The 72,089-nt window shown below is 39.7% G+C and overlaps 1 long non-coding RNA gene across 1 annotated transcript; it reads left to right on the forward strand.

Annotated features, from left to right (window-relative positions):
- The first annotated feature begins 1,389 nt into the window (after positions 1-1,389).
- LOC140493366 (uncharacterized) lies at positions 1,390-52,796 on the forward strand. Its single transcript, XR_011963651.1, has 3 exons — positions 1,390-1,515; positions 23,649-23,789; positions 52,140-52,796. It is a non-coding gene; the product is annotated as an uncharacterized lncRNA (long non-coding RNA).
- Positions 52,797-72,089: the final 19,293 nt, after the last annotated feature.

Raw genomic sequence — 72,089 nt, forward strand, 5'->3', positions numbered from 1 at the left:
CACTCAGCTCCTGACCTCATTAAACCTTGGTTAAAAGAATAAAAATAAAAATAAATAAAAATAAAAAAAACCTTGGATAAAAGAACCAAATCACAGAGATACAGTGAGAGTGACCATTCTTGACAGCAAGGCTGCATTTGAGCAAGTGTGGCATCAAGGACCCCTAGCAAAATTAGAGTTATTGGGAATCAGGAGGAAAACACTCTGTTGGTTAGAATCATACCTGGCCCAAAGAAAGATGGATATGATTGTTGGACATCAGTAATCTCAGCTCTAGGATATTTCTGCAGGAGTTTGTCCACGTAGTGTCCAATGTGGAAGTGGAGATATTTGCATGATTTTCAGCATAATTTGTGACTCCTCAGATACTGAAACAGTCCACGTCTGAATGCAGCAAGACCTGGACAGTATCCAAAATCGAGTCAACAAGTGGCAAGTAACATTCACACCACACAAGTTGTAGGCAATGACTACCTCTAACATGGAAATCTAACCATTGCCCCTTGAAGTTCAGTGGCATTATTCACTGAATCCTTGACTCTCATTATTCCATGAGGGAAGAATTGAACAGAAATGAACTGGACTAGCCATTTGTGGGTGGCACAGCGGTTAGCACTGCTGCCTCACAGCGCCAGAGACCTGGGTTCGATTCCCGCCTCAGGTGACTGACTGTGTGGAGTTTGTGCATTCTCCCTGTGTCTGCGTGGGTTTCCTCCGGGTGCTCCAGTTTCCTCCCACAGTCCAAAAATGTGCAGTTTAGGTGAATTGGCCATGCTAAATTGCCCGTAGTGTTAGGTGAAGAGGTAAATGTAGGGGAATGGGTCTGAATGGGTTGCGCTTCGGTGGGTCACTGTGGACATGTTAGGCCGAAGGGCCTATTTCCACACTGTTAGTAATCTAATCTAATCTAATCTATACATACTGTGGTACAAGAGCAGTTCAGAGGCTAGGAATCTTGCAGCAAGTAACTCACCTTCTGACTCCATAAAGCTGTCCACCATCTACAATGCACACATCAGGAGTGTAATGGAATAGTTGCCTTTTGTCTGGATCAGTTCAGCTTCGACAACACTCAAAAAGCTTGACACAATCCAGGACAAAACAGTTTGTTTGGCTCCACTTGTACAAATACTCACTCCATCCACCACCAACAGTTAGTAGTATATGTGTGTACCATGTACAAAGTGCACTGCACCACCCTGTAGACTGCATCTTCCAAACCCATGACAGTATCCATTTAGAAGGATGACAGCAGTAGATACATTGGAACACTACCAGCTGCCAGTTATCCTCTGGAGCTGAAAATACATTGCTGTTCCTGTTACTGTCATTCAGTCAAAATCTGGAATGCTGTCCACAACGGCATCATAGGTCTCCTACGCAAAATAGATTGCAATGATTCAAGAAAACAGCTCATACATCTTCTCTTGCGCAATTAGTTATGGGCATGAAATATTGGTCTTGTAAGTGCCACCCATTTGACTGTTGTCGAAGCTGAACTGATCCAGACAAAAGGCGAGTATTCCATTACACTCCTGACGTGTGCATTGTAGATGGTGGACATGAATGAATACAAAAAGTATTTTGAGACTGTTGAATTCAGACACAAGCTTCCGTACTTTATTTTGCTGATACTTCCATATATCCTTTATATATCTCATATATAATGCACATAACAATTATATGCATTTGCATATTATATGAAAATGTATAGTGCACGTGTTATAACTTGTGCAGTGTAAGTTGCAGGGAGTGGCCCTGTTGAAACCAGGCATGTGAAGGATGGGCTTCCATCAAATTGGAAACTTACTAATGCTCAGAAAAAAAAAATTGAACTTTTAACCATTAATCTAAATTGAAAAATGTCACAGTTATTGATGCTGCTTTGATTCTAGAAGTATTGTTACTCTTACATTTTAGACTTATTTTCTTCATCAGGAATCATATTTTAATCCCTTAGCCGGCCCTCTCCAACCCTTCAATGGAAATCGATGAGGGGAGCCCGCATATACTGTTCTGGAAAAATTACATCTCATCAGATTAGAGTGCAAACATGCAGGTGGCTGTTTAGCCATCTTCAGGCAAATTCATATTACGGCAATTAGCAACGAGGACCAAAATTGGTGTATTAAAACAAGACCTTCAATGTGCTCAGTCTTATTAACAGAGTGACTGTTTTCACCATTTTACCAAAATAAACCCTAACTCTGAAACACAACTGCAATCAGTTTAATCAGTCCCTATTTTCATTTTAATCTGACACTGGTCACATCTTATGGAGAGTTTATAAAGTAATTTCTGTTGTAAAATTTATGACTTGGACTACTTTTTTAATGTATGTCATGACCTTGCACCTTGGCAGCAATCAAGGAAATCTCCAATTCCCTCACTGACCTGGTGGTCCCAGAGGGCTAAGCTCATCCATTGTCGACTGCAAACTGACATACTAGCCTTCTAGAGACAGGAAAACGTGCTCCCCTATTGTGGCTGAATGCAGCTGTCCCCTCTTCAAACATGTGAAAACCACCCTTAATACCTCCCCAACTCACTGTCAGTTGACCAATTCCTGCTGTGAATTATATTTTCTTTTTCCTTTTAAGCTCAATACCAGAAGGTAAAAATGAAAAACATAATTTCATGAGGTTTTGTCATCAATGGATGCATCTGAAAAGTGTAAGCTTACATTTCTCCTCTGTTCTCTTCCATAAAGAGAAATATCTAAACATTGACACACAAAAGGTTTAGACAGCTTTTGTGAATATATTTATTTGGAATAAATGTACCATAACAGTAATGTTGACTCTTCTCAAATTAATGAATGGTGCTGAACATTTTTCAAGAAATGAGAACTTGTGAAATTCTTATTTAACTGCTTTGCAGTCATGTGGAGCTGCTCAATGACCTGAAATGAATGTGAAAACTGGTAAATTAAGCAGAAAGAAAAGTGCAAGTCAGGGTTCAAGTGGGATCTCTCACTTTTCCACATAGTTAAATAGTAACTGGATAATTCAGTAAACTAAGTGATTTAAATACATATGATCTGATACCAGTTAGTCTATAGAGAACTGTTCCTAGGGGAAAAAAATGCCTGGAATCCAACTCTCCAATGGGATTTTAATCTATTTTAACAGGTTCATGAAGTAACTTCACCTCTGCTACAAAATTATTATAAAACTTGTCAAAGCAAATTCTTTCAAGGCATGTGATCTAATTCAGATGATGTTCAAAGATATAATGTGACCTGCTGTCTGGATATAAAGTTGTCTTTCTCCTTTCATGGTCAAAAGTAACTTTGTGTGATGCCAAATGACCACTGAAGTGACCTATTAAAATTGAAATATTGGAAACATGCATAGGAATTTGAGCTTTTGTCTACAGCGTAGAACAAACATAGATTCAAATTTCTATCCAATTTTAAGAGATAAAATGACAATAGATCTTTTATATTTGGGAATTTCTTTGTGACTTTCAAATATAACTGTTATGCCTAAAAATGTACAGCAATATCTAAAAATAAAGCTTCCAGCCTTCCTTTCAGAAAAATGTAACTTCTCAGATGTATGTTTAATTACCTCAGAACTGAGGCTTTTGTTAGTAGATTTGAATGTATAATGAATTTTTGATGGTTCCAAGTTCTCCATTGTGAATAAGTGTAATTTTACTTAATGTGGCAATTTGCTCAGCTCTTGTATGATTCCAGGTAACTTTTGTCGCTGTATGACAATTTACTCATAATTCCTATTTTTCACCTGATGCTTTTATCTTATGCTTATTGCTATGATGCACTTTAAAGCACTGACAAAAACATATCCTTGTCATATTCAGAATAACTTAGTGCCTGTAAGAGATGATCCTTTCCACTGTCAAGTTTTTAGGGTAGTAGATCCACTCTCAATTTAACGTCCATCGTACATTCTGGCATCATTTCTGTGGTCCCAGTCTAGACAAGGGCAATTATATTTTAGTGAAGTGGTCATAAAGTGTGTTGGCTTTCTTTTTCATGCATTACTCTCCCAGTAACTCTTGACTTAACTCAGCATCTATGATACAGACCATCAGTGCTGCTGGGCAAAGGCATAACAAAAATAAAAGTGAAAGTTAATGCAAAGGGCCACAGAGAAATATTAAAATCTTTTGCAAAAGTTCTTTCAATCATTTCTTATTTGTTGACCATTTTTGCTATGGACTTAAATTAACATAAATTTTTGTGCATTGCGTTGTGGATCTTATATCATTCCTTTCTCAATTCTAAAAAGATCGTCACAGGATTTGCTTATTCCTCAGTGCGACTTGGTTTATATCATAGAACATAGAACATAGAACATAGAAGAATACAGCGCAGTACAGGCCCTTCGGCCCTCGATGTTGTGCCGATCAAAGCCCACCTAACCTACACTAGCCCACTATCCTCCATATACCTATCCAATGCCCGCTTAAATACCCATAAAGAGGGAGAGTCCACCACTGCTACTGGCAGGGCATTCCATGAACTTACGACTCGCTGAGTGAAGAACCTACCCCTAACATCAGTCCTATATCTACCCCCCCTTAATTTAAAGCTATGCCCCCTTGTAATAGCTGACTCCATACGTGTAAAAAGGTTCTCACTGTCAACCCGATCTAACCCCCTAATCATCTTGTACACCTCTATCAAGTCACCCCTAAACCTTCTTTTCTCCAATGAAAACAACCCCAAGTGCCTCAGCCTTTCCTCATAGGATCTTCCTACCATACCAGGCAACATCCTGGTAAACTTCCTCTGCACCCGTTCCAGTGCCTCCACATCCTTCCTATAGTATGGTGACCAAAACTGCACACAATATTCCAGATGCGGCCGCACCAGAGTCTTATACAACTGCAGCATGACCTCAGGACTCCGGAACTCAATTCCTCTACCAATAAAAGCCATTGCGCCATATGCCTTCTTCACTGCACTATTTACCTGGGTGGCAACTTTCAGAGATCTGTGTACATGGACACCAAGATCCCTCTGCTCTTCCACACTACCAAGTATCCGACCATTAGCCCAGTACCCCATCTTTTTGTTACTCTTACCAAAGTGAATCACCTCACACTTAGCTACATTGAACTCCATTTGCCACCTTTCTGCCCAGCTCTGCAGCTTCTCTATATCCCGCTGTAACCTGCCACATCCTTCCTCACTGTCTACAACTCCTCCGACTTTCGTATCATCCGCAAACTTGCTCACCCAACCTTCTAACCCTTCCTCCAGGTCATTTATAAAAATGACAAACAACAATGGTCCCAAAACAGATCCTTGCGGAACACCGCTAGTGACGGCACTCCAAGATGAACCTTTGCCATCAACTACTACCCTCTGTCTTCTTCCAGCCAGCCAATTCCTAATCCAAACCTCCAACTCACCCTCAATGCCATATCTCTGTATTTTCTGCAGTAGCCTACCATGGGGGACCTTATCAAACGCCTTACTAAAATCCATATATACCACATCTACCGCTTTCCCCTCATCTACCTCCTTAGTCACCTTCTCAAAGAATTCAATAAGGTTTGTGAGGCACGACCTGCCCTTCACAAAACCATGCTGACTATCCTTGATCACATTATTCTTTCCAGGTGTGCATAAATCCTTTCGCTTACAATTCTCTCTAAGACTTTGCCCACAACAGAAGTGAGACTCACTGGCCTATAGTTACTAGGATTATCCCTACTCCCCTTCTTGAACAAGGGAACCACGTTTGCTATCCTCCAGTCCTCTGGCACTACTCCTGTAGACAAAGAGGACACAAAAATCAAGGCCAATGGCTCTGCAATCTCCTCCCTTGCTTCCCAGAGAATCCTAGGATAAATGCCATCAGACCCAGGGGACTTATCTATTTTCACCCTTGCCAGAATTTCCAACACCTCTTCTCTACATATCTTAAAGCCATCCATTCTACTTATTCATGCCTCAGTATTCATATCGACAACAATGTCTTGTTCCTGAGTGAATACTGACGAAAAGTATTCATTCAGTGCCTCCCCAATCTCTTCAGCCTCCACACGCAACTTCCCATTACTATCCTTGATTGGACCTATTCCTACCCTAGTCCTTCTTTTATTCCTAACATACCTATAGAAAGCCTTACTGAATTTTGAATGACATTGAACTCTTCATATGTCACCTTCACCTCTGTGCTCACTTTTCTTTTCAGGAATTGTCTCTCCCCTCAATGGATGCTTTCATCCATCTTTGAGATTGTCTCTCCATGTGTCCTTTTACACATTCTCTTGATCTTTTCATGGTGAACTTATGGTGTGACGACAGCCATTTTAATTCCCTGTTCCCACATTCACTCCAAGCTGTTCCTCTGAACGTTTTACACATTAGATTAGTCAACAAGGAGAGATGCCGTTGATTTCTGGTTAACTATGTTCTACCCTATCGATTCAGAATGCCAACTCTTGACCACTTAATCCTACCTCCTCTACATCATTGTTGAATAACAATCATTTCTTGAATTGTTGCTGACCTCATTTCTATTTGTCATCTTCCCTCCACAGCTTTCCACCTCATAGTTTCTATTTAGTTTCTACAGATAGATAAATACAGATAGAAGCTATATTTACCCATAGAATTTATCTCCTTCTCAAGATCCATAAACAGGATGACTCTATTGTGTCAGCCTGTTTCTACACACAGTCAAGATTAGAGTGGTGCTGGAAAAGCACAGCAGGTCAGGCAGCACCTGAGGAGCAGGAAAATCGAGGTTTCATCAGGAAACGTTTTGCCCGAAACGTCAATTTTCCTACTCCTCGGCTACTGCCTAACCTGCTGTGCTTTTCTAGCACCAATCTGATCTTAACTCTGATCTCCAACATCTGCTGTCCTCACTTTCACCCTGTTTGTACACATAACCGATTCCTTCTTAAACTCTACTTTTCATCCATTCACCAGTATCTGTATACCTACGTTTGTGATCCTTCTGATACTTTTCAACACCTTAAAAGTTTCCAGTTTTTTGGCATTGTCTTTTCTTTATCACACATATTCAATCTGTCTAGACCTCCATTCTCTGCCTGGATAGCCAGAGAGTTCTCTACTTTTTCCTTGAACAGACATCCAATCAGGGTCCTATCCTCCACTACCCTCCCCTGCCTATTGTCACTTTGAACAGATTCTTCTCCTTCCCACTCACATCTTTCAACTGAAAGCTGTTGTAATGGTCACTTTCATGGCTCCAAGCTGTGTCTGTCTTTTTGTGGCATATGTTGAGCATTTCTTGCTTTAGTCTTATTCAGGCCCCCATTCTGATTTTTTTTCTGGTATGTTGATGACTGCATCAGTGCTCCATCCTATTTTCTTTCCTGAATTGGAAAACTTTAACTGTGATTCCAATTTTCACCTTTCTCACGGTTTCACATGGTCCATTTTTGACCCTTCCCTTCCTCAACTTCTCTGTGTCTATTTTTGGCAATAGGTTATTAAATAATATTCATTATGAACCTACAGACATTCAGAGCTACATTTATTACACTTCCTCTTCCTTACTCTTTGTAAGGACATCCATTACATTTCCTGAGTACATTGTCATCCACAGACCATCACTGCAGGAATACCTCTGATTAATATCTTAGGTTCAACTTTCTTCAGCTGCTTTATCAATAACCTTCTCTCCAGTATAAGATCAGAAATAGGCATGTTTGCTAATTATTCCATAATGTTCAGCACTTTGGCAACGTCTCAGATATTGAAGCAGTGTCCAAATACAACAAGATCTGGACAACATTGAAGCTTAGGCTGTGAAATGGCAAGTAACGTTCACCCCATACAAATGCCATACAATGACCATCTTCAACAAGAGAGAATTTCTCTATCACCCCTTGATATTCAAATGTATTACCATTGCTGTATCTCCAATTATTAACATGTTAAGAGTTACCCAAAGACTAAACTGGGCCAGCCATGTAAATTCTATAACTACATAAGCAGGTCAGAAGTTGGAAATTCTGTAGGAGATAATTCACCTTCTGACTGCACAAGACCTATCCATATTCCAGAAAGCACATCTCAGGAGTTTAATGGAATAGCCCACCTGCCTGGATAAATGCAGCTCTAACAACACCCATCCAGGACAAATCAGTCTGCCTGATTAATACCTCCAACCATCACATTCAGCATTCACCTTGCAGCAGTGTTACCACCTACAAAATTTACTGCAACAACTCACCAAGTCTTCTTTACCAGTACCAAGAGGGTGGTGCTGGAAAAGCACAACAGGTCAGGCAGCATCCGAAGTGCTGGAGAATTAACATTTTGGGGCATAAGCCCTTCATCAGGAATCTGAGATCATTAGACAAGTCTCAGTCCTGATGAAGGGCTTATGCCCAAAACGTTGATTCTCCTGCTCCTCGACTGTTGCCTGACCTGCTGTGCTTTTCCCGCACCCTACTCTTGACTCTGATCTCCAGCATCTGCAGTCCTCACTTTCTCCTTCTTTACCAGCAGGCTCGAAACCCACAGCCTCACCAGTTAAGAGCAGCTGATGCATGAAACCACCAGCACTTGCAAGTTCCTCTGTAACCCATAAAAATCTGACGTGGAGCTATGTTGTTCGTACACTGTTGCTGAGTCAAAATTCTGGGTCTTGCTGTCTAACAGCACTGTGGATATCCTCACACACATGGACAGCAATGATTCGAGAAGGCAGCTCAGTACCTTCTCATGGACAATTAAGGATGAGCAGTGACTGCTGGTCACCCACATCCTGTGAATTAATAAAAAAAAAGTCTACTATGTCTACTACATATCTCATCCTTTCTCCTTTCACCAAAAACAATGAGAGGGATGGGATTGTCAGTTTAAACTACCTGCTTTAAAATTTAAACAAAGCCTAGCAGTGAACTGTCGATCAACTTTTATGAATACATTCTCCATGACAACATCTGTACCAATCAGATCCACTTGCCAAGCAATCAGCTCTCTCATGTCTCATAACATAATCTTTTTTCTTCCCTTGAATTGTTAGTCTTGTGAATTGCCCTGATTAGTGCAAAGCGAAAAGCTTCAATAAAATGTGTCTGTTTTCAGTAATGCTCGTGCTATACTACCAAATGACTCTAATTATTTTAAAGGAAACCTGTTCTAAAATTATCATAATATATTTCAAAATATATGTATATGTATGGAGAGCAGTTAATTCTTACGTTAGTGTACTGAAGCTAGCATAGATTAAGCAACAATGAAGTTAAAATATTTGGAAATTTATTTAATGAAATCTTATCACAAATGAATTGGTTACAGAAAATTTAAGTGTTAAATGACTTTCCTGTTGATCTATACAAAACAAAGAACTTAATGGCAATTGGAAGATTCTTTGTAAATCACTATTACTAATATGGGTATGTGTGTAGTGCAATAGAGAGTAGAGCTTGTGTCAAAGACCCTTTCTTATTTGTCTCCTCCCCTGAAGGCACTGATTTGAGTTGGGTTTTATTTCCATTAGAGCTGAAAATGTGTTGCTGGAAAAGCGCAGCAGGTCAGGCAGCATCCAAGGAACAGGAGAATCAACATTTCGGGCATCAGCCCTTCTTTCTGATGCCCAAAACGTCGATTCTTCTGTTCTTTGGATGCTGCCTGACCTGCTGCGCTTTTCCAGCAACACATTTTCAGCTCTGATCTCCAGCATCTGCAGTCCTCACTTTCTCCTTTTATTTCCATTAGTCTATGTTGCTCATCAGCACCTCATTCAAGTGCCCATTTCATCTGTATAAATCCAAATAGTAACTGGCAGATTAATGTAGTCTGACAGAGTGTTACAACAAAGCTTGATAATGGACTTATCTGGCATCTGCACAAACTTAGCACATGAATTTGAATAAGAGCCATGAGATAAGAATCAGTATTCAGAAGCCTGGCTAATTTCACTTCTTCCTACTTAAAGCACTGACATCAATTCAATTGCTACTTTAATTGAGATCAGGTAACAAAATACAGGGACTTTTCTTATGATGAGGCTTCTTTGCCAGTTGTTAAGATTGTTGTGTATTTTGTTAGCAGATCAATAACCAACAGGTGCACTGGGGACCAGTCAGAAAAAATATGATGCCAAGACATGAGATGTTTATTTGCCAAAAATCATGCATTCATTCTTTGGACTTGGGGATTATGGTAAACTTCAAAGCTAAGTAAATAACACAACTCATTGCATGAAAATACTGTAGCTGATATCACAGTATATATTTTTCATTCATGAAGGACCATCATTGGCAAGACCATGGAGTAATTGAGTTATACAGCATGGAAACAGGCCCTTCAATGCAAATCCTCCTCGCTGACCAGATACTATAAACTGACCTAGGAACCTTGATCAGATGGACCAATGGGCTGAGGATTGGCAGATTGAGTTTAATCTAGATAATGTGAGGTGTTGCATTTTGGTAAGGCAAACCAGGGCAAGACTTATATAGTTAAAGGTAGGTCACTGAGGAGTGTTGCCGAACAAAGAGACCTCAGCATGCAGGTGCATAGTGCCTTGAAAGTGAAATCACAGGTAGATAGGGTGGTGAAGAAGGCATTTGGCACCTTGCCTTCATCGGTCAATGCATGAGTATAGGAGTTGAGATGTCATATTACAGCTATGCAGGACATTGCTGAGGCCACTTTTCGAATACAACATACAATTCTAGTCTTCCTGCTATAGGAAAGATGTTGTCAAACTTGAAAGGGTTCAGAAAAGCTATGCAAGGATGTTGCTCGGACTGGAAGGTTTAAATTATAGGGCGAGGCTGAATAGGCTGGGTCTTTTTTCCCTGGAGTGTTGGAGGAAAAGGGATGACCAAATTGAGGTTCATAAAATCACGGATATAGTGAATAGCTAAGATCTTTTTTTCCCCAAAGTAAGGATGTCCAAAACTAGGAGGCATAGGTTTAAGTTGAGTGAAGAAAGATTTAAAAGGACCTGAGGGGCAGCTTTTTTATGCAGAGGATGGCGCATGTATGGAATGAGCTGAGGAGAAGGCGGTGCAGGCAGGTACACTTCCAATATTTAAAAAGCATCTGGCCACCGGAATACATTGGCCATCCTTAATTCTCTTCATAAGATGGTGGTGAGCCATCTTCTTCTGCTGCAGTCTGTGAGTGTAGGTACACCTTTAAGTGAGGCAGCTTCAGAATTTTCACTCATTGATAAAGGAAGAGCATATATAATCCAGACAGAATGGTACACAACTTGGAGAGGAATTGGAGAGGATGGCATGCCAAAGTGCTTGTTGTCTTTTTCCTTCCAGATAAAGGTTATGGATTTGGGAGGTGCCTCACTTTGAAAAGCTTTCCTGTTGGGTGCACAGAAATAGAAAAAATTGTTATTTTAAATTTCAACTAATGAAAAATTCCAGATCAGAGGAATGAGCCATGCCTGATTTTCGATGATATCACTTGGAGTGGGGCAAGGGAAAGCATTCTAATTTGACAAGTTGATTCTCATTGATGAGAAATTACTTCATCAATGTTAGCACTGGGAGGCAGTCAGAAGAAAAACTATGCCAAGATTTGAAATGCCTGTCTGTCAAAAATCATCGCTTCATACATTCATTCAATTAGCTTGGAGATTATGGTGAACTTCACAGTAGAGTAAATAGCACAACTCCTGTTGAGATTAATTGAAAATACTGTAGCAGGAAAGTTATTCAACATTTGTCTTTTCTGCAACCAATTGTGAGTGACTGGGTGAGGAGAGTCAGAATTTAAAATAGCAACTGGTGGGAAAAAGCCCACCACAGTTACCACTCTGATGTATGGTTTTGAGTCACAAATAGCTATGATACTGCTGGAATTGAGGTCGGATAGGATTTCTGCCCACTATAATGGTGTACCACTGATGAATTACTGACAAGGAAAGTTAAAAGTAGTATTAGGTTAAAGGCAGAGTCTTAGTAAGATGTAAACAAAAAGCTATAGTCCTGAGGATTAAGAGAATTCTAGAATTCAGCAAAGGAGGAATGATAATTTTAAAAATGTAAAAAAAAATGTAAAATAGCAAGGAAGATCAAAATGAAGTATAAAAGTTTCTGCTGGCATTTAAAAAGATAAAGAATAGCTAAGACAAATGTGAGCCCATTACAAGCAGAGACGGGAGAATTTATAGCAGGGAAAACAGAAAAGCTAAAAATCCCCTACTACAGCCTTCAGCCCCCTAGACTCCACAAATTGGATTCTGGATCTCCTGAAATAGTCATCCCTCTTGTCTCCATTACCTCCTTTCCCCTTTCTGGATGGATCTGACAGACTGGTCATAAATGCACAACAAGTCAGTTAGCCCATGATTGATGCTGAAACGTTTCCTTAACTGCATTAACTGCATTCCCATGACTGGCCACTGAAGAGTTGGGAATTTTCGGATGCCACTGTCAGTGGACAAGGGGTGCACATGGCTGCTGCCCATGGATCATGCCATGAGATGCTGTGGCATGATAACCAACAGCAGCAGTGACAAGCCAAAGTCACTGTGTACCCACTCTGACTTCCACTTCAAGAATTCTTGTCATCTAGTTTGCTTGCAGTGATCGTGGATATTAATAATTCAAGATTTTCAGTTAATACTGTTGTTAATAAGAAATAATCCCCTTTAATCGGCAATTTGCTGCTGCCCAGAGAGAATCGCATCTCAACACCCTGAAACTAGTGAAAACATGCTTCACATTACTCCTGATATCAAAATAGTCCTCACTGAACTTTTCACTCAATTCTGTCCCATTTCTCACCATCGCCCAGATTGTTCTGGCCCAACAAATATTCCATCTTTTGTGTCTGTCTTCACAGAGGAAGATACAAGAAGTCTCCCTGAAATAATTGAGTTCCAAAGGTCCAGAAAGACTATGCAACTGAAAGAAATTAGTATTAATTAAATAAAGTACTCTTAGAGAAATGTATCTAAAACTTGACAAAATTGCAGTGGAGTTTCCCAGATTAATTTCTGGTATGTTGGTAGTCTTCTGAGGAGAGATTGAGGGCATGAGGTTGCACCCTGTGTAGTTTAGATAAATAAGAGGTGATCGTATAGAGACTTACAACATTCTTAAAAGGATAGTCAGAGTAGAGACAGAAGGGATGTTTTTACTGACTCCGGGATCTAGAAGCAGCATCACAGGCTTCGAATAAAAGGCAAGCCAGTTAGGACTGAGATGAAGAGGAACTCCTTCAGTGTGAGGCTGGTGAATCTTTGGAATTGTCTTCTATAGAGGGTTGACAAAGTTATTTCAGTAAGTCAACACCAGACAGAGATTGATAGGTTTCTAATTATTAATTATATCAACCTACATGGGGACAGTGCTGGAATAGCGTATTTAGATAGGTGATTCACTTTGATCGAGAATGGCAGAATATGCTTGAGGAGCTGAGTAGCCTCCTCCTGCCCCTGTGTTCATATGACCGCATCGTAATCTATGGTGGCAGATCATTTAAAGATGATAACCATACAGACTGTACGCGTCTCATCCTCAAAGTCTCAGATACATTTGTGGGGAGAAGGGTGATAGGCATAAAACACATGCAGATAAAAGCGTACCTCAAATGTTTGTAGGTGTGCAGGGGAATGGAGCAGAAATTGGCTGGAGGAGGGATATGAGGTCTAGCATATGAGGAACGGCTGAGGATACTGGGATTGTATTCGTTGGAGTTTAGAAGATTAAGGGGAGATCTAATAGAGACGTACAAAATAATACATGGCTTTGAAAAGGTGGATGCTAGAAAATTGTTTCTGTTAGGCGAGGAGACTAGGACCCGTGGACACAGCCTTAGAATTAGAGGGGGTCATTTCAGAACAGAAATACGGAGACATTTCTTCAGCCAGAGAGTGGTGGGCCTGTGGAATTCATTGCCACGGAGTGCAGTGGAAGCCGGGACGCTAAATGTCTTCAAGGCCGAGATTGATAGGTTCTTGTTGTCTAGAGGGATTAAGGGCTACGGGGAGAATGCGGGCAAGTGGAGCTGAAATGCGCATCAGCCATGATTGAATGGCGGAGTGGACTCGATGGGCCGAATGGCCTTACTTCCACTCCTATGTCTTATGGTCTTATGGTCTTATGGGATGGAAGACTGGTGCTACTTAAAGAGCCAGAGGCAGCACCTGAAACCATAAACAACATCAGCAAGAAGGATGCTGATTATGACCTGAGACTCTGATTTGGATGTCCACCTGACAGAGTGCTCAGGAGGAAGGACATCCTCTCTGGAGCTGGAGACACAGTCAGCATGTCCATGAAAAAAGGTGACTGTGAGTGCCACCTCCTTGATTCCCAGGATTCTTTGCACAAAGTAATTTCTTGACCTGAATAAAGCTGAAGAAGTTAATCATCTCCCCTTCAACCCCTTCTTTCCAGTCTTGTTATTGTGCCGCACTCTTTTAATTAACCTCCCAATGCTTTAAGATTCTCATCAGAATCTTTGGTTCCTTCTGCCATCTTTTCACTTACTACTTTTTAAATTCACCCTCACTCAAACGTGCTTTGTTTCTTTAGGACCCTCTTATAACCTGGTGTGTCAAATTGTAACAAAAGAATTGCTGACAATCTTCCCACAACCATGCTTTGCCTTCCCTCAATGGGGATCCCATAGTGACGAAATCACAATGGGTGTGTTATGTAATCATCTTTGGATTGAAAGATGAGCATCACATGCAGCAAACATTTGATTATTTTAATTTTAATTTCCTTTGCAGGAGCATAACCTAACGATAAATCCATCTAAGCCTCACTAGTAAACCACTACAAAATTCACAAAATGCTTCAAACTAATATCAGCAAAGATGTAAATCACAAGAGATATAGCACGAAGCATTGTACAGACTGATAGTGTGCATTAGGGGAGATGGCTATGTATACCTTTTCAGCTCAATTCTACTTTATGAGAGATTGAAATGTAAGAGCTCCAGGTTGGACGTGTGATCGCCAGCTATCTCAAAACCAAAATTGTCCAAAGTCTAGATATTTTTGAAAGAATTCCATTTTGTCTTCAGGAAAATGAAATTCACATTATTCAAATACTAGAATGTTTGGATATGTGTTAGTTATTGGTAGAGCCAGAGTAGTCATCAGTTTTGCTGTTTTATTTATAGTGGCACACCAATTAGTTTCTTCACTCCAAGTGGACTAAAATTATACTTGAACTCAATCAATCTGGCCTTGCCCAAACCACCCAACCTTTGTACATGCACTATTGATGCTGTTGTAGCCATGTCTTTCGCATGCTCTGGTGTTTACTGGGATTTTCATTGAAGTAAATAAGAGGAAAATACTTCGTAAATAGAAAGAAATTTTGATTTATTCTTTCACAAACTCTATGCATTCAATACTATTTATTGTTTTTCAAACTTGGATTCTCATATCCATTATTCCTTGAACTTGGCCTTGATTAAACTACGTCGTTCCAATGTCTGAAATCTGGGAAAATCCAAAATCTGGCAAGGTCTCAATCCCGAGGGTGCCGAAAGTTGGACAGGAAACTTCTTTTGAAAACTTTACAACTTCTCCATTAAAAATACCAATTTTTTTTTATTCTACAGCTGTCTTACTTTGAATTTTAGGAGTCAGATTTTCCCATCAGTGATAGGAACTTGGGGGAGGGACCAATCCTGCATTATGATTGTACGAAGGTCTTCAGCTGCCAGGAAGTGTATTTAAATATGATTGAGAGCTCAATCTCCCCAGAGATAGGACTGCTGTAGAATTATTGGTGGAAGAAGGGAGAATTTGGATGGGGGACAGTAGAGAAGCAGGCCAAATTCTGGCCCAAAAGCCCTGTCTTTCCATGGTCTTAAAAAATTGAGAGGTTCTTCATCTTCAAAGAGGTCAGAGCAAATGGAGAGCTGAGGCGCAGGAGAGAGGTAGGCAAACGTTGGTATTGTTCTTTTCTGCTCAATAGTCATTTGACCAGACTTTCATTTCTTTTCCCCAATAAATCAAAATAATTTCAATGTTGCCACTGTTTTTATTTCCCTATCAAACAAAATAAGTTCAGTGCTACCAACTGTAATCCACAAGATTACAGGTGGTCACCTTCAAGGTGGTCCAAATGACTGTCCATCCCTGTGAAAATCTCAGGAAATCGGAAGACAAGCACACACTGAGCTCCTACTGATCTCAACAAGCCCAATTAACAAGATGGGGCTAATGTCATGTCCCCACCTGCTTACCACCTCTCCCCATCCTTGGTAAAGTCATCAAAGATAGGACTATGGCATGCAAACCATTCACATGTCACTGACTCCATTTTTTTGTCATCGTGCCCCCCGTACTGTGCTGATTTGGGAGTGGAAAATCCAAACCTATGAAGCTTTAATTATTCTATGATTAAATCTATATTTTTAAACACAGCTATCAATGTAAGAAGGCCAGATTTAGCAATGTGAATGCCAGGAGCCGACTGATGAGTATTAAACTCCAGGGATCCAAACTAGAAGAGTGGTGTGGCTTGAGGGAACAATTATCATTCCTTTCATTTGTGTTCTATTGAATGTAAGAAACAGAAGTCTGCAAAGCAGTGAAGCCTAGAAATAGGCTGCATGAAGGACAGAGAGTATTAGAACTGTGACGGACACTTTTTAGTCCAGAGTTTATCAGTGATAATAGAGCTTGTAATTTGATTCCATTATATAACTGACCAGGAATCTCACCCACTTGTATTGCATGCTGCTGACATACATTGGAAGGATTTGCAGTTTGATACTCAACCTGTTTGGCCATGTTATGAATGTTCAGGCAGCATCCAACGAGCAGCGAAATCGATGTTTCGGGCAAAAGCCCTTCATCAGGAATAAAGGCAGTGAGACTGAAGTGTGGAGTGATCTCTCCATGCTTCAGGCTCACTGCCTTTATTCCTGATGAAGGGCTTTTGCCCGAAACGTCGATTTCGCTGCTTGTTGGATGCTGCCTGAACTGCTGTGCTCTTCCAGCACCACTATCCAGTATTTGGTTTCCAGCATCTGCAGTCATTGTTTATACCTTGCTACTTATATTCCTGCCATTGGTCTCTCAGCAGCACTCAAACTTAACCCAGAGTTTCTGACTCAGAGGCAGGGATTCTAGCCACTGCACCAGAAGGCCTTCTGCAAATTGATGATTTGAGTGTTTGTTATCACAGAAGGGGAAAAATATTGTAGTTAAAGTCAAGTGACTTCTGGCTGCTCTGTGGAGCTGCTTTGCTCGCAAGAAGACTAAACTTGTGAAGTTCCAGTTATTTAGCCAGCAGTGATAAACAAGAATATCATCAAAAAATAAATACTGAAGGGTATGAAATTTCCTTCCACCATGTTAGATAGGAGGATTCTTCTGCATTGAACAATTTCAGGTGGAGAGTACTATATAAAAGATACAAAGCATTTCATGGGTATTGACAGAGAAGGCAATAGTAAATGTATGTGCTCAGTGTGCTGTCTTAATGAACTTGGATAGCTATGGGTCTTGGTTTACCAGGTAAGTGAATAATCTTTCACTACAGAAATGACCAACAGAGAGGACTAGTTAGAAAGGGGTTTGAAGCTTTCTTCACCTGATTTCTTATATTTACATTGATTTCTATCTCTATACAATTGGAAAGAATCAAACATTTCACAATCAATTACTGATGAAAAGCAAGTATGAATAAGATTAGGCTACATCTGCTTTGAAGAATCTATTTTTTTTAATTGACTGTTTAATGCATTTACACCATTTGATGTATAAGGAAATTTTCATAATTTCCTTTCTGCAGTGTCAGTGATGCATCTTTGTGTCCGTCATAATAATAAGGCTGAAAAATGCAACATTATTGAACCTTTTCATAATTAGGCATGAGCCAGTTATGGCACATGTGAAATGCAGGGTAAAACTCAAACTATCTTCAGCTATCCTTTCAAGGTCTTAATCAGCTTTGTTAGGTTTCTAAGTCAAACCTATACTAACTTGCAGGTTGTTTGAGCTCTAAACTGGAGGCCATTGAAAATGCACCACTGTAATTGGTGCAGTTTAAAATCAATTAGTAAATGTATAGTTAGTCTTTAAGGGTTCTTGCAGTGCAATGGTAGTGTTCATACCTCTGAGTTCGGAGGCCCAGGTTCGGGTCCTACCTGCTTGGAGGTGAGACATAACTTCTATGGAGCTAGTTTCAGCGATGGTGACTGAGAAAGCTACCATTGATTATTTTTTAAAATCTCCCTCTGATTCACTATTGTTCTTAGGAAATGAGACTTCCCATCCTTACCCCATCTGGTTTACATGTGACTCCAGTCCCACAATAATGTGGTTGATTATTAACTGCCCTCAATTCAAGTACATTTAGAGAGGAACCCCACACAAACTCCTGGGGACAATGAGCAAACTCCACAAAGACAGTCGCCCGAGGGTGGAATCTAACCTGCCTCCCTGGAGCAGTGAAGCAGCAGTCCTAACCACTGTGCTACTGTCACTCCTTCAGCCACTGCGCAGTGGTTAGGACTGCTGCTTCACTGCTCCAGGGAGGCAGGTTAGATTCCACCCTCGGGCGACTGTCTTTGTGGAGTTTGCTCATTGTCCCCAGGAGTTTGTGTGGGGTTCCTCCCAAAGTCCAAAGATGTGCAGGTTGAGTGGATTGACCATGCAAAATTGTCCATAGTGTCCAGGGATGTGCAGGCTAGCTGGGTTAGCCACGGAATTGGAGGATGACAGGGGTATGGGTGTAGGTCTGGGTGAGCTGCTCTTTGGCAGCTCAGTGTGGACTTGATGGGCTGAATGGTCTCTTCCACACTCTAGTGATTCTCTGATCAATGTTCGAGATTGGCAATAAGCACTGGACCTGCCAGCAATCCTCACATTCCATGAAAGAATAAAGAAAAATATTCTCCAAGACTCCATAGTAATTGGAGAATGGATATTTTTATGTCATTGGGAAATCTTTATCACTTAATTACTTGTTTCTAATAGATTATTCCTTTAGAGTTGCAAACATTGTTACAGATAGACTGGACATGCTATTAGATTAAGTCATGAGAATCACAGAAAGAAGCGACTAAATATCTTATTTTATCTTACCTCCAAATTGCTTCTCCCTGGCCACATTATTAATCATACTTTTATGTTTAATTTATTTCAACAGAAATATTTGATTTAATTGGTTGCCTCAGAAATTGCAAAGCACTTCACATTGGTATCATTTTGAAATGCAATGAGAGTTATATAAATTGACACAGAATCAATAATACTATAAGAATACCTCACAAACAGCAAATATATCAACAACCAGTTAATCTAATTTTCGTAGCAGAGTTAACAATTAGTGAAGACTTTTTTTTTCAAACAACAGACTCACAACATCTTCAACCTGAACACTAAGCAAAAGAACACTTATATTGTGTCTTCCATAAGACAGGATGTACCAAAGTTCTTCCCAGTCAATTAAGTACATTTGAAATGTGGTTAATGTTGCAATGTAGGGAATCATTGTTGGCAATTTGTGTTCTGCAAATTCCACAAGTGAGAAATTGTTAAATGAATAATCAGTTTTCACATGGAGATGAGGTTTTTCAGAACTCTGAGACCATTCTTTTGTTCTCTTATAACGTAAACAGATTTAATCTCTAATTCCAACATATAAAACCTGCAATGGTACTCTTGGATCTCAATTCTGCACAGAAATGTCACTAAGTTATATATAAGCAAAATACAGCAGATGCTAAAATTCTGACATAACCACAGAGAATGCTGGAGAAACTCAGCAGATCTAGCAACATTTGTGAAGAAAGAAAGAGCTAATGGTTTGTGTCCCGTGTGATTCTTCGTCAGAACTCTGTTCTGTGTTCAAGTATGAAAATAATGGTTACGTAAAACCCCTACAGCACAGATTGAGGCCATTCAGCCCATCAAGTCTGCACCAATCCTCTGAAGAGTATTCCACCCCATATTTACCACAGCTGATCCAGGTAACCTGCACATCCCTGGGTACTACAGGACAATTTAACATGACCAAGTCACATAACATGCACATCTTTGAGGTGAACATGCAAACTCCACAGAAAGTAACCTGAGGTTGGAATCAAACTTGGGTCCCTGGTGCTACGAGACAACCATGCTAACCACTATGTTGCCATAAAAACCTGTGTTAGATTCAAAGAATTTGCAACATATCAGAGTGTATAACTCCTTTCTGAAGAAGAGTCATACTGGACTTGGAAAGTTAATTTTGTTTCTCTGCTCAGAGATGTTGCAAGACCAGATTAGATTCTATACTCTTCGATAGGGGTTTGAAGCTCCATAACCCAGAGACAAGTGCATTACCAAATGACATAATTTAAGAAAACCTTGCATCACAATTGTCAAGCTCATGAAGAAGAACTTTTTGTTCTGGGAACCTCAGTTAAAAATTTGGGATGATACATCAGAATGACGCACTTAGTACATTTAGTTTTTAAATACAAATGAAATAGTCAAAATATTTTGGATAAAACGTTTCCATTTTAGATGCAATTTAAAAACTGAGTGGAAATAGCTCTCAAAATTATGCTTCTGCTTATAGGTTTTTACTTTCTTCAAACTTGTATTTTGCAGAATGTAAAGCTTTTCCTGAATCAGTCTTCCAGTTTTATTGTGGCTCAAAAAATGCTGAACTTTTTAAGTGCTTTCTCAAAGCCTTGCAAATGGAAGCAATTAACTGAGGCTAGCAATGGTGATTTATTTGATCTGGGATGTGTCCAGTTTGTTAAAGATTGATTTAACTTTACAAAATATAAGAGGCATTTCACTGTTACAGTTTTAAATATCCCAAACTGTAGGGAATTCAATTACTTTTCAAACAAAATTCTGCCTTATGTCTTTTGCTTTATGAACATCTAAAGCAATTCAATGAGATAAGAATAAAAGATTTTCAGTTTCTAATAACAATGTAATAAAACAGAAATATTACATGTCTTTCAGAAAGAAAGAAACTTCAAATATTAAAATAATAGTGACACCATAAAGAGCTATGTTAGATCTGAAGAATTTGAAATATGACAGAGCATACAACTGAAAAGGATTAATTGAATCTCTTTTTAAAAGAAATTATATTAATCTGTACAGTCAGAAAGTAAACACAAATTTGATAGTGAAGATCCAAGTTTTGTTTTTTTATTCTGGAACTCTAAACCCCGCCCATCCATCCTATTACCTCCCGTTTTTTGCCAAAGGTTTCTTGGCTGAAGTAAAAGTCTGAGAAAATGAGCTATTCGACACGTGCAGCCCATTTTAAGTTGCCTCATGGGACTGCATTGCACGATTCATTGGAAAGCTCATTATTGAAAGTATTACTGAGCACAGGGTTGAACCAAGCTGATTCCTCAGAATATGAAACTGTTAGGCAAAATAAAAAGATGGGGATAAATAGAATCTAAAAGTACAAGTTGATTTGGTGCTGGTGAATACGTGAATCTTTATGAATCCTTACACTTTAATTTCAGTCAGAATATCAATATTTATATACCGATAAAAATTGAGTATTAAAATAATGCCTTTGTTACAGGTGAACTTGGTAATATGGAAATACATATTGGAGGGGATATTTGATATCCAACAAGAAAACAACATTTTTCTATAAATTTTTTACATTGGAGTCTTTTATGTTTGACACCAAGTTAATGAATATTAATGCTGTATGATTTTTTAATTAACTTTAGCATTACACAACATTTTTTACTGTAAAATCAATTCTGAATTGATTTACTTGATATGTGCAACAACTGGATCTTTTTGCAGGGTAAACAAACTCCTGAAGAAATTTGACATTAAATCACTCAAGAAGTCTCTTGGATTTTAAAGGTGTTCTCTGGAGCTTTGTCAGATCTTATGAAATACTTTAAGATTAGTCACTTGGTTGTACAGAACATGAGCATTGCTAAGTGGAGAGGCAAACTATTGAAGCATTTGGCCTTGCACTCATCAGGATGAATGCAAGAATACCAAATTTCAAAGGCAGCAACAATTTATATTACATGGAAAAAGTATGCCAGTTGGTTTAAAAGTTGACTCTGCTCCGTTAGGGTGGTTGCATTGGAAAACTCAACAGGAAATTATTTTCCCCAAGCTTTTAGTTTTTTTTGCAATATCTTTAAAATGGCAGCAATTTGCAGGTGGGCTGCATGTGTATAGGTGAGGGAACTCCCCAGATCAGTGATTGACTGAACATAAGCCTTCTGATCAGCTTGGACACATCATGATTTTAAAAGTAGCTGCGTGTCAGCTGACAGACTGTGTCGATAGAAGTAGTGGGTCCCAAAACTCTGCATTTTGCTCATTGTCATTCTCTTCAATTCAATGTCAATGCTTGATACATTTTTGGAGTACGTAACTAATGGATGTGTAATATAGCTATATCTGTACTGGGGAAAGAGCACAAAGTCTCTGGGCAGAATTTTATATGGCTCTGAATGACATGGATTACAGTAAGAAATCTGGGAGAAATTCACAAGAACTCCAGTGAGATCTTTCGTGACATCAGTTTCATTTTTTACATGTTAGGTTAGATTCTCATGAGGCAGTTATGAGAGTCTTATTAAATGGATTATTGCTTGTTTATCACCCTCCTTAACTCCAAATCTTGCAATTAATATGCAGCTCATGTAATATCATAGGACAGATAGAAACTGGATACCTGACAAGGAAGTCAATGTGGGTACCTGGCAATCCCAGCATACTACTTACTCATTCAGACTGCCATGTTGAACACCTGCCACCAACCTCTCAGGCATGCTCCAGGAACCAGCTACATATACCCTGTGTCATCAGGTGCTGATAGTTGGCATGTGCTTCATAATGCTGCATTTTGGAGTGCACTATAAATTATGATTAATATGCACATTGCAGACAGGTTCAGGCCCTCCACTCCTGGAATGGATGAAGCTGCATCTTATGACTGCTTGCTTGTTTTCTTAGCACTCACTTACTTAGCACCTACATGTATGTTCATAGCATCACTGCCTTGCCATGCTTTGTTCTGCTATGCCTTTTAGCACGTTGGCCCGTGAAGCAGAGCCTAAAGACACACTCTGTTTCTATCTTGACTTATTTTTAGCACACACGCAAAGCCAGGCAACCTGCCTTGCTGGTCAGTATTGTACAATATGATGCTATCTCAATCCCACACCTGCACCATGTGACAGCAGCATACAAATAAAACACACTGCATATGTTTAACCCAGATGGCTATGTCTGAAAGTCTAAAAGCAGTCATCCTCAGTTAAGTCAGGAGAGACAATCTTGGGGTTGTGAGGGGTGTGGGAACAAATGGATGCTCAGTATTGTTGCGCTCAATGGGAAGTGCAAATGAAAAAGGCAGATACAAGTTTAGGGTTTGGGGTTGTGACAGCGGTATTGGGACGTGCTGTTCTTGATTATCAAGCTGTGTCTGCAACTCACTTTGCCCAATAAACTAATGTTACCTTCCATCTTCACATGATTCATAAATGTTCAATGGAAATGGAAAATGACTGTGTCCACACCTGGAATGGGCAGAGTGCTATTTTTCTGTGTGAGAACACTATGTCCATTTGTGAGCAATGTGCAGACCTTCAAAGGTAATTTACAATAATCAGACATTTACAGAGTATAATTATAATTGTGGCATCCTGCATGTAAAATGTATGCAATGTCCAACTGTGTGGAATACAAATTCTGGTCACAAGTAATCTTGATTATGTCATTGGTCATTTCAGGTTGATCATTTTCATCTCTGTGAAGCAGAAGTAATCACAAAAAGCTTCAAAGTGGTACCAGCAGGCCACATATCACAAAGCCAAACTGAGATCTCATCGTCTACACAAGGGCAAGGAGCTGACAACCTCTCATCTCAAACTGTAAGTATTCACCAACATATTCCTACATGCAATTTTACCTTTCTTGGTGATGTGGGGTAGGTGGCTAGGTGCAAACTATCAGTAACTTAACAGCACTTACCATCTCCCTCTGCGACAGTGACTTAATGACTCTGATACTCTAATGACTTCTGTGATTAAGACTGAAGGTGGATAAAATGCAAACCAATCTTCAACTAGGGAGATTTTGGAACAGACAATAGGTCTGCTGAAGATGAGGTTCTGGTCTTGGGGTGTCTTGCAGTATAGTTCAGTCAGATTGTGTCACACAATCCTTGTATGCTGTCCTCTGGATTACTGAAGCAGGCAAAATGAGAATGTTATGATGGCTGAAGAGCTGGGAGTGAGGCCACAGAATATGGAGGAGGAAGATGAGGACTTTGAGCATGGGAGAAGATCAAGTGCTGCGATGTCAGATGAAATAAGCCAGTCAAGACTTAATTGACACCTGGTTCCAATCAATGTGAGCTGGACACACTGACCACTCATTAGTTGTAATTTTGTTGTTTTCAAAAGGCAAGTAGTCAACGTCTGTTTCTAGAGGCAGATGCAGTTTTTGTTTGTTTTCTTTGTTTTTGCTGTTGATGAATAAAAATGAATGTTTATAAGCATTGGACGTCTTTCCAGTATATGACAGTCCCACATTGAATAATGAGAAAATGTTAGGCTGCGCTGGACTTTGGGGAAAGAGTAATACTCCCTTAGACACAGCTCAAAGGTGGAATGACACTTGGGTGCGTTACCTGTGTAGCTTGGTTCATCAATTGTTATAGATTTACAAATACGCATTTGTACTCATAATGCAGTGTGTTACCTATGTGCCCTCAGAAGCGTATTTTTTTGTTTCCCTTCCCACTATGTAAGAGGTGTGGCGCACAGGTAATGAGACAAGTTGTAGAGAATAGCCTAAGAAAACCTGCTACTCATGAAGCGAAACCTTCCATCTAACTCACCAAAATTGTCACCTAGCTGATTCTGTTAAAATTCAGGAGGCAAAAGTGAGGACTGCAGATGCTGGAGATCAGAGTTAAGATTAGAGTGGTGCTGGAAAAGCACAACAGGTAAGGCAGCATCCAAGGAGCAGGAAAATCAACGTTTCGGGCAAAAACACTTCATCGGGAAGATGAAGATCTTTTGCCTGAAATGTCGATTTTCCTGCTCTCAGATTCTGCCTGACCTGCTGTGCTTTTCCAGCACCACTTTAATCTTAACTCCATTAAAATTCATTCCAATGATTTTGCCAGTTCTTGGGTCAGCAATGAATTATAATGACTTAGTGTTGCACCACATTCAGCAGTGTGTGAGGGGGAAACCTGACGATATTGTAGCTGTCTGATAACACTCGGGGTAAAAAGAAGCGTACCTGCTGACAAAAGCTCATGCACAAAGAAAGAAACCCGAGGAAAGGTATTTAAATGACTATAAGTTCTCATCCAGAAATTAGCTAAATGACCATATACACTGATATATCTGTTCCATGTAATATTATAGGAGTTTGTCTACTTCGAGTGACTGGGCTAGAAATATGGATTGCTTTTATTCCTCTAGGTTTCTCAATTGGAAGCTATTACAAAGACTCAAGAGTCTATTGGTATTTCCTTTTCCAGATGAATCTGTGATAAGCAATTGTCTGTAACTTCTAAAATAAATTTGGAAATGTTGTTATCATCAAATTATCAGTGAAACATATATTTTCTTCATCGCAGAGTGGAAAGAAAATTGTGAAATAAAATTTTAAAACTTTCAACAACATAGTGTAATGTAAGGGTAATTGTGAAAAAATAGTTGGGCAAATGAACAAAATACAGCAATACTCAAGTGAATATATATATGATCTTGAAATTATGCTGCGTGAACATTGTAGGAACGTTTTCTATAGTTGTATGAATGCCTTTGTAATCTACTTTAACAAATTAATGATAACATTTAATGTCTTCATATTCTAATATTTGGGCAGTATGACTTCAAGATTGAAATTTCTACCTTGAAACATAGCAAACCAAAGGTACTGCAAGGTTTTGATAATAATAGAGAAATGCTTGCAATTAACTAAATTAAGCTTCTTGACTCTACTGTAATACACAGTAAAAAAAATTACCTGATTACGTACTAAAAAGCAAAACATATGCAAAATACTTTAGATTGTCCCATTGAATGAACGCTTTATAAAAACAATGTACTCCAAGTAAACTACAAAGCTATAGCTTATGTACCAGAAAATAATAAGCTTTTGAAAGATACATTGGCAGACAGAAGAACAGACAGAGAAAGGGAGGCAGGAGTCTCAATGATATAAACTGTGTGGAAGGCAAAGACAACTGTTCAAGTTGCATTGTCGATAGACACTGTGTTCAGCAATGCCTTTGAAATTATCGAGCTTAACTGTCGCTGGTAATTAGAGAGCAATGACCTTCTCATTAAAGCTGGGAGGCTGATGAATATTTTTCCGTTTTATTGGTAGTAGATGTAGGCTACAGAGACAATCTTGAAATATCAAAGCAATTCTCTAAGATATTTATTAGACTAGAATTTATAAAAAAACACACAGCAAACCTTTGAATTACAAGTGCTAATGTATGCAGAGGCAAATGAATAGCTCGTCTTTTTTCTCTCTTGTATCTTAAATTTTTCATTACAAATTTCCAGGGCTTCAAAGTAGCATCTCACAGTTGGCCCCCTTTCTTCTCTCTTGCATGACAAAGAGCTGTCAAAAACTGCTCCTGCGTTTGTTAGTATTTTTCCCTTTCTTTTCTCTCATCTAAATGTCAAATAGCGTAGCTTAAGTAAAGCACAGCGTTCTTCATCTGGTGCAGTTTAACCAAAACAAAACCACGGAAGGCATCTTAAAAAGCCCTAATTAATGTTGCTCATTGATTTTTGTTTTAGTGTGATGTATTCTATGAAAAAAATATGAATCCAGAAGGCACTCTCATTAAAATCATTAGCAGCTTGATGTTAGCTCAAAAACAGCTCATTCTTTGGTGCACTCCAACACTTAAAAGCACATTCACAAGACCTCATTTAACATCACAGAATAGCTCAAGTTGAAAAACAGCTTCTGCAGCTATGAGCACACATTGAATTGTGATGACCACAGTAGGTAAATGCACTTTTTATGTGGTTATAAATGAAGGTGCTAGCTTTATTATTTTAAGATCCTCTCCAAAGCAAACAAAATACTTAATTACGTATTTTTTTGTCAAAAAAGACCACATGTTTCATTCAATCTGAACAAAAAAATCAAAATAACAAAGAGTTGTCCAGATGCATTTAGCTCTTTTACTTCATCTGGGTTTACCTTGAGTTTCAAGTCTAATAATGGGGTGTTTGTTCAACATATTTGGTAGGTTACATAATGCTGGGGTTTTGAAAAAGCTGATTTGATAGTAATGTACTAATGGACAACATAGAACATTTTATCAATACTAAGTGCTACTTGAGTCACATTGCCTGTTCTTCTGTCATTAAACACAGCCCAAAGAAGATGAACTTGAGGTGACTAATATCGCACTTAGATAAAGTATGAATAGTAAATCATTGGGCCCTATTTCTGTACCTCCATGGGACAACAGTTGTTCTTCAACTAATATAAATGAAATTATGCAGCATTTGATTCAAGTTCTTGATCATACTATCCTGTTGTCACGGAAGACTTCACTCAAAACATCCTCAGCACCAAGATTCTTAAAGACATAATTAGAAATTGCTGGAAAACCTCAGCAGGTCTCGCAACATCCATGAAGAGAAATCAGAATTAACGTTTTGGGGGAAGTGACCCTTCTGCAGAACCGATGCTAGCTAGAAAAAATGCCAGTTTATATGCAGAAGATAAGATGGGAGAGGGGCTAAAGAGTAAACATTAGATGGGGATAGAGCCCAAAGTGAGAGAATAGCAGTTGGTCAGACAAAGGAATGGGTAAGGAGGTTAGGAGGGTGAATAGCTATTAATGGGGACTGTTAGTGGCTAACAATGGGTGGTGTGCAATAGCAGACCATGTGATACCAAACCCTGGTGTGTGGCGGTTGGGGTAAGGACATTGGAGAACTTAAGCCCTAAAGTTATTGAACTTGATATTAAGTCAGGAAGGCTGCAAGGACCCCAGGTGGAAAATTAGGTGTTGTTCATTTTGCTTGCACTGAGCTTTTCTGGAGCACTGCAGCAAGCCTAATACAGAGAAGTTGGCCAGGGAACAGGGTGGTGTGTTGAAGTGGGAGGTGATTGGAAATTCAGGCTCTTTTTTGCAAACAGAATGTAAGTGTTCTGAGAAGCGATCCCCCAATCTACTCTTTGTTTCCCCAGTGTAGATGAGACCACATTATGAGCAGTGAATGAGTAAATTGTGTGAAGTGCAGGTAAACTCCTGCTTCACTTGAAAGGTATGTTTGGGCCCGTGGATACTGAAGATTCTTAAAGTTCCTCATTAAAAGGAATACTGCAATTTCAACCTGATTAACTTCGGTTTCCAACCTCACTATCAAAAATAGGCCAGGTGAAAAAAAAAGGAAATAGAAACAGTTTATGGCCTCCAGTCTCTACTGTTAAACAATGTAATTTCCATTGAAATGAGAGCAGCTTTAAAACCCACTAGTTTGTATTCTGGGTTTCCAATCTAAATACTACTTAGCAGCTTCTAATAGTTGGCTGTTATGCATTGACCAGGACTTTTTAAGTTGTCACCAAAAGCCTAATGGTTTTGATGAGCATTGAGAAAATGTGACCATAACAAATTATAACTGCTATATGCAAGATTGTCAACTCATCCCATCATGGTGACAACTAAAAAATTTCCAAAGGATAAGAGTTCATCAAGTTACCAGAGATATTTCAGGGTAAATATGCTTGAAAAGAAATGCTTTCCTAGTATAATAAAGCAAATTAGCCATTGTTATAAAATTATAAATACTGAGCTCCACTATCATCTTTTGATTAATTATTTTAATGTGGCTTTCCATTTCCTGTCAGTTTATGATTTTTGTCCACAAAGAAGCCATTCAGTAACCATTTGTAATACATTCACCTTTTTCACTTAAAAGTGCTTTTCTGGCAATATTACACAAGGAATGTACCCCCTCTGTTGATGTTGGTTATTTGTACAGTATTGTTGGTGTTCATAGGTATCATCAAAGGCACAATTCAAATGGAAAAACAAACCTCGGAGCAAAACATCTGTAACCATTTAATTAATAAACTCATTAATTAAATTGGAATTCAGGTAGATAACACATAGAGGAGTATGATAGTATGTTTAAATAATTTAAGGTTGTATGATCCTTGTGTTCCGCAAATAAAATGTTGGTTCCACTTTGTCTTTCTTAGTACTTATTTTAAGTTATCCGTCTGTTGTGAATATGCCGCATGGCAGAGGTCCACATGACTCCAGCAAGTCAGGAAGGACATCAGCACAGTACTGCATTCCCATCCAAACAAAACCAGCACTGATGTATTGAATTGAATCATCTGTTTGTGTGCTCAAGCTCTAAGTAAATCTATATGAAACTATAGTCTGATAGTTTAGTTTGTTTTAGTGTTTTTTTTATTACAGGTATCTCTGTATATAGGTTCAAATTTAGGTGGCAAAGAACAAAAATATTTATCACCTAGTCACCTTTTACAGAAATATTTCAGATGTGTTGCACTTAAAATGAATCATTTGTAAGTGTTGCATGGGGCTGTTGTTCTTGAGGCAAATTCTGACGTGAATAATTCACAGAAATTAATCTTGCTTGCACTAATGTTAGACACCTGACTGTGGTTCATTGTATTTAGGAAGAATTTTCACGTTTCCCAACACCTGACATAAACCTTTCCGTTGACAACGATCCAAATACTGAACTGTGCTAATGGAAATTCTCATAAATGGCTGAAGCAAGTTGCTATGCATCTTTAAATAATTTTAAGAAATCAGTAAATTTTGATATTTGATGCATAGGAACAAACGTTTGTGATATAATCATGGTCACGTGATATTTATTAACGAGAGTTCTCCCAGTCTCTTGGCCAAAATTTAACTCTCAACCAACACAAATATTGTTTATGGAATCATACTTTGCACAACTCAGTTGCCATGTTAATCTATAATATTTTTAAAAGCATAACACTTTTTACAATCTCTGGAAATACCATGTTATGATTTAAATTTTTGTAGGGGAACACAAGCTCACAACTTTCTGATTCAGAAGCAATAATGCAATCACTGAAACAAGGCTGGCACGACTTGTAAATGCAAATTTACTTCAAAAGTACTTCATTGACAGTAAACAGCTATGGGACATCTTGAGGCTGTGAAAGCTGTTATAGTTCTCTTCCTCTGAGGATTGCATATTTTGACAGTCCCTTATTTTCTGGGAACTACAGATTTTCCAGATTAGATATTTTCAATCCTGCAGTGAATTTCTATGTGGCGACTTTGCATTTTCAGCAGTTTTTAAGCTCTAATAGTGTCCCGATATCAGCATTTTGGTCCTCCATTTAATAGAGTTGGATGGAAGTGCTGTGCATGGCTAGTATCCCACCAATCAAATAACCTGAAATTCACAGTTGGGAGGTACCTTAACTCTTATATTCCAATAAGACAACTTAACGTACTGGGTCTTAATGGAAAATCTGCAACTGGCAAATTGACTTTTATTAAAACCTTAATTCAAGAAAAATTCACAAGTCTTCTACTTCAAAGAGCATCTACTTCAAAATTCATCTTTGATCTGTATACTTTCAAAATGCATTCTAGTGTATTCTCACCTAATCAGTTTCAATCATTTGTGCTCCTTTGTGTTCTGAACCTTCCAAGGCTCGGTTAAGTAACAGTTATAAAAAACTTAATTACCACAGAAACTGAATAGACTTCCTTTCTGAAAAATATATTTTGTTGACATTTTCTGCTGCTGTCAAAGTACTGCCAGATAAAGCATTTTCCTATTTCAGATACCTGTTCTCCTTTAATTTATTCACTGGCTGCGAGTGTCATGTCATTTCCAAGACCGTAATGAATTCTGGATTAATGGTGCTGGAAAAGCACAGCAGTTCAGGCAGCATCTGAAGAGCAGTAAAATTGATGTTTCGGGCAAAAGCCCGAATTCAGGCAGAGTGCCTGAAGGGTGGAGAGGTAAATGAGAGGAGGGTGGGGATGGGGAGAAAGTAGCATAGAGTACAATAGGTGAGTGGGGGTGGGGATGAAGGTGATAGGTCAGAGAGGAGAGTGGGAGAAGGTAGCAAAGAGGACACTGGGTGGATGGAGTGGGATGAAAGTGATAGGTCAGAGAGGAGGGTGGAGTGGATAGGTGGAAAAGAAGATAGGCAGGTAGGACAAGTCATGGGGACAGTGCTGAGCTGGAAGTTTGGAACTGGGGTGAGGTGGGGGAATGGGAAATGAGGAAACTGTTGAAGTCCACATTGATGCCCTGGGGTTGAAGTGTTCCGATGTGGAAGATGAGGTGTTCTTCCTCCAGGTGTCGGGTGGTGAGGGAGCAGCGGTGAAGGAGGCCCAGGACCTCCATGTCCTCGGCAGAGTGAGAGGGGGAGTTGAAATGTTGGGCCACAGGGTGGTGTGGTTGATTGGTGTGGATGTCCCGGAGATGTTCCCCAAAGCACTCTGCTAGGAGGCATCCAGTCTCCCCAATGTAGAGGAGACCGCATCGGGAGCAACGGATACAATAAATAATGTTGGTGGATGTGCAGGTAAAACTTTGATCGATGTGGAAGGCTCCTTTGGGGCCTTGGATGGAGGTGAGAGAGGAGGTGTGGGCGCAGGCTTTGCAATTCCTGCGGTGGCAGGGGAAGGTGCCAGGATGGAAGCGTGGGTTGTTGGGGGCGTGGACCTGACCAGGTAGTCACGGAGGGAACAGTCTTTGCGGAAGGCAGAAAGGGGTGGGGAGGGAAATATATGTTGTGGTTCTGTTCGCCGAGCTGGGAATTTGTCTTGCAAACGTTTCGTCCCCTGTCTAGGTGACATCCTCAGTGCTTGGGAGCCTCCGGTGAAGCGCTCCTGTGCTGTTTCCTCCGGCATTTATAGTGGCCTGTCTCTGCCGCTTCCGGTTGTCAGTTCGAGCTGTCCGCTGTAGTGGCCGGTATATTGGGTCCAGGTCGATGTGTTTGTTGATAGAGTCTGTGGATGAGTGCCATGCCTCTAGGAATTCCCTGGCTGTTCTCTGTTTGACTTGCCCTATAATGGTACTGTTGTCCTGGGACAACACTACCATTATAGGGCAAGCCAAACAGAGAACAGCCAGGGAATTCCTAGAGGCATGGCACTCATCCACAGACTCTATCAACAAACACATCGACCTGGACCCAATGTATCGGCTACTACAGCGGACAGCTCGAACTGACAACCAGAAGCGGCAGAGACAGGCCACTACAAATGCCGTAGGAAAGATCACAGAAGCGCTTCACAGGAGTCTCCCAAGCACTGAGAATGTCACCTAGACAGGGGACGAAACGTTTGCAAGACAAATTCCCAGCTCGGCGAACAGAACCACAACAACGAGCACCCGAGCTACCAATCTTCTCCCAAACTTTGAGGGAAATATGTCTCTGGTGGTGGGGTCCATTTGGAGGTGGCGGAAATGTCGGTGGATGATTTGGTTTATGTAAAGGTTGGTAGAGTGGAAGGTGAGCACCAGGGGTGTTCTGTCCTTGTTACGGTTGGAGGGGTGGGGTCTGAGGGCAGAGGTGCGGGATGTAGTTGAGATGCATTGGAGGGCATCTTTAACCACGTGTGGAGGGAAATTGCGGTCTCGAAAGAAGGAGGCCATTTGGTGTGTTCTGTGGTGGAGCTGGTCTTCCTGGGAGCAGATATAGTGGAGGCAGAGGAAATGGGAATACGGGATGGCATTTTTACAGGAGGTAGGGTGGGAAGAGGTGTAATCCAGGTAGGTGTGGGATTCGGTGGGTTTGTAAAAAATGTCGGTGTCAAGTCGGTCGTCATTAATGGAGATGGAGAGGTCCAGGAAGGGGAGGGAGGTATCAGAGATGGTCCGGGTAAATTTAAGGTCGGGGTGGAATGTGTTGGTGAAGTTGATGAATTGCTCAACCTCCTCGCAGGAGCAGGAGGTGGCGGCAATGCAGTTATCAATGTAGCGGAGGAAGAGGTGGGGAGTGGTGCCAGTGTAACTATGGAAGATGGACTGTTCTACATAGCCAACAAAGAGACAGGCCTAGCTGGGGTCCATACGAGTGCCCATGGCTATGCCTTTGGTCTGGAGGAAGTGGGAGGATTCGAAGGAGAAATTGTTAAGGGTGAGGACGAGTTCGGCCAAACAAATTAGAGTGTCGGTGGAAGGGGACATCGGGAGAGGAAGAAATGGAGGGCTTGGAGGCCATGGTCATGGCGGATGGAGGTGTAGAGGGACTAGATATCCTTGATGAAGACGAGGCATTGGGGACCATGGAAATGGAGGTCTTGGAGGAGGTGGAGGGCATGGGTGGTATCTTGAACATATGTGGGGAGTTCCTGGACTAGGGGGGATAGGACAGTGTCGAGGTAGGTGGAGATGAGTTCAGTGGGGCAGAAGCATGCTGAGACAATGCGTCGGCCAGGGTGGTCAGGCTTGTGGATCTTGAGAAGGAGGTAGAATCGGGCAGTGCAGGGTTCCCGGATTATGAGGTTGGAAGCTGTGGGTGGGAGATCTCCTGAGGTGATGAGGTTCTGTATGGTCTGGGAGATGATGGTTTGGTGATGGGGATTGGGGTTATGGTCGAGGGGGCAGTAAGAGGAGTTGTCCTTGAGTTGGCGTCTGGCTTCAGTGGTATAGAGGTCAGTTTGGACTTCAACAGTTTCCTCATTTCCCCTTCCCCCACCCCACCTCAGTTCCAAATTTCCAGCTCAGCACTGTTCCCATGACTTGTCCTACCTGCCTATCTTCTTTTCCACCTATCCATTCCACCCTCCTCTCTGACCTATCACCTTCATCCCTCATCCCCACTCACCTATTGTACTCTATGCTACTTTCTCCCCACCCCCACCCTCCTCTCATTTATCTCTCCACCCTTCAGGCACTCTGCCTGTATTCCTGATGAAGGGCTTTTGCCTGAAACGTCAATTTAACTGTTCCTCGGATGCTGCCTGAGCTGCTGTGCTTTTCCAGCACCACTCCAATCCAGAATCCAAGACCATAATGAATGTCCATCTCAATTGCCCTTAATTGAATGAATTGAAAGACCATTTCAGAGGGCAATTAATAGTCATTCATATAATATTTTTCTATTCATGCTTAGGATATGGGCATTGCTAGCTGGACTAGCATTTATTAATCATCACTAGTTATTCTTATAAAGGTGGTAGCGGTTTGCCTTTTTGAACTGCTGCAGTCCATGTGCTCCAGGTATACCTATAATGCCATTCGAGATGAATTTCCAGGAGTTTGACTGAGAGGTCCTGAAAGTTCAGTGATATATTTCAAGTCTGGATGCTGAGTGGTTTGGAATGGGAGCTTGAGTTGGTGGGGTCACAACGTATCTTCTGCCCTTATTCTTTTAGATAGAAGTGGTCATGAATTTGGAAGGTGTTGTTTAAGGACCTTTGCAGTGCATGTTGTAGATAGTGCAAACTGCTGCTATTGCTTCTTGATAGTTGAGTAAGTGAATGTTGTGCTAATTAAGCAGGCCACTTTGTCTTGGACTCATCAAGGGAAAGTGGAGAATGTTTCATTACATTCCTGACTTGAAAATTATAAATGGTGACAAGCTTTGTGAAGTCAGCAGGTGAGTTACTCCCCCGTAGGATTCATAACTTCTGACTTGCTCTTTTAAAGCTGTATTTGTACAGTTTATGATGAGTCTAGTCCAGTTTCTGGTCAATAGTAAAGCAGGCAGAATGGAAAATGTGGAAGGATAGGTCTGATAAAAATTGATGTTACACAAAAAAGAAAGAATTTTGCTTAGCAAATCAGGAAGAAAATAAAGATGGATTAAACTAGGAATAACAAGAGTTAGAAAATGTTGATGGGTATAGTTTATGGACACCCTACACCATTACGCAGAGCATGATACATGGAATTATTGGAACTTGTAACAAAGCTAACGTCATAATTGTGGGACACTTTAACCTTTGTACAGTTTAGACTAGTCAAATTGGCAAAAGTGGTCTGGAAGATGAGTTTATGAAATGCTTTTGAAACAGTTCCACATCTTTGAAGCAACATGCTGTGGAGAGGAAAGTCTAGATATGTAATTATTGCAGATTCAGTATTGTGCAATAAAGTAGGTTGATCAGCAATGTCAAAGGAAAAGATCCACAGTAATAATAATTTAACTTAATTCTACATTAAATTGAAACACGATAATCTTAAACTTAAAACAGCCATTACTTGAATAAATGGATAGAGCTTGCTAAGGATGATTGAATAAGTAGACTAAATAGTGTTGCAGCAAATAAATGAAAATATTTTTAAAAATCAATTAAAATGTTCAACAAAAACAAATTCAATTGAAAAATGAAGGCTAAGCAGAAATATTATGGCTGTAATTTACTAAGGAGGTTAAAAGCATTGTATCACGTAAGAGAAAAGGCTTACAATGTTTTAAAGAATAATAGCATTTTTTAAAAAAGCAGCAAAGGACGAACAAAGAGATATTAAAAAGGTAAAAGAATGGAATTTAAGCATAAATTAGCCAGGAACATAAAACCGGATTATAAAAGTTTTTACAAGGACTGTATTTCAAAAGGAAAAGAGAAGCCAAAGTAAGCATTAACCCATTCAAAACAGAGATTGATTAAATTATCATAGGAAATGAGGAAATGGGAACAACATTGAACACCTATTTCATGCCTGTTTTCACAGTAGAAGGCACAACTAATATACCTGAAACAGAAAATAATTTTGAGACTGCTCAAACTAAAGTGATTAAAATCGTTCAAAGCCTGTATCATAGGAATCTAAAACAGATAGCTACAAAGATAGTGGATTCACTATCTATTCACTCGGTCTAGAATGTCCCAACAGATTGGAAGTTAGCAAATGTAAGGTCACAGTTCAAGAAATGAAAGAGCAAAAAAAAGCACTACTGTTAGTATGATATCTTTATCAAGAAAGTGTTGGAATCTATATTAAGGAAATATTTTAAAAATCATTTAGAGTATGATTAGACAAAGTCAGCATTGTTTTATGGAAGGGAAAACCTGTGTAATAAATTTATTAATCTTTTAAGAGAATGTTACTAGGAAGGTAAATAAAGGAGAACTAGTAAACATTTGCTATTGAAAAGGCATTATATATGTACAACACAAAATATTAATACACAAGACTAGGGCTTATGGATTTGGTGATGGCATATTAACATGGCTACAGGATTGTTTATCAGGCAAAAAGCAATCTCGTGTGACAAATGGGGCATTTTCAAGTTGGCAGCCTGTAACTAGTGGAGCACTGCAAGGATCGATACTAGGGTGTCAGCTATTCACAATTCATGACTGAAAAGGAGAGACAGAGACTAATAAATCTGAGTTTCCTGATGATACAAAATTGTGGAAAAGCAAGCAATGAGGAGGACACATAGAGCCTGGCAAAGAGACATCAACAGGTAAAATGAATGAGTAGAGTAGAAAATGTATTAATACATGGAGCTGTGTGAGGTTATTCATCTTGGTCATTTTTTAAAAGGTGTGAAACTTGTAAAGGTCGATGTTCAGAGAATCTTCGATGTACCTGTACAAGGAACACAAAACATTGGCATGTAGATACAGCAAGCAAGTAGGAGAGCAATTGACATGTTGACTTTTATTCCAAGAGGATTGGAATGTAAAAATAAAAATTCCTTGTTAAAATTGTATGGTGCTTTGGTGAGAATTGAATTGAATTGATAAAAATCACACAACACCAGGTTATAGTCCAACAGGTTTATTTGGAAGCACTAGCTTTCAGAGTGCTGCTCCTTCATTAGGTGGTTGTGGAGAATAAGATGGTGAAACACAGAATTTATAGCAAAAGTTTACAGTGTGATGTAACTGAAATTATATATTGAAAAAGACCTGGATTGTTTGTTAAATCTCCCATCTTTTAGAATGACCATGTTGGTTTCAGTTCTTACATATGTAAATTGCAAAACTTTTTTTAAAAGTTACATTCTCAAGTGAACCTGTTGGACTATAACCTGGTTTTGTGTGATTTTTAACTTTCTACACCCCAGTCCAAATCATGAATTGAATTGAATTGAATTTACTGCGATGTGTACCAAGGCACAGTGACAAATTCTGTCTTGTGAGCAATACCGACAGATCACAGAGTTAAGTAGCATAGATAAGTAAATAATAGGTAAACAGCGGCAAAAACAAAAACACAGTTACAGGCGAATGTTAAGAGTTTGTGAGTCCATTCAGTATTCTAACAACAGTAGGGTAGAAACTGTTTCGAAACCAGCTGGTGCATGTGTTGAGGCTTCTGTACCTTCTCCCCAATGGTAGAGGTAGCAGGAAAACATTGCCAAGGTGGGATGGATCTTTGAGAATGCTAGCAGCCTTTCCTTGACAGTGAGCCTGGTAGATGGATTCTATAGATGGGAAGTTGGCTTCTGTGATTGTCCGGGCCAAGTTCACCACTCTCTGTAAACGTCTCTGATCTCGAATGGTACAGTTGCCATACTAGGAAGAGATACATCCAGAGAGAATGTTCTCGATGGCGCATCTATAAAATTTGGCAAGGGTATTTGTCGTCATGCCAAATTTTCTCAGCTGCCTGAGGAAGAAGAGACGTTGTTGGGCTTTTGTAACCAGTGCATCCACATGAAGAGTCCAAGAAAGTGAACCAAAGTGAGACTTATTTTATGATGAGAGGCTGAGTAAATCAGGTCTACATTCTCTGGCGTCTCGAAGAATGAGGGTTATCTCATTGACATATTCAAGATTTTGAAGTCATTACCGGGAGATGATTTCCTAAAATTGAACATTTTCAGAAGATTCTCTTGCACTTTGAGCTGGAACATGCTGTAGCTTCAATAAGGAGGAAAATGAGTTGTGAAGGGAGAATATTGTTAACTCTTGCTCTGGAAAAAGGAGCACAGTTTCAGAATCATTTAGGACTGAGAAGAAATGTCTTAATTTAAAGGATTGTAAATATTTGGAATTTTCTATCCCATAGGTTTGCAGATGTGGCATCATTGATTGAACATAAGGCCTAGATAGACAGATGTCTGATGCCTCAGGACATAAAGGGATTTCAAGAATGGGTAGGAAAGTGGAGCCAAAGATCACCTATCATCAAACTGCATGATAGATCAGGTTGAAAGAACTGTATAGAATTCCTCTACTTCTATGGCGCGTGTTGTCATAGTCAAAGAATCCCTACAGTGTGGAAGCAGGCCATTTAGACCATCAGGTCCACACCGACTCTCTGAAGATCATGTTACCCAGACTTGCCTACTCTGACCCTATCCCTGTGACTCTGCATTTCCCTCAGCTAACCCACCCACCCTGTATATCCCTGAACACTATGAGCAATTCAGCATGGTCAATCCACCTAAGCTGCCCATCTTTGGATGGTGGGAGGAAACCCGAGAACCCAGAGGAAACACCTGCAGACACGGGGAGAACGTGCAAACCCCACACAGACTGTCGCCCAGGGCTAGTTGCTGGAAAATATTTGATAAATATGTAGGATAACCAAGTAAGAGAATGTCTGACTTTCTGGATTGCAGCTTTCCAGCTGATGCTGGAGTTTAGGAAATAAAGTTTGGTAATTCCATGGCAAACGTAAACACCTTTTCAATCAACTATAATAACAATCTGGCCAATTGCTTTGTTACTGCAATTTTTCGGAAACATTCCAGAAAATGTACATCCTCTCCAGTAAAATAATAAGGATTGGATAAATGTTTCTCTCCTCAAGGGGTACAGAGAACAAACCTTTCAGCAAACAGGAATTCTTTTTGTTCTCTTTTTTCAGTACAATGGGGAGAATGTGCAAACTCCACACAGACAGTCTCCTGAGGCAGAAATTGAACCTGGGTTCCTGGCTCTGTGAGGCAGCAGTGCTAACCACTCAGCCACTGTGCCACCCTAAGGAATGAGTAAAAGAATGTATCGTAAAAAGAAGGGAGTATTAAACATTTTACAGAAATCATGAGGCAGAATCTTCCCAGCCCCTTGGGAATGGCTAGTCAGTCGGTAAAACATTGTGAGGATAGAAACATAAGATTCTTGACATTAAGTATGATGAGAGGCTGGTTTTCATGCACAGTGATAATTTTCAACATCACAGTCTGAGCAAATATCTGGCAGCTGTAACTCACTGACTCCTTCTGTGGGTGTTCATAGGAGAAAGTGAAGACTGCAGATGCTGGAGATCAGAGTCGATAGGGTGTTGCTGGGAAAGCACAGCAGGTCAGGCAGGATTTGAAGAGCAGGAGAATTGACATTTCAGGCATAAGCCGTTCATCAGGAACCTGAATTCATCAGAATTCCTGATGAAGGGCCTATGCCGGAAATGTCGATTTTCCTTCTCCTTGGATGCTGCCTGACTTGCTGTGCTTTCCCAGCAATGCACTCTCGACTGTGGGTGTTCATAGCCAGCATTCCCCCAACATCTCAGGGCACACTACTTGTGCAGCAACTGCCTACATCTTCTGTCCCCAGAGGTTGGCATCAGCAAAACATCAGCCTCACCGCATCATCATGGCACATTTAGTAAAATATCACAGTTTCGAGCTTTCATTGTGATGCTGCTACCAGGCCACTTTGTATACTGGGACAGGTACCCATCTCATGCAAAGGAACAAGGTGCACCTAAGGTTCTTAGCTTGCTGTCTTGGTGCTCACTCATTTTGCACCAAATTGGATTCTCACAGCATTTGTTCCTTGCCTTTTAGTGCAGACAGAAAGTCAGGGACCTTGCCATGGTTGGCAGAGATGAACTGTCAATGGAGACTATGATCGGTTGAGGGGACTTGGCCTTCTTCAGTCAAACAGGGTGCTGAGGTGTCTTAAGTGAGTTACTAGGAAGTACAAGTGTACGAAGGGTTAATAATTTGGAGCATGATGTGGATGAGAGCCAGTGAGGGAAATCATGAAAGTGGTGGACATGAACCTTGAAGGGAGATGAGAGCAATGGTAGAGTTAGAGTGAATGTGAGATTGCAGATAAAAGATGGTGACACATATCCTTGTGGAGCACAGCAGGTAATTAACCTTATTCTGGTGTTACCGTACATTTGTCTGGACCTTGGGAAATGCACTGATCTGGGTGACTACATTAGAACAGGTTGGAATTGTTTGACATTGTGCGTACCTCAGGTTTAAATAGGGCGCCTGCAGTATGAATGCTGGAAGGTTTCAGCATCAACAAGCATTTCACTCAAAATAGTTTAAGAATGGAGAGAGGATGCATACTTCACAACGTGAACATGGAGAATTGTGTGACACAGCTTGCTCAAGCTCATGGAGAGAAACCCACTAGGAAATTCCCTGAAATTGACACTGAGTTGATTCTTGATAAAATTTGGCCCATGCTCTCATCAGAATTAAACAGTATGGATAATGATGATTGATACTGTAGGTTTCCACAATTCTGGGTAAACCAAGATGGAGGACAGGAAAAATTTCTGGCTGTAAGAGCTGCTCCTTTTTTTTGAGGTATTTTAGATGTTGGAGGTGATTTCCTCGAATTCCAGGAGCAGCAATTACTGTTTTATATGCTGTTGCATTGTTTTGGAACTTTGGGAAAAAAACAGTCAAAACAACAGCAGTTTTAAAAGGGAGAAGAGTAGACAAAGGAAGCACATGGTGAGGACAGTGCAGGAGAGAGAGAGAAAAAACACCTGCACAGTTACTGCCTTTGCTGTTTTGGAATTCATGTTTCGCTGGACATCGGAGTGCATTTGGGAAAATTAACAAAACAGTGAATTTCTAATCTTGGAGGATCCAGTTTGGGCGAAGTTCACAACACAGAATCAGATAAGTTAATTGTTGTTTTAAGTCTGTCCAAGAGAAAGGCTGTATTAGTGAGTATAGTGGGTTCTTTCTTGATTATATGTTTTTGGAGATAAGTCTCTTGATTAAACTTAAAATATAAGCCATAGCTCTTAATTTAACCTGGGGCAGTGTTTTGTAGAGGAATAAGACAGTGTTACTTTCTCGGTCTGTAGATTGTGAAGGAGCAAAAATGGCGTTTGCAGTGATATGTACTTCTTGTCAGATGTGGGAGATTAAAGAGAGTTTAAGGGTTACTACGGATTATATCTTCCATAAATGCTGTTGGATGCGAATCTTATCAGATCGAGTGGATCGGTTGGAGAGACAGATAGAAGCAATGAGGAATTTGCAACAGCAACAGTATGTGATGGATGGCAGTTATAGGAAGTGGGGAAAGTCTCAGACACAGTCACATAGATGGGTTAACTCCAGGAAGGGTGAGAGAGGTCGGCACCTAGGTCAGGAGTCTTTTGTGGATATACCCATTTCAAACAAGTATGCTGTTTTGGAAAATGAAAGAGGTGATGGATTCTCAGGGCAACGCAGCACAAACAGCCAGGTTTCTGGTATTGAGACTGGCTCTAATGCAACGAGGGGTACATCAGTTTCCAAGAGATCAATTGTGTTAGGGGATTCTGTAGTCAGAGGTACAGACAGACATTTCTGTAGCCAGCAGAGAAAAAGCAAAATGATGTGTTGTTTCCCTGGTGCCAGGATCAAGGATGTCTCAGAGAGGGTGCAGAATGTTCTTATGGGGGAGAGGGGCCATCAAGAGGTCATTGTCCACATTGGAACCAATGATATAGGAAGGGAAAAGGTTGAGATTCTGAAGGGAGATTACAGAGAGTTAGGCAGAAATTTAAAAAGGAGGTCCTCAAGGGTAGTAATATCTGGATTACTCCCAGTGCTATGAGCTAGCGAGGGCAGGAATAGGAGGATAGAGCAGATGAATGCATGGCTGAGGAGCTGGTGTATGGGAGAAGGATTCACATTTTTGGATCATTGGAATCTCTTTTGGGGTAGAAGTGACCTGTACAAGAAGGACAGATTGCACCTAAATTGGAAGGGGACTAATATACTGGCAGGGAAATTTGGTGGAACTGCTTGGGAGGATTTAAACTAGTAAGGTGAGTGGGTGGGACCCAGGGAGATAGTGAGGAAAGAGATCAATCTGAGACTGGTACAGTTGAGAACAGAAGTGAATCAAACAGTCAGGGCAGGCAGGGACAAGGTAGGACTAATAAATTAAACTGCATTTATTTCAATGCAAGGGGCCTAACAGGGAAGGCAGATGAACTCAGAGCATGGTTAGGAACATGGGACTGGGATATCACAGCAATTACAGAAACATGGCTCAGGGCTGGGCAGGACTGGCAGCTTAATGTTCCAGGATACAAATGCTACAGGAAGGATAGAAAGGGAGGCAAGAGAGGAAGGGGAGTGGCATTTTTGATAAGGGATAGCATTACAGCTGTGCTAACAGAGGATATTTCCAGAAATACATCCAGAGGAGTTATTTGGGTGGAGCTGAGAAATAAGAAAGGGATGATCACCTTATTGGGATTGTATTATAGACCCCCTAATAGTCAGAGGGAAATTGAGAAACAGATTTGTAAGGAGATCTCAGTGATCTGTAAGAATAATAGGTTGGTTATGGTAGGGAATTTTAACTTTCTAAACAAAGACTGGGACTGCCATAGTGTTGAGGGTTTAGATGGAGAGGAATTTGTTAACTGTGTACAAGAAAATTTTCAGATTCAGTATGTGGATGTACCTGCTAGAGAAGGTGCAAAACTTGACCTATTCTTGGGAAATAAGGCAGGGCAGGTGACTGAGGTGTCAGTGGGGGAGCACTTTGGGGCCAGCAACCATAATTCTATTCGTTTTAAAATCGTGATGGAAAAGGATAGACCAGATCTAAAAGTTGAAGTTCTAAATTGGAGAAAGGCCAATTTTGACGGTATTAGACAAGAACTTTCGAAAGCTGATTGGAGGTAAAGGGACGGCTGGAAAACGGGAAACCTTCAGAAATGAGATAACAAGAATCCAGAGAAAGTATATTCCTGTCAGGGTGAAAGGGAAGGCTGGTAGGTATAGGGAATGCTGGATGACTAAAGAAATTGTGGATTTGGTTAAGAAAAAGAAGGAAGCATATGTCAGGTATAGACAGGATAGATCAAGTGAATCCTTAGAAGAGTATAAAGGCAGTAGGAGTATACTTAAGAGGGAAATCAGGAGGGCAAAAAGGGGACATGTGATAGCTTTGGCAAATAGAATTAAGGAGAATCCAAAGGGTTTTTACAAATACATTAAGGACAAAAGCGTAACTCGGGAGAGAATATGGCCCCTCAAAGATCAGCAAGGCGGCCTTTGTGTGAAGCCACAGAAAATGGGGGAGATACTAATTGAATATTTTGCATCAGTATTTACTGTGGAAAAGAATATGGAAGATATAGACTGAAGGGAAATAGATGGTGACATCTTGCAAAATGTTCAGATTACAGAGGAGTAAGTGCTGGATGTCTTGAATTGGCTAAAGACAGATAAATCCCCAGGACCTGATCAGGAATACCTGAGAACTCTGTGGGAAGCTAGAGAAGTGATTGCTGGGCCTCTTGCTGAGATATTTGTTTCATCAATAGTCACAGGTGAGGTGCCGGAAGACTGGAGGTTGGCAAACATGGTGCCACTATTTAAGAAAGGCGGTAAAGACAAGCCAGGGAACTATAGACTGGTGAGACTGACCTCAGTAGTGGGCAAGTTGTTGGAGGGAATCCTGAGGGACAGGATGTACATGTAATTGGAAAGGCAAGGACTGATTTGGGATAGTCACAATGGCTTTGTGCGTGGGAAATCATGTCTCACAAACTTGATTGAGTTTTTGAAGAAGTAACAAAGAAGATTGATGAGGGCAGAGCAGTAGATGTGATCTATATGGATTTCAGTAAGGCATTCGACAAGGTTCCCCATTGGAGACTGATTAGCAAAGTTAGATCTCATGGAATAAAGGGAGAACTAGCCATTTGGATACAGAACTGGCTCAAAGGTAGAAGACCGAGGGTGGTGGCGGAGGGTTGTTTTTCAGACTGGAGGCCTGTGACCAGTGGAGTGCCACAAGGATCGGTGCTGGGCCCTTTACTTTTTGTCATTTTTATAAATGATTTGGATGCGGGCATATGAGATACAGTTAGTAAGTTTGCAGATGACACCAAAATTGGAGGTGTAGTGGAGAACGAAGAGGGCTACCTCAGATTACAACAGGATCTGGACCAGATGGGCCAATGGGCTGAGAAGTGGCAGATGGAGTTTAATTCAAATAAATGTGAGGTGCTGCATTTTGGGAAAGCAAATCTTAGCAGGACTTATACACTTAATGGTAAGGTCCTAGGGAGTGTTGCTGAACAAAGAGATCTTGGAGTGCAGATTCATAGCTTCTTGAAAGTAGAGTCGCAGGTAGATAGGATAGTGAAGAAGGTGTTTGGTATGCTTTCCTTTATTGGTCAAAATTTTGAGTACAGGAGTTAGGAGGTCATGTTGCGGCTGTACAGGACATTGGTTAGGCCACTGTTGGAATATTGCGTGCAATTCTAGTCTCCTTCCTAGTGGAAAGATGTTGTGAAACTTGAAAGGATTCAGACAAGATTTACAAGGATGTTACCAGGGTTGGAGGATATGAGCTATAGGGAGAGGCTGAAAAGGCTCGGACTGTTTTCCCTGGAGCATCGGAGGCTGAGGGGTGACCTTATTGAGGTTTACAAAATTATGAGGGGCATGGATAGGATAAGTAGACAAAGTCTTTTCCCTGGGGTGGGGGAGTCTAGAGGGCATAAGTTTAGGATGAGAGGGGAAAGATATAAAAGAGACCTAAGGGACAACTTTTTCACGCAGAGGATGGTAGATGTATGGAATGAACGGCCAGGGGAAGTGGTGGAGGTTGGTATAATTGCAACATTTAAGAGGCATTTGGATGGGTTTATAAATAGGAAGGGTTTTGGAGGGATATGGGCCGGGTGCTGGCATTTGGGACAAGATTGGGTTGGGATATCTGATCGGCGTGGACAGGTTGGACCAAAGGGTCTGCTTCCATGCTGTACATCTGTATGACTCTATAATCAACTTTAAGCACAACAATTTCCAAGAGATGCATCTTGGAAATGTTACCTATAGGTAGTCACCTCATTCGGTAGATGAAATAATTGACTATTGTCCATGATAAATCAAATTGGAGATAGGCTATGGGAGGAACAATTAACCTTTTCTCAATTATATTTCCTCAGCTTCTTGAACTATGGGGTGTAACAGATACTAATTACGTTGTTTAAAATTACTTTTGTCATGGCTCCAGCCACATGTAGCAGCTGCTTACAGGCTTGGTAGATGTCATATTTTAGGTGGAGGGATGAGTTGTAGCCGGGGTGGGGTGTAGGGATTGTTTGGGGAAGGGGTTATCTTAGAGAACATATGTAACACAGTTTTTTTTAGAAAAGGTCAATTTAAACCAGATATGGTCCAATTATAGTTGTCAAGGATTACAAATTTTGTTTGGTGCTTATTGCAACCTATCACATAATAGCTTTGCCATCTGTGCTTTTTGCTTGGTGTGAGTCATCATTCATTGACACATGTGTATCCATCCGGGGGAAAGAAAAAAAATCACCATCCTGTCTTTCTAAAGTATGATCATAGACTGTGCAAACCAGTGCTGGGCACAATTCCAAGCCCTCCAAGCTTGGAGTGAGTTGGAGTTGTGCCCAGGACTGTCTTCCATGACAAGGTTTCTAGATATGGGTGGAAGCTCAATCAAAATGTGTTCTGACTGGCAGCTATGTTGTGAAAAATTAGATATAGTTTCCACAGGGGGCTAGAATCACAGTCAACTGAATGAGAGATTGAGTTAAGGTCATATGCTATAATTGCTGAGCCGTCATCCTTATCTGTGAACCTTACCTTGGAAAAAATAGAGTGGCATAGTTGTATGAATGATAGGGTCTAGTTAACTCAGTAGTTACTGTCTCTTTCTACAAATGCCTGGCATGAATGTTTATATTTACTTTCTTTACTGAGACTGTATTACATCATATGTGAGAACACTTTAGGATCACAGTAATATGCAGTCACCTTTTTTACATTTTTTATTGGTCATTTCATTGCATTGTTGTTCAATTTATACTAACCATTATATTAAGACTCAGTGAAAAGTTTTAATGAAACTACTCTCAAATTCTGATCCATAACCTGTATTGAACAAAATATATTCTATTTGCTTTATTATTGTTTCCTTTCATGAATCCATCCCTCAGATTTTCCCTTTACCCTTGAAGGCCTTGTGCAATTGCAGGGTTGGACTTCAGGATAGCAACCAACCAATCTTATTTGATGTATAACAGCTATGTGGCCATCAGGCATCTCAGTTATGCCCAATCCTGTCTATCCTTAAATACATGTGCTCAATTTCGAGCAAACATCATTAGCTATCAACTGGCAATGTTTTTTTTCTCTCCAGTGCTACCTCAAAGATGCTGAAGCAAATTGTATTGCTCCCTCTTGTCACTAACTTAAGACATTTTACCTAAAGCAACAGATGAAATATTGAACATGCAGTTAATTGCACCCGTACTTTTAACATGTTAGAATATTCAATATGGTTTTGCCTCCACTTTTACAGATAAGCTTTGTAAGATTGACGGAAAATTTGGCTGCACACAGAAAATAGCTACTGTAGTTGAGATATTCCTCCAGATTGCAAGTATACATGTTTAAAGTATAACAGCTATAAAGTATCACAAACTATATTTGAAGGAACATGTCGTTTGGTAAAATGTAATATTTAAAATTAGATCTGCGGAATTATTTTGTGATGCAAGATGATGTACATAGAATAAAAGAAAAGGCACCCCTATCATTTTGCTGTTCTGTTTATGCTCTGTAAATGTTAGATTGCTATATTGATGAAAAACTCTGTTGATAGAAACATACTCTTTTACTGCACTATTTCAAATGCAATGTTGTCTTTGCTTGGTTCTCAAATTTATAGTGTATTGTACTCTATGACTGAGATTTGATGATGGTTATGAAGTTATACTGGGTTCTGCATTTCCACTATATTTCAATTTTTAAAGTTACCAAAAGTGTTATTTTATAATTTGAACATCTAAAGTACTTCGATAGAATTTTAAATGTTCCTAAGTCTAGATTTTAATCAAGGGTCTGCAATTGATTAATTTCAGTGGATAAATAAGTGTTACATTTGTTAATGACTTGGTTGAATTAGATTGAACAGAACATTTTGCACCTTGTTAAACCTGCTATTCTATGACATGACTGCTATTGATCAATTTCAATGAATGAATAAGTACTCCAATTGGTAATGATTTCACCTCATTATTTTGAACAGATCATTTTACATTTTGAATCTGCTGTTTGGCAGTGTGTCTGACTGCTTGAGATCATAGCTGATTATGATGCGTTAGGGAAACAGCAGTACAGGTAATGCTAATTCGGTGACATAGACAATGTCTCCTCCTATACAACACTTGTTTTCCCTTTGCTCCCAAGAGTAACATTATATTGAAGGAGAGCTGTAATTTCAAAATCTCCTGCTGTCTGTCAACCACAGCTGTTAATGCAAATATAAAATTTTGCTTCCCAAGATTGTTTTCAAATGGCTTCCACTTTCAATAATAAATGGTCAAATGTCTTCCCCTCAGCAAAATAAAATGTTGATTTTTCATAAGTTAATAGACTTCCTGGAAAATACAATACCCAAGATATTGCTAAGATAGGCATGATGATAACTTACAGTTTTAGAAGCACAGAGTCATAACGTTGTACAGCATGAAAACAAACCCTTCGGTCCAACTCAACCGTGCCGATCAGATATCCTAAATCAATCTCGTCCCATTTGCCAGCATTTGGCCAATATCCCTCAAAACCTTTCCTATTCATATATCTATCCAGATGCCTTTTAAATATTGTAATTGTACCAGCCTCCACCACTTCTTCTGGCAGCTTATTCCATACATGCACCACCCTCTGCATGAAAACAATGCCCCTTAGATCCCTTTTAAATCTTTATCCTCTCACCTTAAACCTCTGCCCTCTAGTTTTGGACTCCTCTACCTGTGAAAAATGATCTGTTCAAAATAATGAGGTGAAATCATTACCAATTGGAGTACTTATTCATTCATTGAAATTGATCAATATCAGTCATGTCATAGAATAGCAGGTTTAACAAGGTGCAAAATGCTCACTCTATCTTTGATCCTCATAATTTTATAAACTTGAGTACGATCCCCCCCCTTAGCCTCCGATGCTGCAGGGAAATTATCCCCGGTCTACTCCCCCTCTCCCTATAGCTCAAATACTCCAACTCTGGCAACATCCTTGTAAATATTTTGTGAGCCCTTTCAAGTTTCACATCATGCTTCTTATAGAAAGGAGACCTGAATTGTACCCAATATTCCAAAAGTGGCCTAACCAATGTCCTGTCCAGCTGCAACATGACTTCCCAAATCCTATACTCAATGCCCTGATCAATAAAGGCAAGTAAGCCAAATACCTTCTTCACTATCCTGTCTACTTGTGACTCTACTTTCAAGGAACTATGAACCTGCACTCCAAGGTCTCTTTGTTCAGCAACACTCCCCAGGACCTTCTTATTAAGTGTTTAAGTCCTGCTCAGACTTGCCTTTCCAAAGTACAGCATCTCACATTTACCTAAATTAAACTCCATCTGCCACTCCTCAGCACATTGGCTCATCTGATCAAGGTCCCATTGTACTCTGAGGTAACATTCTTGGTTGTCCATACACCTCCAATTTTGGTGTCATCTGCAACCTTACGAACCAAAGCTCCTATGTTCACATCTAAATCATTTATATAAATGACAAAAACAATCAGTGGACCCAGCACTGATCCTTGTGGCACACCACTGGTCACAGGCCTCCTGTCTGAAAAGCAACCATCCACACTACCACCCTTTGTCTCCTACCTTTGAGCCAGCCCTGTATCCACATGGCTAGTTCTCCCTGTATTCCATGTGATCTAATCTTGTTAACCAGTCAACCAGTTTTTATACAGGTCATGCTGGTTTACTTTGATTCAAACTGACAATTGGATACAACTCTTGGACGTTGGTAGACATTTTCTTTTCCTTAACCTATCTCAATCTTTATTTAGTCATTTCTATTGGTAAATTCTTGGGCTTAGTTGACAGATGACAATAAGATTGGCATCCACCACAGGAAACTATGTCGAAGATATTCATAGTTTGACGTGAACACTGATGGGCTGTTATGTGGCATAATTGTTTTGGACATGCAGGGAGAAGAACAGTGTTAAAATCTAGAATCAATGGACAAAAGAAAATGCCACACCAGTATCTTACCAAATAAGCAATTATATTGGAGAAATAAGATCAAATAAAAGTCAATTGGTTTCACTATGTCCATTGCTAATACTAATAAGAGACAAATTAATACTTCATGCCATCCTAACCTGTAATTTATTTACTGAACAGCCTGGTTAACCATAGGACTGCAGCAAACAGTCTACAGAATCTACTTGAAATCAGTATTCATATATTGTAATAAACTGATCTTATGACAGAAACTCCAGCAACATCTCCTGGTAAAACTGGGATAATTTCTCCTGCAGAACACAATAGATGGAGGACGGTTTCCTGTATATACAAATTTTACACTTTAAATCAATTCCAGTTACTTGTGGCCTCCAGGCATGTTTACTGGGAATTATCGAATCATTATTATTCTGGCTAGGAGTAATGGTGTCACTCTTCATAGCTATAATATTTCTGAATGAAAAAGAATATGCTGTGAAGATATTGAGTATCACAGGCATAAAAACCCATTACATTTTTTGTTTTAATGTACTTCTATTGTTTCTCTCCATAAATGCTTTTGACAAATCCAAGCTGGTATATTGTTTAAAACAATTTCATGTACCTATTATAATGATGTGTTTTGCACATACTACTTTTTATCAGAATTTAAGGTGGATGTTATGTTGTGTATAACTAGACCTGATGAAGGGACAGTGCTGAAAATGTGTTGCTGGAAAAGCGCAGCAGGTCAGGCAGCATCCAAGGAGCAGGAGAATCGACGTTTCGGGCATGAGCCCTTCTTCAGGCTCATGCCCAAAACGTCGATTCTCCTGCTCCTTGGATGCTGCCTGACCTGCTGCGCTTTTCCAGCAACACATTTTCAGCTCTGATCTCCAGCATCTGCAGTCCTCACTTTCTCCTAGAAGGAGCAGTGCTCCCAAGGTTAGTGCTTCCAAATAAAACTGTTGGACTATCCCCTGGTGTTGAGTGATTTTTAACTTCGTACAGCCCAGTCCAAGACCAGCACCTCCAAATCAACAACTACATACATTCTTTTGGGAATTATCATGGTGGAAAATATCCTAGTCAATAATAAGATTGTCATTCTTCTCCATATGAGTGTTGAAAAGGTTATCATCTTTATACCATGTTAATTTTTAATAGAAAAAAGAATTATGTCTTTTTTTCTTATTTTAATTTTCTAAAACTAGTCAAGATTTAGACATTTTTGCTTCAATAAATCAACATTGTATTATCAACCTACCTTCAATGCCAGCATCTCTGTCCATCGACATTACAATTTTATGTCCACCTGACCGACTTCACAACAGGGTGTGTCATTCACAAAACCACAAGTTTATCTATCTCATTATTGATCATTATGCCCATTGTGTTGGGGCATGGTAATGAAGCTCTCTTGAGGTTATATATCATTCCAATTCATAGCACATGTGTCACCTCATCCTGCTTGAATATTACGAATTATAATGGAACACTTCCTGTGATCAGTCAGGCTATACATATATATTATAAATACACATATTATCCTTTATTCTTTATTTATGTATTTTCTGTACTTGCCTTAAAGTATGCAATTCACAGTGTGCTATTCTACAATGGTATTGTTATTTGACAATCAAAGCAGAAACTATGAAGCGACAACTTATTTCCAAGCAATTACATGCAATTATCTATTAGTTGTACAGCAATTAGAAGGACTGGGGGTACAATGATTGTGTTAATGGGTGAAAGCACTGGCATTGTTCACATCACTAAGCGCAAAGTCAATCTATCAATCATTGAACAGACAAACTGTGCAGCAATTACAGCAAGCACTAGGTGGCACAGTTGTCAAAGACACAATTCTCTCACTTCAATGTGGCTTCAATCGTGGGACCTTTGAATAAATCCAGCCCAGAAAATGACTGAAGCATGGAATGGCACCACGTAAACAGGATAGTCAATGTTTGAATAAATAAATATAGTCAACAAAATAAAAATGAAACCATTTTTCAGTTCACGTCCATCTGCAGAATTGCAACCTTAGCTGAGTTTCAGCTGTCAAATAGTTGGCAATTATTCCCACTGTATTCAGAGTGGCTTTGAAGATGCTTGAACATTTATTTGTTATTTGATACACTTACCCAGCTCTTGTAGGACAAGGAGGCAACAGACATTTGCAGGGTGACATGCCCCCATTTCCTGAATTCCCTCGAAGAGATGATGGCTATTTAGGTGCAGCAATGGGGCTGTAGCCATTCCGGATAATGGCATCCTTATACCTAATCTTGCTTCTCACATGTCACAGCCTTCTCATTCCACAGTCTGTTCTGACTTAAAAGCCACAGATAATGCAAACATGCACATCTTGTTTCCTTCCTTCCCTTCAGCACAAGTCATGTAAAATGCAACTGTCCCATGCAATAAAAAATTATGGTTCATGGATTCCCATAATGTTTGCCTTTTTATTGACTTTACAGATTTGTTTCACATTTTGTGTTAAGTTACATTATTTGAAGGGGCTGCTCCTTAATGTTTGGCTGCGCTTCAGCATCATGCTCACAATTTTTTATTGTATAGTGGAGCGGGGGATGGGTGCAGCAGAAATATTGGAGGCCTCCTGATGGGTCTGTCCCTGGGCATGCCAAGGTAGGCCCATTAACAGATCCAGACAGTGAGCTGTGGTGGGAATCTTTGGATGTGACTGCTAGCCTCACTTCTATGATCATGTCTGTGTCTTGGTGGCCCTGAAATGTGAACATGTGATATCTGTTGGAACTCTTAAGGTCCTCTGTGACCAGTAGGCACCAGACTGCATCACTTTTCACATTTAATTTTAACTTCTTTGATGTTCCTTTAAGGATTTGGGTTGAGTAACAATTCTCTTTTAAGGAACTGTCAGACGTTTAGTTACTTAGTTAAATTGGATAATCTTTTTTTAAAATAATAATCTGAAATAATAAATATGAACATGGGTGAGCTATGAATCAAAGAATACACCTCGAATGCAAATAATTACCCAATCATTATGCAAGTAACAATCTTTCTGCTCTGCTTCCAGTTTTGTTCATTTCTCATTTCTTCTCTCTTCCAGTACCCTGTTCTGTGTCATCTCCAGTCATTCTGTCAGTAATATTCTATTACAACCAGAAGATCTACAAGCACATCCATGGTTGACAGTAATTACTTTGTGCAGAACCCTGAAAGGCTGGACAAAATTCCTTCAGCACTTGTCACATCACACTCTAAATTGAGTGGAAGGCACCATTCAAAAGTCATGCCAACAGCCAGAAGCAATCAACTAACAGCTAACTTCTGAGTAGTTTATGATTCCTTCAGGTATTGCTATTGGGGGCTTTCTCTTGAGTATTCAGTTGTGTGAGGTTACAAGAGTATTGGTTGGAGCAATGAGTTACAAAACAGCAGTGTTGCTGTCAAATCAGTATTGACTTTGTGACATAACAATTGGTGTCATGTTGGCCCAGATAATGCATTTAAGGTGTGAGCTGCCCTGTATGAGACTGTCTGTGCCCCAATGGTGGCATGACACCAATTGTTAAAGTTCACTTGAGAATGTAACTTTTAAAAAAAGTTCTGCGATTTACATATGGAAGAACTGAAAGCAACATGGTCATTCTAAAAGATGACAGATTAACAACAATCCAGATCTTTTTCAATATATAGTTTCAGTTACATCGCATTGTAAACCTTTGCTATAAATTCTGTGTCTTACAATCTTATACTCCACAAACACCTGATGAAGGAGCAGCACTCCGAAAACTAGTGCTTCCAAATAAACCTGCTGGACTATAACCGAGTGTTGTGTGATTTTTAACTTTGTACACCCCAGTCCAACACCAGCATCTCTGAATCTTGAATAGGTTTTGCTAAGTCCTGATTCGATGCCTAAGATATAGTTGAATGGACCTCCTCGTTTGATTCTTACAGTGCAGTACTGCCAGCATTTGATACAACTGAGTGGTTATCAAGCCTATTTGAGACATAAAGTTCATTCTGCACAGCTAGCAGAGTCAAAAAGCTTGCTGTGTTAGCATTCCTTTTTTACTCTTGATGCAAATTCTCAAAGGGTAGACATTACGATAATTAATGACAAATTGAAGCATAATTAATTACATAATATGTTATCTACATGACTAACTACTCTCAGTCATTAGTACTCTGCCAGTCTTGTCTATGAAAAGGGAACATTTTAGTGAGATGTGACCTACTGAGCTTACTATGTCCACCTGCATCACCATTTACAGAACAATATCAAATAATGTAAATATAAAGTGAATAATTTGAAAACTATATTAAACGTGAAGATAAATGTAAGCAATGCAATATTTTAGGACTGAATTTGTCTGATCTTAGTCATTCCAAAAAATCTTGAAGTGTGTTTCTTAATAGCATCAATGTGGAAGAAGTGAACATCATAGGGATGAGTATTTCCATTTTGAATTAAAGCATTTGTGTAAGAATTATGTTGCCCAGTCTGCCATGGCTCAACGTGACTTTTCTCACTGAATCTTCTCCGTTTAACCTCATTAACCATGCCCTTTGGCACCCTTCTTTGGAATCCATGTGACTGAAGAGACGTGAATGTTCACACAACCAGGACCTCTGGCTTTCAAACCATTTGAGCCATATTTAGGGCACATTAGTAAACCACTTCAGATGTTTCAAGCCCAGGCACTGCTCTTCACATAGTGATGCTCCACTATTATTATTAAAGATACAGTACAGAAAATAAAGCTTGCTGCTTGCTTCAAGAACAAGAACTGGAGGTGGTAGAGATGAGGTCAGTCCTTTTGCATTCTCACTGGCACAATAGACTACACCAATAATCCCAGGCAGCCTGGTGACAAATTTTAATGTGAGTCAATGCTGTGTCCCAGGTGAAGTGGGACAACGAACAGGAAGAAAGACAATGATCTTCTGTACTCCACAAGTTTAAATGTCACTATCTTCTCTCTGGTATCTCACACTTGCTCAACTCTGACTCTTCACATGTGTCTTAGTCAGGTTCATGGACTACAGTTCTCACAATTGCATAGATCATGCCTACTCAACAACTCTTACCCACTTCCCCCTCCCAAACTACTCACTCTTCCTATACTCTATGCTTCCTACTCACTCACTGGGGATATTTCACCATGTCTCCTGCTCCTGCATTGCGCTTCCATCCAGTTAGAGCATTGTCAATTTCTCTCCATGTCTTATTGCAGGAAAAACTGCCCCCATGGGCCCAAGACTGATGTCTCCACAACACCCCAACCAGCACCCTGAAATCCCCAGACTGTTTGCATTTGATCTACAGGACTTACTTTGACCCAATTTCAGGCCTACAGGACACAGATCCTAGATTATGTTGGGGCCAAGCACCTGACTGATTGTGGCCAAACCCTGGATTGGCATCGGACAGGCTCCTTAACTGACTGTGCTGGCACGCCTGACTGATTGCAGTCCCCTTAACCCCAACAAGGACTGTTCCATTTTGACTGTCAGCCATGGTGAATTGACAGATGCATATGCAATGTGTTTATTGCTAAGCTGCTGGAACATGCTGTGGGTGTGACATTGACATAATACGGTGCCATACTTAACATTCTCACATTTGCCTCTTCAGAGATCTGAACTATGTCAAGGCATCTGCTTCACTCTCTGTAATAAAAAAAATGGAAGCAACAGAGACTGGCAGTCTACAAGTAAACATAAAGCAAATGGGCACTAGCAATTGGAGCTAAAAGTCATAAGTTGCATTGTGTTTAGATGTGTAAGATTGCATGAGTCTCCCCGAACAAAAGCTACCTGGCAGAAGCATGCGAATCACAAGTGTCATTGAACCCCAAAGTCAAGATCTGAAGCTCTGAATTGGTCTGAGAGTTGGACTGATAGCAGACATGATAATGTATTGAGGCTGGTGGTTTGCTCATGCTGACTTGCATGGATGAAGGATGGAGAAGAATAGCAACCTCAGAGCATATGCTGCAGCAAAGCTGCATTGGATGTTGGCCAGGACAGGTTATTCAATGAGCTGCAGCTGGCAGGGATCTGTTTGGATTTACAAACTGAAATCTTGCACCACCTAACTTCGTCGGAAGAAAAAGAGAATTGGAAGCAGTATAGAAACAAGGCAAGTTGGGCTGATGATAAGCTGCAGTTGTGTAGGAATAAAGTAGTCACTGCTCAACAGAGAAATTCCAAACTCTCCATTCACAGATTAGGAGGGAATTAGGAAATGCCAACATTGAGATTGCGATTTTTCTTACTTGCCATATTTCTAAATGTCTGGCCATTACCCGTGCCATTTCAGGAAGGGGAAATTCTACAGACATGGATTTTTGTTGAATTGTTTAAGCCTTCCATATTTTGGACTTCTATTATTTGAGGATTCTATTAACATTCTGTCAAGTTCCAAAGTTTTCAGATTAGATATAACAAATAAAGATTGTGGCACTCTACATAGCAAAGGCAGCTTTGTTTGATGTTGATGTCACTGTCTCCCTCTTATCACTATCTCTAATTGTTAATTTACTCAGCGGTATAAACATTGCATTTTTAAAAATTTTTAACTGAGCTACCTAAACACTGAACCCATCAATGCAGCTAACTCATATTGTGTAAGGCAATTGGCTTGAAAGTGTTAACTCAGAAGCTTTGGAATATCATGATTTCAGGGGTGGCCAGATTACTTTGTTAGTTAGTCAATTCTAAAGTCAATAATTGTGTAGCACAGATATATTATATTGCAGCATCTTACCTCATATTGTAGTTAACTGGTCTTAAACTAATGTAAACTATTATATAATTGTGGAATAAAGGTAAAGTTTCCATAGTTCTACCGGATCATAGGAGTCATAGAGTCATAAAGGTGTACAGCATGGAAACAGACCCTTCAGTCCAACCCGTCCATGCCGACCAGATATCCCAACCCACCTGCCAGCACCCGGCCCCTATCCCTCCAAACCCTTCCTATTCATATACCCATCCAAATGCCTCATAAATATTGCAATTGTACCAGCCACCACCACATCCTCTGGCAGCTCATTCCATACATGTACCACCCTCTGCGTGAAAAAGTTGCCCCTTAGGTCTCTTTTACATCTTTCCCCTCTCACCCTAAACCTACGCCCTCTAGTTCTGGACTTCCCGACCCCAGGGAATAGACTTTGTCTATCTATCCTATCCATGCCCCTCATAATTTTGTAAACCTCTATAAGGTCACCCCTCAGCCTCTGATGCTGCAGGGAAAATAGCCTCAGCTTGTTCAGCCTCTCCCTGTAGCTCAGATCCTCCAACCCTGGCAACATCCTTGTAAATCTTTTCTGAACCCTTTCAAGTTTCACAACATCTTTCCGATAGGAAGGAGATCAGAATTGCACGCAATATTCCAACAGTGGCCTAACCAATGTCCTGTACAGCTGCAACATGACCTCCCAACTCCTGTACTCAATACTCTGACCAATAAAGGAAAGCATAACAAATACCTTCTTCATTATCCTATCTACCTGTGATTTCATTTTCAAGGAGCTATGAACCTGCACTCCAAGGTCGCTTTGTTCAGCAACACTCCCTAGGACCTTACCATTAAGTGTATAAGTCCTGCTAAGATTTGCTTTCCCAAAATGCAGCACCTCGCATTTATCTGAATTAAACTCCATCTGTTACTTCTCAGCCCATTGGCCCCACTGGTCCAGATCATGTTGTAATCTGAGGTACCCCTCTTCGCTGTCCACAACACCTCCAATTTTGGTGTCATCTGCAAGCTTACTAACTGTACCTCTTACACTCGCATCCAAATCATTTATGTAAATGACAAAAAATAGAGGGCCCAGCACCGATCCTTGTGGCACTCCACTGGTCACAGGCCTGCAGTCTGAAAAACAACCCTCCACCACCCTCTGTCTTCTACCTTTGAACCAGTTCGTGTTTTCTTATTAGATAGAGATGACTGGCAGTGGTTTAACTTGCGGGCTGCTACACTTCAAGTGAGGGGAGAGATAAGAAAAAGAGCCCTTCATGGTAACCTCAGCCAGTGTAGAAATTGTTGGTGATTATGGAGTATCTTACTTTTTGTTACTCAAGTACACCCATTTGCTCAAAGTACAAGAAGATCCTATCAGAACTAGAAACCAGCTGGAGGTATCTATTAGAATAATGCTCAGTAAGGTATCTGAGTATTAAAGAGCATCACACACAATTGACTCAGTCTCTACATCAATCTATTTCTGTAATATATTAAAATTCTTACATATGTGCATGCTTCATTGGAAGCTATAAACATTCTCTTGAGAATTTCTTTGTTAAAGTGTTGTATTATCCACCATGCAAATCATGTGAATTTCAACAGGAAATGATAAACACACGACATGATTACCCATCAAGACATTAATTTTACTCCACCAGACTAAAATTGTTCAAAGTTCTTTATGAGAAAGCTCATTTGCATTTTTTCAGTACCTATAATTTCTAATGTCCAAAATAATGTCATAAATAACAATACATTTCCATATTTCACAACTACTGTACCCTCTTCAGGTGTTGTACTGGAACACAAAGCTCTCCAAAAAGCCTATGGCTGGACCTAATATGTTTGCCCAAATTGCAGATTAAAGTCAAAGTGAACTGTGTAATTTGTGTGTTTGTTGTATACCAGTGTTTCCTAGGGTCTAGCATTATTATTTAATTACATGAGCTGAAAATCTTCTTTAAAGAAAATTGCTTGAAGAAAAGCTAGAGGTCAAATTTTAAAATCTTTATTTCAGTAACAGTTCTATACCTGAATAAGGCATCAGTCTCTGTGAAGCAGTACATCACCTGAAATGGCATAAGAAAAGCCACAAGAGATGTGTTGCTATACATTTTGGACCAAGTCGACACCGGTTGCTCACCAAACACTGAATCCCCTGTGCCATAAACCAGGTATCGCAATTATTATTCAAAATGAAAGCAAGCCAGTTACAACCAGTAACATCTCCACTCTGATTAACTTCTGAACTTCATAACTATTTAAAATTACCTGATATTCCTATTTGGAGCTCTTGACCTGAAAAGCACAGGACTAATTAGCAGATTTTATTAGAAGATCTTACACTACTCTTGAAATGCCTTGAGACATTTGCTGGTAATAAAATAATTAGGGCACGATATTCAACTCATTCTTCATTCGTGACCAATCTTAAGATTGTTATGTTGCAATATTATTTTTCTTAACTGCTTCATATTTTCTAACATAAACTATATATTGATATTTGTAGAATATGTGATATGACTTTATAGGGCTTAATGCTTTGTGAAACAAAATTGAAATAGTTACTGAACAGACAATATCAGAGCTATTTTTAACTTTTCTTTACTTAAATTTATTTTTAGAAAATTGTTCATGGGATATAGCCATCTCACGCTAGGGTAGCATTTATTGCCCATCCCCAATTGTGTCAATGTCAGTTAACAAGTCAACCACATTTCAGGTGGGCCTAAAGTCATATGCAGGCCAGGCCAGGTCAGGATAATAGATTTCCACTTGCAAAAAGTGAACAGAATAGAAAGAAAACCACTTGTTAGTCTAACATGAAGAGGCTCTTTACTTGAAAAGAAATAATTAATTGCATGTTAACTATAAGTGCAAGTTAAACTGATATGATAGACATTGTTCCAGAAACAATGAGGAGAAGCTAGTTGATGGAGCCTCTTCCTCCAGTGAGTTGTTTAGTTGTCCATTGTCATTCATGATTCAATGTGGTAGGACTTTCGATCTAATCTATTGCCGAATTGTTTTGTCCTCTCTATCACTTGCTGTTTTCCTCCATGGTAGACAAGCAGTCTGTGGTGTTGCTTTAGTCAGCTGACACCTCATTTTTAAATATATCTGGTGCTGCTTCAGATATGCATCACTCATCATTGAACCAGGGTTGATTCTCAGATTTTACGGTAATGGTAAGTGGGAACATGAGGTTGCAGTTTGTGTTGGAATATGATACTGCTGATGGCCCACAGCACCTCAACAATGCCCAGCCTTGAGCTGTTATATCTGTTCAATATCTAACACATTTACCACAATGGCAGTGCCATGCAAATAGGTGGAAAGTGTCTTCAGTGCGCAGTCGGAACTTTGTCTACATAAAGACTCTGAGATTTTAATTGCTGCTGCTACTATCATGGAGTAGTATGGCAGGCAGATGGTTGTGGGTGAGGTCAATTATATCTTTCCCTCTTGCTGGTTCCTTCACCATCTGCAGCAATTATTGCTGGCAATTATGTCCTTTAGAAGTTGACTAGTTCAGTTGGTATTGTTGCTTCCAAGCCACTCTGGTGGTTGCCATTGAAATCCACCACAAAATAAGATAATCTGCATTCTTATTACCCTAGTGTTTCCTCAAAGTAGTATTCAACAGAGAGTTGTACTGATACTAAGTGCCCAACTAACAGATTTGGACAATAACACAGTTCTAAATAATGAATGAAAATCCTAAGTGTGTGAACTATACTGGTTAAAGTACGTAGATTTTTTTAAGAAAGGAAGACTGAAGCATGGTCAAAAGAGAATGTGATATTTCTACTCATTTTCGATGTGGTGATGATGACAACACATTGAAATCATTGAAAAGAATAGTATTTAAATGCTGCACATGCAGGTAGAAGAGATTTTATTAAGAACTAAGTTTCAGAAAAGATTAGGAGAGCTTTGATTTTTCACAGCAGTTCATCAGAAAAGCATTTTAATCTCAAAAAGATGACACATTTCAAGAAGGAAAGCAAAAAGAATGAAGAGGTTTAATAAATGTTATGGACACTGATAGCAAAATGATGGTCTTGTTCCATGGTAACCAAACTTAGTAATGCCATACACCTTACTGGCACTGGTTACACATTGATGGAGCTTGAGCAATTAATGGAAAATGAAGGTTCAATATGCAATTTTGCAGACATACGGAAGACTGAATGCTAACTGAGTGGAATGAATGATGGAAATGGTCAGGATGAGGCCATGGACACAATGATCAATTACAATAAATTGGCACTACTAAGAGAAGCCACCACAATAAGAAGGGCTTGAAAGGTTGCAGGGAAATACAAAAGCTGGTTAAATTTGGAATGGACCAAATATCAAGTCTGTGGATTGGAAGCTAGATATGCAGCATAAGCTTAAACAGTGAGCCTAACGAATACTAGATCAACTGCACCAATTCCACCCTTCTACAAAATTTGCTGGCAAGTATTTGATAACAGGGATATCCACCAGTCAACGAAAGCGCGAGTGTGCAGGAAACTGATGCCGTAATACTCTTGTGTACTGCTGACTATATACCAGTGACACATAAACAAGAGCTAGAGAGATTCCACCAATAATGCCTCTGTTCCTTTCTTTAGATTTAATGAGAGGACAATCAAATAATTAGATTAGATTAGATTACTTAGAGTGTGGAAACAGGCCCTTCGGCCCAACAAGTCCACACCGCCCCGCCGAAGCGCAACCCACCCATACCCCTACATTTACTCCTTACCTAACACTACGGGCAATTTAGCATGGCCAATTCACCTGACCTGCACATCTTTGTGACTGTGGGAGGAAACCGGAGCACCCGGAGGAAACCCACGCAGACACGGGGAGAACGTGCAAACTCCACACAGTCAGTGTCCTTCTTGAAGTCAACTCTCCAAGCATTCTGAAAACAATCCTGCAAAACCAATTATGATGAACTGAATATTATGTCTCGATTTGGGAATAAATGTTCTCAACTCACTGATGATCAGCATTCAATGGGTGGACAATAAGGAATTTGCAAAGATATACTGAAGCTCTCTGTTGGCCACCATTGACATTAGTGACTAAAAGGAGCTTAAATTCTTTAAAATGGTGTTGACTTAGGATAATAGGACAAAGTAATCTGTTTGTTTGAAACTCCATCTAAACTTTTCATTCATCCTCTCCATCACCAATGCAAAGTGGCAACCGTGCATACTGTAATAACTTAACAAGGCTCTTAAGACAAAATCTTCCAAACTTGCACCCTTTATCACCTAGAAGGACAATGGCAGCAGATATCTGCACCATTACCTGATAATACCCCTCCAAGCCACACACACCATCTGGACTTGGAACTAGATCTTCAATCCTTCACTGACACTGGGTCAAAATCCTGGAACTGCTATGTCCACAGTCAGGTGGGTGTACTCATACCACATGGAGTGCTGCTGTTCAAGAATGCAGCTCACTACCACATTCTCAAGGGAAGTTAAGGATGGGCCATAAATGCTGCCCTAACCCACTATCCATGATGCCAGCAATGGGCATATCCTGTGAATAAAGCAAAAGATCTGGTCCATCGAGCTATATCATATTTTGAGTCCAAATGCCATAATGATAAGGCAGTGTGGTGGAAGAGAAGTAAAGAAAAGAAGGTAAATCCTATAATCCAGTTCCCATTATCGCATGCATGTCTGGCACCATGTGCTCACAGATCTGAAGGTAGACAATCAATGTTTTTAATCATATGAAGACCCATAGTAGAAACTCTTTGTCATGTTTGAAATGAGGAACAGCCAAGGATGGTTTGATTTTGAGAGCTTGGAGGAGCAAACCCTCCTGTCTGTTACAAGCAGAGTAACTCTGGAGTTACCATATGTATGGAGTACCTCATTCCTGAAGAAGGGCTTATGCCCGAAACGTCGATTCTCCTGCTCCTCAGCTGCTGCCTGGCCTGCTGTGTTTTTCCAGCACCACATTTTTCAACTCTGGTACTCCAGCATCTGCAGTCCTCACTTTCCCATAGGTATGGAGTAGCCAATCACCAACTATGTCCCTGAAATAGAACTCACAATGGTCTGCCATGAGCAATTGAGGTGTTTGTCATTGATCTTTCAAACTTGAAAAAGAATTATTTCTCTTAGAGGGTAGTAGATCTGTGGAATTCTTTACCACAGAGGGTTGTCAAGTTTGGGCAATTAAATATCTTCAAGGCAGAGATAGATAGATTATATTTTTCATTAAGGCAATCAAGAGTTATAGGAAAAAGGCAGGGAAGTGTAGCTGAGTATTATCCCATTGGCTTAGATCTTATTGAATGGTAGAGTAAATTCGATGGGCTGAATGCCTACGTCTGCTCTGATGTTTTACGGTCTTATAACAGATTCAGCACTAGTGACCATTGCCAGCTGTTATCATAAAGCATTCATCTGGATTGTGACCCAAAGGATATTTGGAGCTTTGTGTGCAATGCCTTCACAAATGGTACAGCTGTGTAAACCACAAGGATCACCAGCTGCACAATGTATCTCTGTTACTGGACTGGGATTAACTGGATGCTAGGATTTTTGACAATTGAATATCTACTTCCTATTACAGCCTACAGTCATTTCAGTCCAATTGATTTCTCACTGTTGTTGCAGATTGCACTAAATTGTTAGTTTAGGTTGACAGTATTAAATGAACCATACATGCTTCCTAATGAAGAGACTAGAAAAATAAAAGGTGCAACATACTATGAAATTAATGTACACAAACAAAGTGCTCATCCAATTCAGTTTAAGGCAAACAATGACCTTGTTTGAAAGCCCTTGTAATCGCAAGTGTGTGTGATAATATAAGGATTTGGGAGTACTGGGGTGGAAATAATGCTTTTTTTGTCTGGTAATGTAAGGAGCGCTGATATCCTGTATCTCAGATTCACTTTGCATAGCATCTATTTCTCATCGCAAGTCCATTATGCCTTCCAAGGTTAGAAATTATATATGACCAATTGTCCCAAGATAGTAAAAAGTATTATCCACTGGAGTAAAAAAGGGGTTAAATCACATTTTATCATGAAAGTCCTGCTGGTTGTGACATTTTTAATGTATTATTTAACTTAAGTGCATGATTATGAAAAAATGACTATGGGTACTTCTTGGAAGCATTTTCACAACCTGATGCAATAGGAAACCCCCCGCCCCCCCTCCCCAACATAATACTGTCACACACCTGTCCTTTTTTCCCCACTTTGTAAATTAGCTCAGGTAGGTGGGCTAGATGTCACATGCAGTAACATTGCAGCAGAAGGGTTTAACTCACTTCTGACATGGCTCAAGAAACGTGACTTGCCTTTTCCCTTGACTTAATAAAGCAAACACATATCAAAGGGATAAAAGTCAGTCTGTGTTAAAAATTAATTTGCTGTCAATAATTAAATGCCCATTATTTGAAATGTAATTTTATCATAAATTTCATGTTGCTGGAGCCTATATAGATGAAAACATTCTTTCTCAGTTGTCAGTATTGAACAGATGTGACTCCTTCATTTTGAATTCAAGTTATTCAATGATAGCTTCTTTCCACTGCCTCATAACATTAAACAAATAAAATTATAGTTTCAATTTGTCATGCCAGTGCAACACAGCATTGAGACATCTTTACCAATCAGAAAAAAAGACTCTCTTCCAATAGACAGTCTTTCTGCCACTTAATGCCTCCAACTTATTTTTTCTTCCCCGTCTTCTTACTTTTAAGAAAAATCTATAAAAACAATTAGTTCTTTTAATTTATCACTCATCCCTCCATTATCCATACATCCTGATGCCAAATCTCAACTTTAATGCATTACTCATTAATATAGTATTAACATTGTGGAAAGTCCCACTAGGCTCAGTTTTCCACTCAACTTATTATCTATAGATGACTAAAGCATAACCTAATTATTAATCTTTCACTTACTTTAAATTGGATCCTATGAGTGCATTTTCAGTATTGGTGAGGAGGAGGACTATTGAGTTGCTCATTATTAAGAAACTTTTCAGATTTGTAACTATTGGTAAGGGTTGATGGAAAGGAAAGTCAATTAAATGCTTAGGACACATTTTATTTCTTGTACTCATTGGTAAGTAATTTAAATGTGATAACAGGCACCAAGACAACATCTTTCCTTCTTAAATGTATGTTTATTCATGTATCTTAAGAGTTAATATGACTTGATCGTATAATCATATGGTTTTGGTTAGGCATGAAAGTGGACAAAGAACATTCCAAAGTAAAAGTAATTAATTGGTAAAGAGTTGACTGCAGGAGAGCTGACAAAGATAACTTGGAATTAAAGATTAGCTGACAAAGCTATAACAAAACAATGGACTGCCTTCCAAATGCTTCAAAGTTTGGGTACAAGTTGAAGTACAATAGGGGAAAACTAAGGACAAACAATTCCAGAGCATCCCAAATGATGGAGTGTAAGATAAAGCAGAAAAAGTGCACATATGACAGATGTCATGTGGATAATGCAATTGAGAAACAATTAAATATTCAAATGGTAAGTGAAAAACAAAAAAGAGAAGTCAGGAATGAGTATGAGAAGGTAACATAAAAGAGAATCCAAAATTTCCAGGGGCATCAAAGTAGTAGAAGGGTAGTAAAAGTGAAGTCAATCAAGGACCAAAATGGAGATTTATACATAAGAGCACAGCACAGCTAGTGAATAAAAGTGAAATACTGTACGATTCTGGAAATCTGAAATAAAAACACAAAATGTTGAAGAAGTTCAGCAGGTCTGGCAGCATGAAAAATGTCTTTGGACTCAAAGTGTTAACTCTGTTTCTCTCCACAGATGCTGGCAGGCCTGCTGAATTTCTTCATTAATTTTTGTTTTATTCCTGATTCCGTCTCAATTGGAGGATTTGCCAAATGTATTTTTACAGGACCATCAGGATATTTTTTTACAGGACCATCAATATACTGTACAGATAATTGGAAGCCAAACTGTAGTTGGTTTGTTCTCGTATATATATACATAATACACAAACAGCCACAAAAGGTTACTCTGAACTCATTCTTACATGTTACACAATATTCAAAACATGATGCATCTTAAATATATTTATTCTCCCTCATTTATTTCCAAATATAATTAAATATTTCCTATTCTTAAAAGAATATCTTCTTTCTTAACTCAAACTTTTCAAGACTTTGGGAAGGACCTTGAACTGAGTCTGAGACTTTTTTTCTCTCAATAGGGATTAATAAGATCTTGACCTTCAAGTGAGATTTTAACTTCATCAGCTATGTCTATCTGACCCTAACTTGGATGTGATTTAATACAAGACTCATGTTGGAGTAACTATTGGTGCTCTGCTTATTTCCCAATTATTCAGTTTGTGAGACTTGTTTCATTCTTTCCAATCCTTTCTTTTGTATGAGCCTCTGTCGCTCAAGTATGAGTTATATGTACAAACATAGCCTTTTAACTACCAACATCTTGACTAAAAATGTACAAGGAACAGATAGTTACATGACGTTTCCAGGTCGCCACTTCAAAAAAATATGCTGATGCGCATTCACCTTAACATTTTGATTCAACTTCAGTCTTCCTTCTCTTACTCTACCCCTGTCATCACTCATTTTACATTGCATTGTATATCTTCTTCTAGTTCTGCTAACTGTGGCTGCTGCAATAATGGATGAGGTAAGGGAAGGTGAGGTGACATGGGATCGGAAGAAGAAGGTGGTTCATCACCTATTAGCAGCAGCATGCATTTGTGTCTCAGAGGTTTCCATTACTATAAAGCTCACTATGGAGTGGCTATGCAAAAGTGATATTACATCACAAAAGGATGGAAAGAGTGCTCATAGTGGATTACAATTTAGGGATGTGATAATATACCTTGCCAGAAATGGATGGGAGCATCTCAAGGTACATTTGTGTGAGCAGTGATGAGCTAGGGCTGGCATGAGAAGGCTAAATGAGAGAGTGAGAGTGATAAATTGGTTAAAACGTATAGAGATCAGCTATTACTTAAAATTCCTTACTCTGCTGTTGTCACTGGCTTGGGAGTATGGCACAGGGAAGCATTGCTGATGGAAAGCACAGCCTTTTCCTAAATTGAATCAACTGCTAATGGTCAGCACCTCTTCAAAGCAACCACAAACTTTTCCAAGTCCATGTTTCAAGTATCCTTTTAAATACTGGACTTGAAATCACATAATTTAGGTCCTCATGCTTGCTAATGTAAGGAGGATAGGAAATCCAGAAATCAAGAGGTGATAGAATAGAAAAGTAGCCAACAGATATTGATTGCCCTTACATTCAGGTTCACCACAATCTACCAGGTCTCTCAAGCTCATAGTATGTCTGCATATTTAAAACTATCTCAATAAAAATGATGTATTAATCAATTATTGAAACATGCTAAATAAACTGCTTACTGTTTAACCATCTAATATGTTATATTGTACATATACTTATGTATATTTACATATTTTTAAAAGTCTAACACGAAGACTAAGTTTTTTACTAATGCCTCCTCTGAAATATCATTAAAACATTTCAGAAAAAAATAAGAACGAGCAATTGCTTCACAATGGTGATATTTCCACTGATGAACTTTCAGGGATGCCTAGTGTTGTTGATGGAGAAGCAAAAGTAAATGAGAATGCCTTCTTCTGATAAGATATAATTCTAGATTCAGTAAGTTGTGCTACTGCTAAGCAAGAATTCCCCTTTTGCTGTATATCATACCTTCCTAATCATGGAAAACAATTTTTCTGTTTGTACTAAACTTGTCTGACACACAATGGCACAATGCAAAGAAATCAAGAAAGACAAGAAAAATGATACAAAATATTCATTTTAAAAGGTTATAAGAGTGATCACAAATGTAGACAAATAGAGAATAATAATGTGTGGTTTGTTGAATATATGGGTTGCAGTTTTAAGTTTAGCTTTTGAAGTCTTTTAATCAATTAAACATGAATGTAAACTGAAAGCAAAATACTGTGGATTACTGAAAATTTGAAAGAAAAAAGAGAATGGGAGAAACATTTAATATCTGCAGAAAAATAAAAATGATTAAAGAGAAATCATTGGTCATTTTGAATCAAGAGGACACAATAGAGCTCAGGTTATACCAGTGTTGTGTCTCAGGATTGCTCACTCACTCACTTTGTGCATCATGTTGCCTTGCTGGATGCTCACGATATCACTGCCTTTAATACTTAGGCCTCTCTACTAAACTTTAAAGATCACAATACTTCTTTCTTGCCTTGCTGTTTATTACAGACACCAAGATAAGATTGTGGGCTGTGTCCTCCTGTAAGGAGACTAAGTTTGGGATTGAATGTGAGGTAGTGGATGGCACAGCTATTGGCATTGGTGCAGGATTGTCAAAGTTAGTGAGGTGTCTGGAGCGAGTGAGCAGTCAGCGCAGAGGTCCTGTGTGTTGGTGGATTGATTGTGTGAGATAAATCAATGGTAGATTCTGTGTGCAACAATGAGAGTAGGGCTGAGCAATAGTGAGAGGGGGGTACAGTAGCAGAATTAGAGTGAGGGTGAGACAGCAGAAAGAAGACAATGGCAGATATTCTGGAAGAGTGCATAAAATTATTGTTCTTCTTCCAGCACTGTACTGCATTTCTCCATACTGCGGAGGTGCACTGATCAAGACAGTGATCTTAGAAAAGGCTGGCAGGATCTGCCAAAGCAGATGTCCCAACTTTGCACCAACCCATCCACCAGAACCTCCCTGTTAGTAAATCACAATGTCAGTCTCATCTTGACATAGTTAGGCCAAAGTTCCAGAAAGCCAGTGTTCATTTGTGTGTGCAGCAACTTTTTAAGTATGGAACCAGGAATACTGGAGTATTTCAGGATATCTGGGCAGTCGAAAGACTAGCATCAATTTGATTTGATTTGATCTGATTTATTGTTGTCATGTGTACCTGGTTACAGTGAAGAGTTTTGTTTTGCATTAATAACAGGCAGATCATATCACATAAAGTGCATAAGGGTAATAAAGCAGAGTGAGGAATACAGTGTTACTGTAAGCAGAGACCTTACACAAAGACCAAGGTCAACATTAAATTTGAAGTTTGAGAGGTTCATTCAGTGTCTAATAACAATGGGAAAGAAGCTGTTCTTGAATCTGTAGGTATGTATGTTTAAGCTTTTTTATCTTTTGCCTGATGGAATAAGTTGGAAATATTATAAACAGGGTTAGAGGGGTCTTTGATTACATTGGCTGCCTTTCCAAGTCAGTGAAAAGTATAGATGGAGCAAATGGATGGACGATTTGCTTACGTGTTGGACTGGGCTGTGTTCACAACTGTCTCTAGTTTCTTACAGTCTTGGGTAGTTGCTATACCAAGTTGTAGTGCATTCAGATAGGATGTTTTCTACAGTGCATCTATAAAAATTGGTTGGAGTCTTTACAGATTTGCTGAATTTTCTCAGTGTCCTGAAGAAGTAGAGGTGTTGTTCTGCTTTCTTGACTGTCACATCAACGTGGATGGACCAGGACAGATTGTCAGTCATCGTCACTCCAAGGAATTTGACACAGTTGACAATCTCCACCTCAGCTCCATTGATGTAGATTGGGGTGTGCCCTCCATCTTGCTTCCTGAAGTCAATAACCAGCTCTTTTGTTTTGTTGATGTTGAAGGAAAGATTGGTACCTTTACATCACACCATCAAGCACTCTACCTCTTTCCTGCATTCTTTACCACCATTGTTTGATATATGACCTAAAATGACAGTCGTCAGCAAACTTGTAGATGGAGTTAAGATGGAATTTGGCCACACAGTCATGATTGTATAGGGGGTATAGTAAGAGGCTGAGTATGCTCACCTCACCCTCACCTCCCTTCAGGAGTTATTTTCTCCATTTTTGAACCAAGGCTGTAATGAATTTAAGGGCTGGGTGGTCCTGGTAAAAACTCAATTGAGTATCAGTGAGCAGGTTGTTGCTAAAGCAGTGCTGTTTGGTTACATAGCTGATGATCTATTCCATCACTTTACAGCTGACCAAGAGTAAACTAATGGGACAGTAATTGGCAAAGTTGGATTTGTATTGCTTTTGGTGTACAGAATATATCCGGACAATGTTTCACATTGTTGGGTAGAGACCAATGTTGTAACTGTACTGAAACAACTCATCTCTGGTCACATTTAGTTCAGAAATATGGGGCAGCATGGTGGCTCAGTGGTTAGCACTGCTGCCTCACAGTGCCAAGGACCTAGGTTTGATTCCCACCTCGGGTGACTGTGTGGAGTTTGCATGTTCTCCTCGTATCTACGTGGTATCCTCCGGATGCTCTGGTTTCCTTCCACAGTCCAAAGATGTGGAGGTGAGGTGAATTGGTCATGCTAAATTGCCCATAGTGTTAGGTGTGTCAGTAAGGGGTAAATATACGGTAGGGCAGTGGGTCTGAGTGGGTTACTGTTCAGAGGGTCAGTGTGCATTTGTTGGACTGAAGGGCCTGTTCCATATTGTAGGTAATCTAAAAAAAAAGATTTCAGTGTTATTTCCAGAATGTTGTCAGGCCTTGTAAACTTGGCATTACCCAATGTTTTCATCTGTTCTTAAGTGGAATGTGGTGAATTGAACTGGTTGAAGACAGGTACCTCTGATGCTGGGGATCTCAAGAGGAGGTCAAGATTTATCAAACACTTGGCATTTCTGGCTGAAGATTATTCCATTAATTTAGCCTTGTTTTTATACGCATGTAAGGGCTCCTCCATTACCGAGGAGGGGGCTATTTGTAGACCCTGCTCTTCTTGTTTGTTGTTTAATTTTTCATGACCATTCATGATTGAAGGTGGCAGGACTGTGATAAAAATTGCTCAAAACTGCGTCTACAAGAACTTTACTGGACTCTGGGGGCAGAGTGGCCTCTATTGCTGAGTACCTTTTGGGATTATAGGCTTATCGATGTTCATAGCCTCTTTTCTTATGATATAAAAGCTTGTCTCAAAAGCTGGGAGTTTGAGGTTAAGTTTTTTAACATGGAAGGCTTTAAGGAAGCTCATGTCTGAGCAGGTACCAACAGAAATTGTTTTAAAATTCTTTTCGTAAAACTAAGTCAAAACTAATGCTTCAGAAGCAAAGTGCAACTGACAATGTGATGGTTTGATTTATTGTATTATTACACCTTCCGTTGTGTGAATACATGTTGTGAGAGAAAGCTGTCATGATGACATAGTGATTTTCCACGTATTTGGTTTGTGAAAATAAATAAGTGACAGAATTACATTGCCAAAGCAGCTTTGGTGTTATGTGTTGATTGTTCGGTATACTGACTGAACAACAGCTAAACCCAAATGTATCCTTACTCTATTATCACTCTCATGAGTATAAGTGGAACACTGGCCAATTTGTCTTGCCTAGCTTATTGACCTCTGTCTTTTCTTTTCAGAGCTACAAGCATTGTTTTCCCAACAAGTGTAATTTTGATGAGGCCAGTTACACAGGGAGCATTTGCCAAAAATGCTTAGATTAGACAGATAGAACATAGAACATAGAACATTACAGCGCAGTACAGGCCCTTCAGCCCTCGATGTTCCGCCACCGTGTCATACTAATCTGAAGCCCATCCCACCTACACTATTCCATGTACGTCCATATGCCTGTCCAATGACGATTTAAATGCACTTAAACTTGGCGAATCTACTACCGTTGCAGACAAAGCATTCCATACCCTTACTACTCTCTGAGTAAAGAAACTACCTCTGACATCTGTCTTATACCTATCCCCCTTCACTTTAAAGTTGTGTCCCCTCATGTTTGCCGTTTCCATACTTGGAAAAAGTCTCTCCCTGTCCACCCTATCTAACCCGCTGATTAGCTTGTATGTCTGTATTAAGTCACCTCTCAACCTTCTTCTCTCTAACGAGAACAACCTCAAGGCCCTCAGCCTTTCCTCGTAAGACATTCCTTCCATACCAGGCAACATCCTAGTAAATCTCCTCTGCACCCTTTCCAAAGCTTCCACATCCTTCTTATAATGCGGTGACCAGAACTGTACACAATATTCCAAGTGTGGCCACACCAGAGTTTTGTATAGCTGCAGCATAACCTCATGGTTCCAGAACTCAATCCCTCTATTAATAAAGGTCAAAACACTGTATGCCTTCTTAACAACCCTGTCAATCTGGGTGGCAACTTTCAGGGATCTGTGTACATGGACACCGAGATCTCTCTGCTCATCTGCACTCCCAAGAATCTTACCATTAGCCCAGTACTTTGCATTCCGACTACTCCGGCCAAAGTGTATCACCTCTCACTTGTCCGCATTAAACTCCATTTGCCACCTTTCAGCTCAGCTCTGCATCCTATCTATGTCTCTCTGCAACCTACTACATCCTTGGTCCCTATCCACAACTCCACCGACCTTAGTGTCGTCCGCAAATTTACTAACCCACCCTTCTAAGCCCCCAACCAGGTCATTTATAAAAATAATGAACAGCAGTGGACCCAACACCAACCCTTGCGGTATGCTGCTAGTAACTGGACACCAAGATGAATGTGTTCCATCAACTACAGCCCTCTGTTTTCTTTCAGCAAGCCAATTACTGATCCAAACTGCTATGTCTCCCACAATCCCATTCCTCCCCATTTTGTATAATAGCCTACTGTGGGGAACCTTATCAAACGCATTGCTGAAATCCATATACACCACATCAACTGGTTTACTCTCATCTACCTGTTTGGTCACTTTGTCAAAAAAGTCAATAAGATTCGTTAGGCACGACCTACCCTTCACAAAACCATGCTGACTGTCCCTGATCAGATTATTCTTTTCTAGATGGTTATAAATCCTATCTCTTATAACCTTTTCCAACACTTTACCAACAACTGAAGTGAAACTCACTGGTCTGTAATTACCAGAGTTGTCTCTACTACCCTTTTTGAACAAGGGAACCACATTTGCTATCCTCCAGTCCTCAGGCACTATTCCTGTAGACAATGATGATTTGAAGATCAATGCCAAAGGCTCGGCAATCTCTTTCCTTGCTTCCCAAAGTATCCTAGGATAGATCCCATCCGGCCCAGGGGACTTGTCTATTTTCACACTCTGATGTCAATCAAAGTGTGATGCTGATTTGACTCCAGTGGTGCCATTTTGGAGCTCATTGAAACAGCTAATCTAGTTACCTCACAACCTGCTTAGGCATTCAACAGCAGGAAGGATAACCACACTGCTACTCAAAGAGATCAACTACTTTCAGGTTAGTTACTGATTAATTACTATTCATTTTTACTCCAATTTTTGAAGTAACTAGTTTCTCGAGTTCTTTAATCTTTCTGA

Source organism: Chiloscyllium punctatum, chromosome 22 (assembly GCF_047496795.1).
Source record: "Chiloscyllium punctatum isolate Juve2018m chromosome 22, sChiPun1.3, whole genome shotgun sequence".
In the NCBI taxonomy this organism is placed as follows: domain Eukaryota; kingdom Metazoa; phylum Chordata; class Chondrichthyes; order Orectolobiformes; family Hemiscylliidae; genus Chiloscyllium; species Chiloscyllium punctatum.